The 72,089-nt window shown below is 37.0% G+C and overlaps 2 protein-coding genes across 7 annotated transcripts; one reads left to right on the top strand and one right to left on the bottom strand.

Annotated features, from left to right (window-relative positions):
* Positions 1-4,128: 4,128 nt before the first annotated feature.
* On the top strand, positions 4,129-23,888 carry LOC131644558 (uncharacterized). 6 transcript variants are annotated; one of them, XM_058915090.1, is made up of 18 exons: positions 4,129-4,306; positions 4,886-4,955; positions 5,145-5,897; positions 5,991-6,137; positions 6,250-6,363; positions 7,457-7,515; positions 8,368-8,434; positions 8,506-8,557; positions 8,657-8,749; positions 8,850-8,933; positions 9,049-9,473; positions 10,985-11,046; positions 11,645-11,714; positions 13,247-13,327; positions 13,460-13,561; positions 21,984-22,108; positions 22,783-22,858; positions 23,402-23,888. In XM_058915090.1, exons 1-18 carry the CDS (start codon positions 4,260-4,262, stop codon positions 23,492-23,494), a joined length of 2,520 nt encoding a protein of 839 aa, XP_058771073.1. In that variant the 5' UTR covers positions 4,129-4,259; the 3' UTR covers positions 23,495-23,888. The 6 variants fall into 6 exon arrangements, 3 of the variants coding, with proteins under 3 accessions (XP_058771073.1, XP_058771072.1, XP_058771074.1); XR_009296548.1 differs by lacking the exon at positions 23,402-23,888 and having other exon boundaries at positions 21,968-22,108; positions 22,783-22,806; XM_058915089.1 differs by having other exon boundaries at positions 8,506-8,749.
* A 7,933-nt stretch (positions 23,889-31,821) lies between these two features.
* Positions 31,822-34,916, bottom strand: LOC131644559 (probable serine/threonine-protein kinase PBL7). Its single transcript, XM_058915092.1, has 5 exons — positions 34,620-34,916; positions 33,277-33,467; positions 32,984-33,173; positions 32,489-32,880; positions 31,822-32,334 (listed from the first exon to the last, which is right to left on the bottom strand). The coding sequence occupies exons 1-5, from the start codon at positions 34,720-34,722 to the stop codon at positions 32,068-32,070; spliced, it is 1,143 nt and encodes a 380-aa protein (XP_058771075.1). The 5' UTR covers positions 34,723-34,916; the 3' UTR covers positions 31,822-32,067.
* Between the last annotated feature and the right edge of the window lie 37,173 nt (positions 34,917-72,089).

A 72,089-nucleotide genomic window follows, 5' to 3' on the forward strand; every position in this document is an offset into this window, starting at 1 on the left:
ATACAGCTATGCTATGCTTACATGAAATTTTTACACCGTATGCGTTACACCGTATATATGGCATTGGTTTTGTGATGCACAAATTTCAAAATGAGCCAAAAAAACTATTATAAAAATAATGAGCATGTAATTTTAGTATAAAATACAGTGTAAGTGTCATAAGCAGGTGTACAAATATTTTTTCCCATAAATATAATATCAGTACAATTTTTTTTACTAAATCAGTTGTTAAACAAGAGATTTTGTGAAACTATTTATAAATAGTGATAAGCTATTGTTAGTCTCTAGAAAATAGTGATGAGCTATTTGGGTTTCTTATTTTTTTTATATTTTAATTTAAACAGCAGTAATTTGGATTCATTCATTAAACCTCGATGCATTTTTCAAAAGTGAAATCATAATATATATATATATATATATATATATATATATATATATATATATATATATCATTTTTCTCTCTTTAATTTTTAAAAATCGAATTGGCCATCAAAGTAAAGAGGATGAGTCATTGGTTTATTACTCAAATTATTGGGTTGTTGGTCGACTTGTAAGATTAAATCAGATAACTCAGTTCAATAAGTCGGATAACTCAAATAAATTTTGAACAAAGTCTAATAACAACATAAATTGGATAACAAAATAAGTGCAGTGTCTAATAAATTTAATTCTAAAGAGGGAAAGTTGTTTCAAACAAATTTTGAAAAACTTATATTTTAATTTTATTTAATTATCAAAACAACATCATTTTGTTTAAAATAATAATGCATTTAATCCGTCGATTTTCAAAAATTGTCGGTTCATTGGTTTTTATCGGTTTGGTCAATTATGACTGACTTTTACTAATTTAATAATTCACCCGATGCAATCAAATTAGATCGATAATCCTTCCAATTCCTAGTTCCACTGTATTATTTAAACAATATTTATTTTTATTATAAATGTATTGATTTAAACAATATTATTTCTTAATTTAATTTATAATTTCTTTCATATTTAGCCACACCGATATATAAAGTCTGGATCCGTCCCTGCTTAGAACTAAGCATTCTAATAAGAATTTTTCTTCACCCACCTCCTAACCTTCTTGCCAACCCCTGGTGAATTTACCACAATACCCCTTGTTTCGGAAGTTCATTTCCGAAACTGTACTTATTTTCTTAAAAAAGGTGTTTTCGGAAATGTATCTCCGAAAACGTGTATTTTTTAATATAAAATATTGATTTCGGAGATGCATCTCCGAAATAAAGTTATATTTTCAGAAAATGTGGTGTTTTGGAAGTTCATTTCCGAACGCACCCCCCTTGGAGAATTCGGAAATGAACCTCCGAAAATATGTCTGGACAGAATAAAATGAAAAACAACAACAATTCGCTTTATTTAATCGGGTGAAGTTTACAACGACAATATTACATAAAATTAAAGTTACATATTGTTGAACACGGGTAGGTGGGGATGAGAGAGTGGTGGGGAGAAAAAAAGGCTTCCAAATTTCAAAAGTTGTACTACTGTGAGTAACAAATGACGGAGGAGGTGTAACCGGGGCCGGAACATATGACGGAGGAGGTGGATGTCCGGAGGAAGAAGAACCGGAGGTACGTCCACCGCGAGACAAAGGAGCCAATCAATGTAAGCTATAATTTATCATTATCATCAGGGGACGTCATTACAAAAAATTGGGAAAAAAATCTTATTATTTTTAATCTTGATTTTTTAGAAATGACGTCCCCAGATGATAATGATAAACTATAGCTTACAATGATTGGCTCCTTTGTCTCGCGGTGGACGTACCTCCGGTTCTTCTTCCTCCGAACATCCACCTCCTCCGTCATATGTTCCGACCCCGGTTACACCTCCTCCGTCATTTGTTACTTACAGTAGTACGTATTTTTATTAACATGATAAATCCAATACAAAAACACTGTGCGATACAATCCGAAATCCGAACAAAACACGTCAAACAAAACAAAAACATGTTATTCTGCCCGACGAGCGTTACAAAATACACATCAAACAAAATAAAAACACGTTATTCTTCTCGACGAGCGAACTCCTCCGAATGAAGATAATTATACCAATCTTCATCCCACTCAGTATCAGAACCATCAGCGTTGATCACGCCTGAAGCAGAACCAGTCAAAAGCTTCTTCTCCTCCTTCACCTCCTTCATCTCTTTCACCTCTTTCACCTCCTTCTTTGAAGAACCCTTTCTTCCCTTAGCGCCCTCTTTAGAAGACGCAGTCCTGCGTGCTTGTTGGTTGTCTGACATGTTCCTGTAAACAGTTGAAATCGATTAATATGCGAGACAAAATAAAAAACAAAAAAATTTGAACTTCTGATACAATTCGGAAGTTCATTTCCGAAAACTGGGAGGGAGGTGTTTTCGGAAATGAACTTCCGAAACACCCCTGCGATGGACTTTTCTGCAACTTCCATGGCAGACCCCTAAACCAAACTTCAAACCAAATCAAAATGCTTCTAAACAACCTAAATACTACTAACAACCTAACCATATATCATTTATGCAATTAAAACCCTAAATAACATGCATTTGAATAATAGATCTAAAAATTTCAAAACTTACAAAGTGTTAGGATTGAGGGCTTTTGAATGTTGTTTAGCAGTGTGATTGGAGCCTTGATGCAGCTTTGGAATTCTGTTTGCACAAATTTTCGCCTTTGCCACTTTTTGTTTTGATTTAGGGTAAATGATTGGGGGTGGGGGAGTGTTTTGATAAATCTGCAGAAATCGCAGTATTTCGGAAGTGAACTTCTGAAATAATGTTTTCGGAAATGCACTTCCGAAATAAGTCAATTTTTTCAAAAAAAAAAAGCTTTCGGAAATGAACTTCTGAAGCAGGGGTATTTTGGAATTTTCGCAGGGGGTGACCCCCATAGGGAGGTGGCCAAAGAAATTTTCTATTTTAATTTCCTCCCTCAATTTTCTTTTTCCTTTTTTATTTTTCTAAATTAATAAATCGAATCTTTCTTAATGCAACGAAAAGGATCACGTAAAAATTGTCTTTATTTTAATTAACAATTGTCTCTATTTGAGACACAAAATTCTTATTTTCAAATGTCAATTTTTTTATTTTTATCACGGGGCAGTATCAACACGATACCTATACTACTTCTATTAACAATTCTATATAAATACACAAATGAATGACAATTATATATATATATATATATATATATATATATATATATATATATATATATATATATATATATATATATATATATATATATATATATTCATTACTCATTATTTAGCTTTGGTATGATTTTAACAATATCTATCTCAAAATCATATTACATCTTGCTCATTATAACTTTACACTTGTCTTTAATGTTATTGGACACAAAAAGTTAGATCAAACCAATAAAATATGTATAAATGTTAATTTGCACTTGATAAAATGACACTAGACACAATTAGTTAGATCCAGACAAAAAATATATATATAAATTGATCATTTCAATGATGAAACATTTTAAATATTAATATGTATTGCAATTTTTTCACTGTAATATTATTGAAAAACCAATTCATTCTTACTCTAAAGATAATTTATTATTTAATAGGTGTTGAGTTATCACTCATTTGCACATGTCTTTAATGTTAAAAATATGAATGAAATATTTTATAAAGTGTCTGGGACACAACCAATTAAATTCTAAGTAGAAAAACATACATAAACTTAATTCTTAAATTACAGTATAATTTTACACTACTAAATAATATTTATCCGTGCGGATGCATGGGTATATTACTAGTTATTGATCAAACTAATATTTATATCAGGGAGCATGAAGTTATTAATCTAAATATTGATTATTAACACGACATGAAGTTACTGCTTAAAATATTTTTTTATTAATTATATATTAAATTATTATTTTTTCACGGGTAACAAGATATATTTCTATTAAAAAATATACATCTTAAATAAATGTGTGTCTCGTACCAGATCCGGGTTTGTTACTAGATCTATTATAAAAATAAAATTTTATTTATTTTTGATATATGATGATTCATAAGAGCTACACGTGTCGATAATCCATAAATCAACTCTGTGATACTACAAAAAGGAGGTTCATAAATTCGAACAGCATGCGACGTGGAATTTCTGCTTCGATTTCATACACGGAGAATTGGAAGACTCATATTCAGTTAGCATTTACGATCCTCCGAAACTAACTCCCTAATCCCAAATCTCTCTCTTCAGATTCATCTTCGCGCCAACACCACCGAACATGGCGGAAACCGCTTTCAATCTCCTCCACAACTTCAAATCAAGCAGGTATATATACTTTCACACATTCATAATTCGTTTCTCTTCCTTCCATTTCCACGTGTCTATGAACCCTAACATTTCGCTAGTTCTTCGATCTAGTTTTGAATTATTCTTCGTTTCAGTCACTGTTCTAAGAAAAAACTATTCATCGATCGGCAATCGTAAAATCACGATCCGATTACTGAATTTTGATTAGTTGAGTGGTGTTTTGGATTTATTCATGTGTAATTTGAATGAGGCTCTTTGATATATGAAATGCGGTGGTGGTAGCGTTTGATTTGTGAGATTAGTTTTCAGAGTGAAAGCTATGGGCTGTAGAATTGTAACTGTTTTCAAACTATGTTGTTGTCCTTGCTGAGTAAACGTACATTGGAGGTTGATTCCAGGTAATGTATACCGTGAAGCTCTGCATATGCGTGTATTTTCTGTAGGACATTCGTTTTGAATTTTTGTTGCGGTTCTGTGTTTGAATTTCGTCATCGTTTATTGTAGTTTGTGTTGTGTTTTATGTTTAATTTATATTGGTTTTGGAAATGACTGTTCTTTTTGTCCATCGGAGAAATAATCGTAAGTCTATGTTTACAGAGATTCTTATGGGTTTGCATTAAGGCCTCAATACGCACAAAGATATAGAGAGTATTCCTTAATCTACAAGGTAACTATTCATTGTACTTCGATTTGGATGTATGCTACTGCTGGTCTAGTTTGATATCTCAATCCGATATTGGTTGAATATATTTCCTTGAATAATAAAAAAAATAAAAATTGAAGCATGATATTTTAGCCTTTTGATACAACAAAAAATTGAACTAAATAACCTAAATTGATACATTTATCATATTAGGAAGAAGAAGCTGAAAGGTCAGATAAATGGGGAAGTTTCATTGAACAGATAGATAAATCATCTCAAGCAAGTTCTTCTGAGGACAAACATAAAGAAACATTGAAAGTTGAAAGTAGTGAGGTCAAAGAAGAGAAAAATCCTCATAGGGTAAGTACTGGGGATGATTCGAGTAGTAGGAATTTTTCTGAATGTGCGGAGGTAGAAGAGACAAGTGCAGGCAGAATTATTGAAGGAGAAACTGAGATAAAAGAAGGTGACTCAAGTAGCAGGACGTCTTCAGGAGAAACTGAGACAAAAGAAGTTACTGGTTTGGGGAAGACTAGTGAAGGGGGTGATTCAAGTAGGAGGGAGTCTTTTTCGGATTGTTCAACAAGAAATAATTCTCCAAAGGAACTGCACCATTTAAAAGAAAGCAAGACCCGTAAGGTTCAATGCTGGGCTGAAATTAGGCCATCTCTTAGTACCATTGAAGAAATATTGAGCTGTCGTGTCAAGAAAGGAAAGAATATGAAAGGTGGGAAGATAAATGGTAGTGATGGCCACCTTCCATCTATAGAAAAATCAGAACCTGTAGAAGGGGATTCTGAGGAAGATAGTCAGGGAAAGGTCTCCACTAATGAGACTCTAGATGGTGGTAATGGTTCAAGGGCGGAAAATGATTTAATGGATCGAAACCTGCCAGAACTTTTCTCCCCATGGAAGGAACTGGAGTCCCTTGTTCAGGGTGGAGTCCCCAAGGATCTTAGAGGAGAGGTAAAATTTATGTTTTCTTTTTCACTCAAGTTCCAACTTTTGTTGGGGGAAAAGTATAGTAGCCTTCCCTATACTACAATATTGCTGTTACAGGTCTGGCAAGCCTTTGTAGGTGTGAACACACGGCGGGTGGAGCGTTATTATGATGATCTTTTAGCTCAAGAAACTAACAGTTGTGAAGGCAAGGAGCAAGATGTTCAATCTGTTGCATCAGGGAAATGGAGAAAGCAGATTGAGAAGGTCATTAGCTGCATGCGCCCTGGAATTTATTTTGATTTGTAGGTGCTGCATCTTTTGCTTTATATTGCAAGTTGGCTCTCTCCTTAGACTAAATAGCACTTTCCATTCTCAGGATATACCGCGAACTTTCCCAGGCCACCCTGCTTTGGACGAAAATGGCAGAAATTCCTTGAGGCGTTTACTGCTAGCATATGCTCGACATAACCCCTCTGTTGGATACTGTCAGGTAAATAGTGTAAAAAACTCTTTCTTGGTAAATACTGATTCAGCTATAATTTTCTAATGTTTAAGCTTTTGAAACTTGCTCATAAAATTTACATCCCTCCAAATAAGTATTTTCCTTGCAAGGGTTAAGATAAATTGAAACATATTGTGCCATTGGGAAATTTAGCTATTATGTCCAGATACTGTTATGGTGATTTTCCCCATCTGTGAAAAAGAGGAGTGCTAGAAACACTCTCTTATTGCTAGAAACACTCCAATATGGATCCCACCACTTTATATGGGACCCATTTTCCAAAGTGTCGTACCCACGTGGGTTTCACCCAATAAGAGAACGAGTGTTAGAGTGAGTGTTCCTAGTACTCAATAAAAAATAGTGATTATGCCACTGAAAATCAACTCAAGTTTTTCTTATAAACAAACAATAAGGCCAAAACAGAGGTAATACTTTGAAATCAACTTAAGTTTTGCAAACTAGAAAGGTCTCTTCAACTAATTGCTGAAGACTGACTCATTAGCATTGCTGCAGTGGTCTGCCAAACTTTTCCTACTAAATTCTGATGACGATTTGTTGTTTTAAGAGCACATCCTTTTATTTTACTTATTCTTCAATATATTAATGCATTTCCATGTGTATATATCTTAAAGATTTTAAGCTTTCCCACTAAATTCTGACGGCCATTTGTTGTTTTAAGAGCGCCTTCCTTTTATTTTGCTTATTCTTTAATATATTAGTATATTTCCATATATAGTAATATCTTCTTAAAGGTTTTTAGCATTCCTACTTCTTGTTAGTACCTCCTTAAAACTAGAACACGTGTTTGCTAAAAAACTATAGACTGTTTAAAGCCTGAAGCATAAGCTAATTGGAAGATTTTATGCCCTGTGCAACATGAAAGGTGATATACTCTCTATTATTGACTATATTTGCATTTCCATTGCTGTTACTCCACGCGTGTCAGTCTCTTCACAGGTGCTATTCTTCATTATTGTTGTTGTTGTTGTTGTTGTTGTTGTTGTTGTTGTTGTTGTCATCTTCGTCATCATAAACATCATATTATGTTTGTCCTTAAATTTTATTGCTGAAATACATGCAGGCAATGAACTTCTTTGCTGGTTTGTTGCTGCTTCTTATGCCAGAAGAAAATGCCTTTTGGTAGGTTTACGAAACTTATCTTTTATTTCCCCTTGTCAGTCCCCTTTATAACATAATAGTTGTTCCAATGAATAAACTTCCATCCATTTTTTCTTTTGCTTACTGATTATAAGGGAAACTAATCTTCTAAATATGCATCTATTTATGACTGCCTATTGGTATGTTTTAACATAAAACATATTAGAACTGTATCAAAAGAATTAACAAAATATATTTTTTTAATGAATTAAATCCTTAACCCCTAGTTTTCTAATGCACAAACAAAGGTCAGAGATGGTGAAAATATAGAAATGTTATCAGGTATCCAGGTCTTTAAAACACCTGATAACTTTGCTCGTTACTATTTCTCAAAATACAAGATAGCCAGCAATTCCAATTTTACAGATTTATGTGGCTACTTCCCCTCCCATGAATGCAAACTAACTAACACCTGTAATAAACAGTCTCCAACAGTTATCTATGATGCTCTGCTACAGTTATTATTTCCCTTGAAGCTATATTTTCCTGCTGCCCTGCTTATTTCCTGCATAACCTAAACCTTCTTTGTTACAACAACAACAACAATCAATCTCTATTCAACTCATTAATCTCTAGATCTTTCTTAATAGTTTCTCTTATAGATTTGTGAAAACTGAATAATATATTTCAAGTATGAAAAACGGACAAGCATTAATCTCTTTATATTGACTATTCTAACCTAATGGGTCTGACTATTGGACTAAAGGTCCGAATATAAGTTACTATTAGTACTAACAATAGTAAAATAACTATAAAAATAAATTATTTACACGATCAATACTTGAATTTGTCTTATGTTTATATGATGTGATTTGTTGGACTGGTATAACTCAGGACTTTCGTTGGAATTATTGATGATTATTTTGAAGGCTACTATACAGAAGAAATGATAGAATCCCAGGTGTGAATCATAGTATTTAGGACAAATTCTCTTTGCCAGTCACTAACTCACAGAAGCTATTAACCTTTTAGGTGGACCAGCTTGTTTTTGAGGAGTTGATGCGTGAAAGATTTCCGAAACTTGGTTCGTATTTATCATGTTTACTCTCTAGTGTTTTCCTTATAACTGTCTCAGAATCAGCTTGGATATCAATTTTTTATTCTATAAATGTTTTTGGTGCAGTTAATCATCTAGATTACTTGGGAGTGCAGGTAGCATGGGTATCTGGGCCGTGGTTTCTATCAATCTTTGTAAACATGATTCCCTGGGAAAGTGGTAAAATATTTTTGGAATGTTTTTTTTCATGTAATATTACAACATTGATTTTGAACTTGGATTATTCTTAAATGTTTCTTTTTGGTGTGTTTTTTATTAGTTATTCGAGTTTGGGATGTTCTGCTATTTGAAGGGAACCGTGTTATGCTATTTCGAACAGCGCTGGCTCTAATGGAATTATATGGTATTGACTTGTGTTTATCTATTTTTGCATCTGATCTATGCTGAGTAGTATGACCAAGTAGTAGACTAAACTAAGCAATTGTTTACTTTGTTAAATAACATATCTCTTATTCTAGGTCCTGCGTTAGTTACAACAAAAGATGCAGGTGATGCAATTACTCTATTGCAATCACTTGTTGGCTCGACATTTGATAGCAGCCAGCTTGTCTTTACTGCTTGTATGGGTTTTCTAGCTGTGACTGAAGCAAGATTGCAGGAACTGAGAGTAAAACACCGTCCATCTGTATTAGAAGTTATAGAAGAGAGATCAAGGAAAGGACGAGTTTGGAAAGATTCCAAGGGGATTGCAACTAAATTGTATAGTTTCAAGCATGACCCAGGGTCACTGGTGGAAGAAAAAAAAGATAATGACAAAGGTGATATGGTAGCTGATAAGGATGTGCAGTTGGGCTTGGAGTCCCATTCCTCTAACTTAGATGAACTGCTTAATAGTCTCAATATTGATTCCAAAATGGATTCCCTACCAGATCTCCAGGAACAGGTTGCTTCTCCTCCTCAACTTTCACCTTACTTCTCCATTGTAAAAAATGAAGCTATCCTTGTGAATTAGATTGAAATTTATCTACTATTAAACTCTAATTCCATGTATAATTCCACCAGTATGCTAAAATACCTCTAAGATGTGTGTTTTGTCATGTTGTATCTTGAGTCAGGTTAACTTGATAGTAGTAAAAGGTGTGTCTGCATTGTTTATAATTTGAAATTAAACAATGCTTAAGATCAAGCGTAAGCCACTCTGCCTATCTGTGATACTGATATACCATTTGACTCTGGTGCATTTAAAAGAAACTAGAATAAGATGATATTAAGTGGCAATATGGATCTTCAATGGGCTTTTATGTGTTGATTTTTAATACTTCTGAGTTTTTGTCCTTTAAAATGAAATTAGATCTTATTCATCAGAAAATTGCACTGATAAAAGTACTTGCTCCATATGGAGATAATTATTTTCTAAGCACATTTTACAGTGTTTCTCTGATTCACTTTAAAATGTAACAAAGTATGTATTTGTAGATTTATCATCTGTCTACTTAGCAACAATGGGATTTTGATAGCTAGTTACAACTTTGTTTTGTATAAATTAATAATTTATAGAGATTGTTGTGCAGAGTATTTGGTTAGATAAATACATACTTCAGTGACATAAATGATTGCAATTTGGCCTGCTATTTACAAATATAGTGTTTTTTTTTTTTACTTTTTATAATAAAGAAAATGGAGGATCACTATGTCAATGTATATGTTAAGAGTCTTAATAGTATAAAACATGTTTAATGAAATCAAAATTTCAAATTTCCATATGCATACTAGAGAAGTATGCAATTTTGTGCGATAATATGTAATACATAGTTATCTATCCATTGACCTTAACTTTTAGAATCGTGCGGGTTTCCAATTGTTAATGTGTTATTTGCTACTCCCTCTGTTCCTTTTCAGTTTCATTTTAAGATTATTTACACATACAAAGAAAACTAATAAATTTTGTTACTATTGATAAAATTATTTGTCTTAATCCTATAATACCCTTAACAATTAATTATTGCATTCTATCTACTTATCTCTCTTCAATAAATACTTAAGGGTATTATTGATAAACCAATAATACATGTTGTATTAAACTTTGAAAACGACAAGTAAAAAGGAATGGGAGGAGTATCTATTACATTGCAAAGTTGGCATGACTGAATACCGTAAGTAGCTGCAAAACTCATCTAGAATAACCTAGTTTATTTTTTCTAAGTGAAGGTTGGCTGCATGACACAAATATTCTTGATTGAGCCAACACATCATTTGTCAAATTTTATATTCTCAATGGGCAAAATTTGAAATCACATGTTACTACTATCACGTAAATTCATAATTTCAAAGTGTAATTTCCTGGTTTAATTATTTTTTACAGTAATATAAAAGTATTTATCCTATAAATAGTTGCTTTATTGTAATCCGTTATTGTGCAACTCTTAGTTTCGATGATTAACAGCTTTTGTGCAGGTAGTTTTGTTGAAGGTTGAGATGTGCAGATTGCTGGAGGAGAAAAGATCTTCCATACTCAGGTAATTATTATTGGTGTCCATACTCTAATTCTCAATATTTTAAGGCAACTTGATTTGTTCTCTATCCTTCTACATATAAAGTTAACAGAATGTTTCTCAAATAGAATTGAAGGAAAAGTTAAGTTTGTGAAGGATTTATCAACCGAGCGCGCAATTATCCTCATGCTTAACCATGTTACTCACCTATCTGCTGCCGTTAGAGTAACTCAAAGCCTACCCATAAGAAATTCCTTCCAATATTTCCAATGATTGTGTTCAAACCAATCCCTGAAACTGAGTTTGGAAATAGTTCTCAACCAACCATATATGGATCTGTCTAAAATCTCTCTAAGCCCCTAATTGTTGATCCATTTTTAATATTCTTCATATTTGTTTATTATCCACGTTATATTCCATTCAAGTCTTCTTGCTTGTAATTTCAAATGTTATTAATCTGTATAATGCTTTGCATATAGCACTTTTGATATTAAATATGTATCTTTCCTATTTTCATTACCCATGTTCCTTTATCAATATGAAAACTTAATCTATTCAATAAAAATTTGTGGGATTTTCTTAATCCTTATCCATTTCCATGCGTGTTTCATATCTTGAGCAGAGCTGAAGAACTAGAAACAGCTCTAATGGAGATGGTGAAGGAAGATAATCGTCTGGAGTTGACTGCGAGGGTATGTGCAACATTCAAAAAATTGGTCTTGTTGTTTTATATTATCTCTTTGTTAGTATTTTTATTTCTTATGATTCAGATTAGACCTAACTCAACCCTAAGAGCTGGCTTAAGAGGTAAGGACTGTTTTTTTTGTCAAAGTAGGATCTCAACACCATCACCACCACCCGACATCCAAGATGGGAAACCTAGTATGCATACAAATAAATGTGGGTGGCCCAATAACAACACCCCTTCACGTCTAGAACTAGACATGTAGAGTGTGGACTAATGGAGATGGCCTATTAACAAACCTAGGATGTTATGATACAATTTAAGAACTTGAGCTCATCATAACTCAATTTTACAAGCCAACATTTCTTGATTGTCTGAGCCTTATGAGGACTACATGTTGGCCATATTTGTAAGTTTATGTGGGATCTTAATGGTGTTTATTAAGTTTTTGAAAATGGAAGTCATTTTCTCATTGCCTTTATTTTCCTGTAAGTATCCTTCATGAAAAAAAAGTGGATTAAATGGAAGATAGTCTAACTAACAATGGTTGAATACCGCTAGAAAACCTGAGGAGAAACCATAAAAACAACTATCAATATATTGAAAATTTGGTTTCTGATAGAACCCAATGGCATTGCTTGGTCCATATAGCTAACTCCATCCATGGCACTAAACTTAATTGTTGTGGATATATTTGAATCTTTTAATATGATAAATTATCCCGTGCTTTTTATAAATCTATTGTTGCTGATACTGGTAAATGATCCCCGTGTACATCTTTATCTACATTTGACCCTTAGGTTCTGTTAAAATTTTGACATTAGATAAGATAAGGCCTGAAAATGGATTTATAAGTGGGGCAATATTCACCTTACAAGCTGGTTTTGTAGGAGTTGAGTTAGGCCGGAAAAGTCTTTGGCTGCTAATTTTTGAACTAATACCCTTGGGTCAGATTTTTACTATGAAATATTTTATGTCCTTCATACTTCATTATGTCTTGACATGAACTCAATATTATGTAAACTTGCATTTTTCTATAGAAACTAAGAGAATAGGGAGAGATTTTGAAACTTACAGAAAACAATACTTACCTTAACTACCTATTTTCTTAAAGGTATATATCTTAGAAAGACCATTTTATTAAACTCATTCCTGAAGCACATATATCATTATAAGTAATATGTGAAAAATAGGAAGACAAAGTATATTTTAAATTAAATGTGCTTGAGTGAGTTAGTACCTCACCTCATGTTTAATTTATATAAATATGAATTAAAAGAGTAATAATTGTCAATGCAATTTACAAGGCGAGTTATTAATTTGGGTCTATTACCGAATATACATTGTTATAAATAGTCTTCATTTAAATATCATTTAATCATTCAATTCATAGGGGCGACTTCTTGCTGAACGCCATATAATAACTACTTGGAAAGCTAGTTCAGTGTTCAAGTACAAAAAATTTAATGATTTCTTTCTTCTCTACAAACCTCTTATATGGTTGTCTTTCAAGGTCTACAAACGTGTGTGATCTTGTAGGTTGAGCAATTGGAGCATGAGGTAGCCGTCTTACAACAAGCCCTTACTGATAAGCAAGAACAAGAAGCTGCCATGCTGCAGGTTCTATGTGCACCTGTTTTCTCCAGTGTCTATTTCTGTAAGCTTATTTGCAGAAGTAAATAAGTAAAAAGAAATTGAGTAAAATATCTATATAAGCTGTATGGACAATTTTAAACTCTTCTACATGCTCAGGTTCTAATTCGGCTAGAGCAGGACCAAAAAGTTACTGAAGATGCCCGCAGAAGAGCAGAACAAGACCTTGCAGCTCATAAATTGGAAGTTCACGTGCTCCAGGTAACCTCTCCCCTTAATGATCACGGTGATTCTAGTCAATTGTTAGTGTATAACATGCTTAGAATATCATATCAATGTTTTTTCTTAAAATGAGATATGGAGACAAGTCTTGGTAGTGCATAGTTTTTGCCTAAATAGACGTAAAACAGAGTATATGGAGAGAAAATTTAGACAAACAAATTCAAATGTGGAGGTTAAAAATGGAGAACGTATAATGCCGCAAGTCTCACATTTTATGTGTTTTGGGCTCTTATCATATAAAGTGATGTGAACATTGAGGAAGATGTCAACTGTTGAATCCAAGTAGGGTGGATGAAATGGAGGAATGTTTCGAGTGTAATATGTGATTGCAAAATACCTCTCAGGTTTAAAGGAAAACTTTATCTCTCATATATAGCATTCTCAATGTTGTATGGAATTGAATGCTATACGTTAAAACGAACAAGGATGCAAAATTAGTGTTACTGTTAGGTCTCCTATTGATAGCTAAGTAGTTGTTACTAGTTAGTTAAGTAGTTGGTTAGTTAGTTAATGAGCCAATGGGGCTAGTTAGTAGTTTGTTGAGATGTAGTTTAGGCCAAATAAATGATGCATGCTTCCTATAAATAGATAGGAGGATTAGAGAGGGAAGCATCTTGTAGTTTGAGAGGAATAGGGCCTTATGGCATTGGGAGGTAGACAATCCTTTGAAGTGCTGTCATTGTTGTAGTCAAAGGGGGATTCTTCCCCATTTTTAGTATGATATATAAATTGGTACTATCAGTTACCAAGGTGAGAATTTTACAGAAGATGAGTAGTTACATAACACAAGATTAGATTCAAAATGCAATCATTATGGAGAAATTAAGGGAAGCCCGCATAGTTTATAAATTGAAGAATCTCATTTTATATGGTTTGAACATGTACGGCGAAACTTGTAGAAGCACTGATAAGAAGATTACAACACCCGAGGCTACAACACCCGAGGCTGAAGAAGGTGAGAATTGGTCGCCGAATTCTGTCAATAAGGAATACTTATTGCAGTGATTTTGTTATAACTATATTTGATGTTAGTTGCTGAATATAGGTTAGGCTGTCTAATTATATATAAATTATAGGAATTAGAATATTTGTATTATTAATGCCATTTATGACTTATGTAATATATATGGATAGCATCAGATCAATGAAAAGTGAACAGAGAAAACACAAATTCTGGTTTTGTATCCTTGACAGAATAATATTCTGACATGGTATCAGTAGGTTATCGATCTAGCCTGTCAGATTTGTGTTGATAAGTGTTCTCTTCGACATTTTTGTTTTTCGATTTTTTTTTTGGGGTTCGGCTCTTGTTTAGTTTTGGGTGACTCTTGTTTTGGTCCCCTTCTCTGCTTTTGGTCTTCTCTGCACTCGGTTTTTTTTTTTCTTGTGGCTGTTTCTTGGTTTTTGTTTGGTTTCATGGCTTCGGAAAAAGAAAGAGAGAATTTTTGTGTTCGATTTACTGGGAAAAACTATCCTTCGTGGGCATTTCAATTTGAAATGTATGTGAAAGGGAAAGGAATGTCTGGTCATCTCAATGGGGCTTCGAAGGCTCCAACCGAGAAGGTTGCGTTAGATACATGGGAAACAAAGGACGCGCAAATAATTTCTTGGATCCTTGCCTCAATTGAGCCTCAAATGGTTAATAATTTGCGCTCCTTCTCGACCGCCAAAGCCATGTGGGATCATCTTAAGGTTATATACGATCAGAATAATGCAGCGAAACGCTTTCAACTCGAACTAGATATTGCAAATTATCGACAAGGCTCTCTGTCCATTCAAGATTACTACTCTGGTTTTCTAAATCTATGGGCTGAACATTCTGAGATCTTGCATGCTGATGTTCCTAAAACATCCCTTGCAGCTGTTCAAAATATTTATGAAGTCAGCAAGCGCGATCAGTTTCTTATGAAACTTCGCGCAGAATTTGAAGTGGCTCGTGCAGCTTTACTTAACCGTAATCCAGTTCCTAGTTTAGAAGTTTGTGTCGGGGAACTTTTCCGCGAAGAGCAGCGCCTACTCACCCAAAACAGCATGTCACCGGACCAGAATACTACCGATGCTGTCACAGTCGCCTATTCAGCCCAAAATACAGCCGACAGACGTGATACGCGGCGTGTCCAGTGTTTTTCCTGCAAACAGTTTGGTCATATTGCTCGCAACTGCAGTAAGAAATTCTGCAACTATTGCAAACAACGTGATCACATTATTACTGAGTGCCCCACGAGACCCGCTCGGCGCCCTACCCAAGCCTTTCAAGCTACTACCCAAGCTGCTGGTTTGTCTACTCCTATCATCGCTAATGCATCTGATACGTTGACTCCGGAGAAGGTGCAACAGATTGTTCTCTCAGCTCTATCAGCTTTGGGCATTCATGGTAAGTCTACTAGTGCTTCAACACCTTGGTTTGTGGATTCAGGGGCTTCTAATCATATGACTGGATCCCCTAAACACTTACAAAATGTCCATGCTTATAAGGGCACCCAAAACATTCAAATTGCTGATGGTAACACTCTGCCTATTTCTGCTGTTGGTGATATCAATCATTCCTTTAACAATGTATTTGTGTCACCAGGACTTGCCTCTAATTTAATTTCCGTTGGCCAATTGGTGGATAATAACTATAATGTTAATTTTTCTCGTAACGGTTGTTTTGTGCAGGATCAAGTGTCGGGGAAAGTGATCGCGAAGGGACCTAAAGTAGGCAGATTGTTTCCGCTCCAGTTTCATTCCTCTAATTTTTCTTTTTCTTGTATTGATGTCTCACATCCGTTTGCGGATTTGCATAATAAATTAGGACATCCAAACTTTGTTGTTTTGTCTCACTTAATAAAAACAGGTTTATCGGGCCACAAAAATATCAGTGTTGACTCATCTTTTAATTGTTCAGTGTGTAAACTTGCCAAAAGCAAAACTCTTCCTTTTCCTCTCCATGCTCATCGTGCTGAAAAATGTTTTGAAATTATTCACAGTGATGTTTGGGGCGTGTCTCCAATTTTATCTCATTCCAAATATAAATATTTTGTGACGTTTATTGATGACTTTAGCCGTTTTACTTGGGTTTATTTTCTTCGTTCTAAAGCTGAAGTTTTTGCAATGTTTAAGAAATTTTTGGCTTACGTTGAAAACCAATTTCAGACCACCATTAAGATATTACGTACGGATTCCGGTGGGGAATATATTTCTCATCCTTTTCAGGAATTTTTGCAACAAAAAGGCATCCTGTCTCAGCGTTCATGTCCCTATACGCCTCAACAAAATGGCATCGCCGAACGCAAAAATCGTCATTTACTTGATGTTACGCGCTCCTTGCTTCTGGCTGCCTCTGTCCCTCCTCAATTCTGGGTTGAAGCTTTGTCAACAGCTGTCTTTCTCATCAACCGTCTTCCTTCTCAGGTTCTTGGGCTTGATTCTCCCTATTTTCGTCTCTTTCATGCACATCCTGATTACACTAATCTTCATACATTTGGTTGTGTATGTTTTGTTCATCTTCCACCTTCTGAACGAAATAAACTTGGCGCCCAATCAGTTATGTGTGCATTTTTGGGTTATAGTACCACTTATAAAGGCTTCTTGTGTTATGATCCCACCTCTCGTCGCTTACGCATATCTAGGAATGTTATATTCTTTGATCAACAATATTTTTTCCAAAATACTAAACCTTCCTCTATTGATTTTGTTAATCTTGTTGATTTTTCTAATGATTCTCTTCCTATAGAACGATTTAAACCAGGTCATGTTTATGTCAGGCGCGCTCCGACTTTGTCCCTTCCCGCCACTAATCCGTCACTTGAGCCTGCACCAGCGCCTCTGCGACGCTCACAACGAGTGTCTCGTCCACCTGATAGGTATGAATATAGCCCTATTTCTCTTACTGCTACTCTATCTGGTACACCTATTCCTACTTGTTATTCTCAGGCAGTTAAAGATGCTCGTTGGGTAACGGCAATGAACGATGAACTACAAGCCCTTCAAGAAAATTTCACTTGGGACATTGTTCCTCGACCTCCAGGTGTTAAGCCTATTGGGAGTAAATGGGTGTATTCGGTAAAGTTGAATTCAGACGGTACTCTTAATCGTTACAAAGCCCGATTGGTTGCATTAGGCAATAAACAAGAGTATGGGGTGAATTATGATGAGACCTTTGCACCGGTCGCGAAAATGACTAGTATTAGAACCATTTTGACTATTGCTGCCTCTCAAGGATGGCCACTTACCCAAATGGATGTGAAGAATGCATTTCTTCATGGAGACTTGGCAGAAGATATTTATATGACCCTTCCTCCAGGGCTGCCTTCCTCATCTGAAGGGGTGTGCAAGCTCAAACGCTCTCTATATGGATTACGACAAGCTCCACGAGCATGGTTTGAAAAGTTTCGAACTACTATACTCGGTTTTTCTTTTACTCAGAGTAAATTTGACTCATCCATGTTCATTCATCGCACATTAAATGGTATTGTTCTTCTACTTATTTATGTTGATGATATGATTATTACCGGTTCTGATCATGTCGCGATCCAGCACATTAAGCAACAACTTCAGGCTTCTTTTCATATGAAAGATCTAGGGGGTCTTCATTATTTTTTAGGGCTTGAGGTTTGTTCTAATTCCCAGGGAATTTTTCTCCATCAACATAAATATACTGAAGATTTGATTTCTTTGGCGGGCCTAACTTCAGCCACACCAGTGGATACTCCTCTAGAGGTTAATGTGAAATATCGTCGTGATGAAGGTGATCAATTATCTGATCCTTTGTTATACCGGCAGCTGGTCGGTAGCCTTAATTATTTGACCATTACTCGCCCCGATATTTCCTTTGCAGTTCAGCAAGTGAGTCAATATATGCACACTCCCCGCCATCTTCACCTAGCTGCAGTACGTCGCATCATACGGTACTTGAAAGGCACATCTACACGCGGCCTATGTTTTCCTGCTCGGCAGCCTCTTAGTTTGATTGGTTATAGTGATGCAGACTGGGCCGGTTGTCCCGATACACGAAGATCAGTTACTGGTTGGTGCATGTTTCTTGGTCCTGCGTTGATTTCGTGGAAGAGTAAAAAGCAGTCTCGCGTCTCTAAGTCTTCAACAGAATCTGAGTATCGAGCAATGTCTACAGCCTGTTCTGAAATTACTTGGCTTCGTGGACTTTTGGCTGAGCTCGGTTTTCCTCAACATACAGCCACACCACTTTTTGCCGACAATACTAGTGCTATTCAAATTGCTACTAATCCAGTTTTTCATGAACGCACAAAGCATATTGAGGTGGATTGTCATTCAATTCGAGAAGCATTGGACAATCATGTTATATCTCTTCCTCATGTCACATCGCAACTTCAACTTGCAGATATCTTCACTAAGGCTGTACCTCGACCTCGACATCAGTTTCTTATCAGCAAATTGATGCTTCTTGACCGACCGCATCAATTTGAGGGGGGATGTCAATAAGGAATACTTATTGCAGTGATTTTGTTATAACTATATTTGATGTTAGTTGCTGAATATAGGTTAGGCTGTCTAATTATATATAAATTATAGGAATTAGAATATTTGTATTATTAATGCCATTTATGACTTATGTAATATATATGGATAGCATCAGATCAATGAAAAGTGAACAGAGAAAACACAAATTCTGGTTTTGTATCCTTGACAGAATAATATTCTGACAAATTCACGTCGGAATAAGAGAGATCCTGTGGTTATGTAGGGATGTGACTGCATGGTTGAAGGAATACTTATGAAGATTGATTGGTACTACCTATACCAACAAGATGCATCTTCTTTTCGATAGTCTAACAAATAAGAACTCCATAGTTAAGTGTGCTTAACTTGGAGTAGTATTTGGATGGTTGATCATCTGGGAAGTTTCTCGAAAAGCGTGTGTGAGGACAAAGCATACTGAAAAGATCTGTGTTGGTTTGTGAGGTTAGTCGGTAATCTTAAAAGTAGCCTAGAGCGTTACAAATGGTATCAGAGCAGACCTCTCTCAGTACGATGTGGTTCGGGAACGAACCAAGCGGAAGTAGGTGGGTATGTAACACCCGAGGATGAAGAGGGTGAGGAGTGGTCGCCGAATTCACATCGGAATAAAAGAGATCCTGAGATGGTGCAGGGATGAGACTGCATGGTTGAAGGAAGACTTACAAGGATTGATTGGTACTACCTATACCAACAAGATGCATCTTCTTTTCGGTAGCCATCCTAATAAGAACTCCATAGTTAAGCGTGCTTAACTTGGAGTAGTATTTGGATGGGTGGTCTTCTGGAAAGTTTCTCGAAAAGCGTGTGAGTGGGGACAAAACATGCTGAAAAGACCCGTGTTGGGTTGTGGGGTCAGTCGGTAATCCTGAAAGCAGTTTGTGGCGTTATAGAGACAATAAAAACTATAGGTCAAATCGTGAAAAGAGATGTAGACGTTACTGGTCTGTCATAGGCAACAAGAGCTTATGCCATCAACTGATTCATGTGGTCGACTTTGCCTAGTGGGAAAATACTTAGCCGTTGTTATTGTTCTTAAAAAGATTATAAAAAGGTGGGAAAATACTTAGCCGTTGTTATTGTTCCTAAAAAGATTATAAAAAGAGAGGAGCATCGTATCACATACATGAATAGGGTGACATTCTCTAACATGACTTCTTTTTCATAAGAAAATCGGATAAAAAACTTCCCATAAACTTCTGTCTTACTGGGAGAAAAAGTGAACAAGAACAGTCAAGTTATCAATTAAAGGGTGAAAATGAGGTTTCTTTGAGAGAAATATTTTAGGAGATTCGAGAAAGTACTGGTGGTGATGTCATGTAATGTAACGAGATGTCTGAAGAAATTGGGAAGGTAGAAAAACAGACACTGAGAATCGAGAGACTTTAGACTAAAGGATAAAGATTCTTGATGGTGCGGTGATAGAAACAAAAGAGTAAGGTTAAAAGGGAATATTATGAGGCATCCCATTATGTAAAAAATTTAAAAAATTGGAATAACTATATAATACCAAAGAAAAACAATAAGACTGGAGTAAGCGGACACTAGAGCATGAGCACTTGATGTGTTAAGCACTAAAGCATGGGAACAAACTATCTACAAGATATTAAGAATGGTTGTTGGGTTTGGAGATCAGACCATACCAAACGTCACCTTGTCTGCGTAACTTGGTTTCATCAAACAAAATGATATGGAGATAAATGGAGACGTAAACTACAAGTTTCAAGCATGCAGTTGTATGTAATGGAAGAATGTTTCTGCTTTGATTTGTGATAGAAGAAGGCTACTCAAGTTTAAAGTAGAATTTGTTCATAGAAATTTGAAGGTTGCCCGGTAAAGGACTAACAAGAAAGCACGTTTAATGTTCCAAAGATGAGAATGTTACGACGGATGAGTGGTTACATGAGACAAGAATAGGAATGATATCATTGGAGAGAAAATTAAGGTAGCTCTCATTGTAGAAAAAATGGTAGTCTCCGAATATGTAAGCTATCTTTTTACTGTTTCAATTAGTTTGCATTTTTTTCTGCGTCTGAGAAACGTACATGAATTAAGTTCACTCAAGTCAAAAAATAATTATGTACACAAACTCAATTCATGTGCGATTCACATAGGTGCACGTAAACTGAGTTCATGTACCGGCTATAAATTCTAAATTTTAAGATGTTACGTAAACTCAACTTACGTCGGTGTATGTGAACTCAATTCACTAAATTATTTTTTCTTTCATAGCATAACATTTGTGGACAGATTTTTAGAATTTCATGAATACACGACTTTGGAATTAGTACCCACATGAGTTTGCAATTAACGTATATTTACGTGAATTGAATTCTCATGGCGGTACATGAATTTAGTTCCAGTATACATCTACCACATTGGAAAAAATATAATGTAGAAAATTTTCAAAAAAATGGGTTCAAATTCGAAAAATGAGATGAAGAGATAGACAAAGGAAGAGAATATGAGAGGAAGAAGAAGACAAAAGAAGATTAAGAGTACAGGGAAATGAAGAGAAATTGGAAAATGGTAATGATTAAAAAATGGAAAAGAGAGTAGTGATATTTTTGTCTAATGGGGGGAAAAATCTTAAAATAACTTTTACTCAAAATGTGTTGTTATTGTAATATATTTATGGGAAACTTTTCTCTTGATAATTTTCATGGAAAATATCATATTTTCTTTTTGGCTGTAGTTTGTTCATTGTGAGCTATGGATGTCTTCTACTTTTTAGGCAACTAGATTATGAAATTAAAATTTCCCCTATATCTTTGCTTTGATACAAATACCCGCAACATATCCCTGCCTGATGTTGAAGAGCTTTATAATTTCTGGTATCAGAGAGAAAGAAGTAGCCGCAATGTGCTAATTGTTAAGGATCTTACTAGACACGCTTATATCTATTTCCAGTATAATAAATATGCAGGAAAAGTATGAGAAGGCCACAGCATCAATTGCTGAGATGGAAAAGCGAGTTGTTATGGCAGAAAGTATGCTGGAGGCTACACTTCAGTATGAATCTGGTCAATCCAAAGCGCAGTCTTCTCCAAGGTACAAATTAAAAGTTGATTCATCATAAACCTGCTTCATAAGTTTAATGTCAGACAGGTTCTGACTAGCACATTAGATGATTTTTTGGATATTTTGGCCATTCTCATTGATAAATAACTAAACAAAACAACTGAAGATAATTACTAAATTAAAAAAACTATATATAAACAGCAACCTTTATGAACTACCATTTTGCATAAGCTGTACTTATTAAACTAAGAAAGACGATCTTTTTTAACAAATAGCATTAAAAGATTGATTTTCATTGATGAAGCTCAATAGTGAATAGTAATGAAAGCAGCCAAAGCTTCAGTGAAAGGCTTGAAGTCTCTTGGTCAATATCATTATTCATGCTTCTCTTGTGATTGCAAATAACTTTTCGAAATTACAAACTAATGGAAAGAAAGTTGTTATTTTGATCTTATCATGGGAAAACTTCAATAATTGGAAAGAAGATTGATATTTTGATCTTCAACTTCAGAAAGTGCATGTTATTCACTTCTTTAATAATTTGTTTTGCACCATCTGAGTCCTTTGATTGACATTACCTAGTTTCCATGGATTTGCGGGTAAGGGATGCTAATACGAAGAGTGTGTTTGTGGCTTATGATGTGAGGTGACTTTGTTTGAGACTGCATTATTTTGAATCATTTTGATTGGTGTTATTTTTGTAGAGCTGGTCGTGTTGAAAACCCTTCACGGAAGATTGGTCTTCTAAGTTTTGGACTTGGTTGGCGTGACAGAAACAAGGTAAGATCTTCTCTATGTTCAAAGTATGTCTCGTTGACTAATAATCAAGTAGAGGACACGTGCTTACAGCTGTGTTGATAAATCGAATTCAGAAAAATTCATTTTTGTGGTGTACCAGTTCAGTTGGTAATTCCTTGGCCTTAAAATTAAACTCACTGCACAGTTATTTGAACCCACATCTTCATGTTTTGAGGGGAACAAATTGTCTATTTATTGTTTTGGGATCTAAGCTTTGGAGCTACAATTCCCAAATTTCATAGAACGTCCGTCCATTAAGAGTTCCGGCAACACGATATTCTAAACACACTTATAACTGATCTATTTTTAAAAGTCGAAAACATTTTTATAATTGATCAATTTAAAAGGCAAGTGGGTTAACTGTAAAGATAGACTGAGATAAATAATGGGTTGAAGTGGGTATTTTTAGTAGAATAGTAGTATCCTTTTCTGTCCATTTGCCAGGCCTTTGCCATTTTTCGGCAGCTAGAAGTTTATTATTTATTATTGTTTGTAAAGATTATCCCTTCACATCTTATGAAACAGGGCAAACATAGCACCGAGGAATCAACCGAAAGTTCGCATGACAATGTCACTCCAAGTAAAGAATCCAATACAGAAGAAGAACAAGGTAGATAAAACATGCAGGGCAGTGCTGATCAGACCGACAATCCGGTTCTTTCCTGCCAATTTTTTAGTTGTTGCCTATTCCTGATCATTACTGCTCAATTTTCATTGTGTATCCCCCCTTACTTTCTTCAGGATTTTGAAGTGTTGATAGATCAATTAGGAGTAGAAACTAGAAAAATATATTTTTGGCTTTTGACACCATGGTTCCAATAATTTTGTTTTGCTAAATATAGTAGAAAAAATAGCCATAAACTGGGGCTATCAGTTTCTAGTTTCTGCTAGGTAAAAGATGTTATGCTGCTATGGTGTATCCATCTTTGTTAAATGTCTGTGCATATTGGTTTACTAAACCAAATTATGTAACTATAAATATATATAATCTTGGTTAACAACGACTTTTCTATATCCATGTTCTTGGCGTGTCTATTTGAAAAAGTTTGTGCTTCTTATGTTTGATCTATATTTCGGTAAACGTTGAAATGTAAGAAAAGTCGAAACCCATCAAAATGATACTACTGTTAATGCAAGCAAGTGGAAGGTCTCGCAACAGTGATGGAGATCGTGGCCTGATGGGGAGTTGTGCAGATGCCTGGCAATGATAGTTGAAATGTTAGGCAGGCGCAATGTCATATAGCGGCAACATCAATGGTAAAAGTTGTGCAGTTGGCAGTGATGGAAGGCATTGTGCCTAGGGATGGCAAAATGGGGCAGTACGCTTCTGGTAATATGAAAACGGGGTTGTTCATTACACATCATTGCCTTTATCACTCACCTTGGTGAAATTTTCAAAATACTCATAAAATCTGAAATTTGTAATCTGAACGCACCTTAACCACGTAAAATCTGAAATTTAATCTGAATGTACCTTAACCACCTTTCGGCAATTCCATTTTGTTGAGGGGAGTTTACACACGAAGTTTGATGCATAATGCTATGATTTAGGAGGCAAGTACCAAGAGAATGATGACAGTACTTTCCCCCATTATCTATCCTAAATACTTGAATATTGGTTTTGGATCAATTTATGAAGATTTTCATACTTCTGATTTTTCTTTCATAAGGAATATCCAGATAATTCTTGTGTGATTATCTATAAATGTCACAAACCATTTTGACCCAGTGACATTGTTAATTCGGGAGGTGCCCCATACATCACTGTGGATTAAGAAAAAAGGATAAGATGGCTTATAGGGCTGGATATGATAGTGGAATTTGGTGTGTTTGGCCAATTCACAAACTTCACATTTTAACAAATTTGAATTTTTATTAAATAAAGATAGAAGTATTCTTTCCGAGTATATGAAATTAGGGTGTCTTATGCAATAATGCTATAACATAACATTATTTTTTGAAGAAACCATATGAGCACCCTTAATGGGCCCAATTTTATCATCTTCTACTCCAATAAGGTAGAGTCCCGCACATTCCTTAGCATTGCCAATCTTCCTCCTCGAATCCAAATCTTGAAATTCACATTTGTGCGGAAATAAATTTAATGACACAATTTGAATCCTCATTCAACTTACTAATTGACAGCAAGTTGAAATCTAACTTTGAGACATATAACACGGACTCAAGGGTAATATCATTAGATATAATTATAGAATCTTTAACAGTCACTTTGGAAGTAGTCCCATCTGCTATACGAACGAGAGTCGTCATAACAGGGATTGTAATTGTGAAATACACTAATGTCCCCTATCATATGATTAGAGGCTCCAGAATCAACAATCCAGAAGCTTGGTTTTTGGTGATAGACATGGAGAGCAGTAGAAAAATTACATTTATGGGCAAAAGTAACAGTAGAAGAGTGTGTACGAGTATTTTTAAGAGTTTGTTGGAGCAACTTCTAAAGTGTATCCATCTTCTCTTTACTGAATGTATTGGACTCTGATGCATTTCCAGATTTGATTTCATTATAAATTGTTGGATGAGCGCAGTTATCCTTGTAGGAAGCTTCCAATCAGCTGGTTTTCCATGTAGTACCCAACATATCTCTTTTGTATGTCCTGGCCTATTGTAGTGATCACACCAACTTCTGTAATATCAAGTTTCTCCATATTTACATGAAGCACTTGTTTTGATGAAGTCAACATAAATATCAAAAAGATGAGGAAAAGAACTATGATGGCAGTTGGATCAAATTTGCAACTTTAATGAAGATTAGCTTTGTGATTGATCTTCAAAATATTGGATAAAAGCTAAACTTTAAACATTGATATTTTAGTGCTCAAAATATTACACATTTTCATACACATGCATTACCCTGCATAAAATATTCTTGCATTTTGTTTCAAGTCATTTTCAAAGATTTTTTCACTTTTTGCTTAAGAGTAACCGTTTACATGAAACTAAGTAACCGGTTACCTCAACTTGGAAGTGGCTTCTTTTGCGTGAAAATGACATTTTTTTAGGTGAAGTAACCGGTTACCTGAGCAACATTTTCAAATTCCAGTAGGCAACGTATCAGAGTAACCGGTTACCTCATTTCAAGTAACCGGTTACCACTGAACCAATGTGACATTTTCTTCTGTTTCAAATCCAAACGAAATGAGATTTTATATCCTTGACCATTGCATTGTTTGGACATTTTGCAACCTTTCTAAAGGACATATCAGATTTCAATTCTTCACCTCTTTCACACAATTTACAACCTTTATCTCACAAAAATTTCAAACAAATTGTTCCATATATTTAAACTTTCATTGAGAAATTTTCTGCACATTGTTCCATATCAATTTCAGAAAAACATTCTCATATATTCATAAACCTTAAGCACTAATATATCTTTGTGAATTGTTTTTCTTGAAAAAGACGATCAATCAAGTGATTGATACATTGTCATTATTATTTCAAACTCTTATAAAAATTTAGAATACATATTGTAACCTTTCTGTCAAGGATTGTTGGAGGCAAGAGAGTCACTTTGAGAGGATTGTTCTCTTAGTGGACTTAGTGTAAAATCCAAGAGGATTGTTCTTGGTTTGTCTTGTACAAGTTACCAAGTATAGTGAAATCTCTTACTGCGTAAGGGGACAGGAGTACTCTCAGATTGTGAGGGGAACTAGGATATATCCTTGTGTCGTTTATTGTTCTGCATTTTACTTCTTTCTTAACATCTCCATAAACCAGAAAAATAATATCATCATCACAAAAAAAAATCGATAAAACTTTAAAGTACATAATTTAACCCCCCTCTTAGGCGCAATCCGAACTTACAACTTCTAGTCTTCATATTTTTTAAGTCCCTCTTACTGCTAGAGCAGAACTTAGATTCTGTTTTTCCAACATAATTTTTCTTCTACTTTCTTCTCTCCCTACTTCACCAAAAGCTTCATGAATGTTGGGAAGAGGTTTAGCTGCAAGTATTCTTCCTTTTACTTCATCTAGATTCTTGTTCAGTCCCAACAAAAATTGATAAATGTGATCTTTCTCTATCAATTGTTTGTACAGTTTTACATCTTCAGGATTCTTCCAACTTATGTCCTCGTAAGAATCAAGTTATCGCCAGTACCTCGTGAGAGAGTGATAATACTTTGTAACAGACACTGGTCCTTGTCGCATGTCATGTAAGATACTTTTTATGTCAAATATGGCTGAGGTGTTGTCCATATTTGATTAGGTTTCTTTTACTACATTCCATGTCTCCGGAGTAGTAACATGATACATGAAGTTTTCTCTAACTTCATTTGTCATGGAGTTTAACAGCCAAGACAAGACCAGACTATTTCCCGCTTCCATGTCTGATGGGTTTGGTCTTCTTTCTCGGGCCTTTTGCATCGCCGGTGATGTAGTCTTCCTTCCCCTTTCCTTTAAGGAAAATACAAAATGACCTAGCCCATTGTAAATAGTTCTCGCCATTAAATTTGTGGCAAATAACTGGGAAAATTGTTTCATTCAAACCGGTGATATTGTTTCTAGGCATCCCAACTGTGTCGTTTTGTTTTGGATATGTGGTAGAGTCGTGCTCCTTAGCCAGAGAGTTATTCTTGGATCAAAAAGTTGTTCTGATACCATGTGAAATGTTATTTTATTTCTCTTGCTGTAAAATGTGTTACATAGAGTGTATATATACATAATAGGAAGGAGACATAGTAATATAATAATTAATTCCTATGTATACAAAAGGAAATATTTATGAATGTTGTGGTAAATAAATAAGATATCAATCTCTAAATTACTATCAGTTAGTCATCATTGGCAGCTGATTACCATGATATGTCATAAATGGTACAAATCAATGGATGATTTGAAATTAATACCCTATTCATATTCAACAAGGTTGACTGACTACCAAGGTACTCAGACCTATGTCAATTTATTGTAATAGATAATTACATATTCACACTCACACCAACTTATTTTAATAGATAATTACATGTGTTTATGCCTATATTCATATACCAATTTATTTTAATAGATAATTACACATGTTTATGTGTTTATGCCTATATCCATATACCAATTTATTTTAATAGATAATTACATGTGTTTATGCTCATATCCATTTTACTTTTTTATTTTGTGTGCAAGTATCCACTTAACATGAGTCCAATTATTAACTAGAATAGTAAGAGAGTGTGTTTTTGTTGGAGTATTTAGTTAAGCCAACCACATACTTTAACCTTGATAATAAAATTGAAATTTATTTCCCTACCCATAGATGTTCTCCCAAATACTAACGAAAAGTCAAAAATACCCTCTGAGTTCGGAGATGCATCTCCAGACGTCCAATTTTCACATAAAATAAGCGCAAATTTTTGAGCTCCCCTCAATATGTCAAATTTTGATTCAGAGATGCATCTCTGAATGTGTTTTAGGATTTATCGCAGATGCCTCTCCGAATTAACCCTTGTTTTCAAATTAAGGGAAGCTTTTCGAGATGAATCTCTGAACGCGTTCAATGTATATATAACACATGCCAGACCCTCCATGTCCTCCTTCTTTATTTTTCTAAATATTTTGCATCCCCCATTGGAGCTCTTGAGCAAGCTTGTGCAAGTATACTTTAAGCAGCAAAAGTACTTCTTCAATCTTTCCAATCCTAACTCACTTCACATACTACATTCAACATTGTTCATATTCATCAACACTTTTTTGAGTAAGAATGTCATTTATTTTTTTGACTTTTAAATTATGTATTGGTCAAATAGATTATTTTTTATGCATTAGATAATATTACATTTCAAAATAGGTAATGTTACATACATGCACTATGATTTGGTTTCATTTTTGCTTGTTAGGGAAAATGTAGAAGTTGTTTCTGTTATTGAAGCAAAACACAAGTTTTTTCGGAGATGCATCTCTAAATTGGGCCCTTTCTGATTTTTGGAGATGCATTTTCGAATTGGGTCATTTTTGTTGCAAAATTAAAAACTAATGTCTTTTTCTCATTTTTTCCCCAGAAAATGGCTGCAAACAACAACGACAAAATGGGACTCGGACGTGAAACCCAACACGCGTCGGTTCGCCACTAGAGGGCTTGACTTAAAAATGAGTAGGAAAGAGCTAGGCGGAGAACCGTCCTTAGGACTCATGATGGGGTAGCCTCGAGTTCTAGGAGCCTCCTGAACATGGGTCCTCATTCTAAAGGCACGTCTCCCCTGATCATGTTTTCCCTACTCACGTACACCTGGAGGAAGCTCCTGCTGCACATAATGGTGTCCATCCACTTGCAGACTCTTATCTAGGAGGGCCCATTGATACCTTATTACTGATATACTACATAGACCATGTTGTTCCACATGTCGGGGCCGGATAGGTATATCTGTTAACAATTGTTATTTTTCTATTTTAACCAAATTCAATGCGACTGATATTGTTATGTTTTCTTTTTAACATGATTGCAATTGTTTGAAATCTGTTAACTACAACAGAAATATTCACAACCTTTATCAGCCTAAGGATTTGTGGTTCCAAAGTGTCATCAGATACTCCGGTCTTGCAAGTCTCTGTTCTTCCAGATACAATACCATCAACCATGGCATTCAGGGGGCTTTTGGTGAGATATGACATAAATAAATATCATATTTCCATTTCCCCATTGGCGAGATGAAGATTACACTAGATGACATTGCTTGCCTTCTACACCTTCCCATCAAGGGAAAATTACTTGATCATTTTAGGATCAAGCACGATGAGGCCCAGGAGATGATGGTCATTTATTTGGAAGTTGGCCCAATGGATGCCCTGATGCAGTGTGAGAACACTAGAGGTGCTAATGCCAAATTTTCATACTTGAATGAGCTTTATGAACAAAACTTGAAGTTGGTCAAGAAAGTCGACGACGATGAACTACAAGTTACCTACCACCAGGAGTGTGCTTTAAGGTGTTTCCTCTTATTCTTGGTTTGCACGTCTATGTTTGTAGACAAAAGTGCAACTATGTAAATGTGGCATACCTTAAGTATATCATCGTCTTATCGGCCATTCACGAGTGAAACTAAGGGGTCGCATGTTTGGTATACTTGTACTCCAAGTTAAGTGAAGGTTCTCTTTGAACGACAAAGCAAATGACAGGCTCCTGCACCTTCTTGACACTAATTTCCATAGCCAATATTAATTTAAAAACAATTTTTTTTACATTTGTTACTAATGTTTTTTTCTTATTCATTTTAAGCGATGGATCCCATCTCACTTTCACCCCATACACTGGTTTGAATATCAACTAGGATATACTGAGGATTACCCATGTGCTTGCTTTATTGCCCGCATAGAAGGAATAATGTTGTGCGGCCATTGCATGTGTATATTGACATGACTCAGCATGATGACATTGACTGGACACCATACACCACTCACACCGGGAGACTATTGCCTTCGACCTCATTCCATATTACTCTAGATGACTGGCATGTGGGAGTAATTTGATATACATGTATCTGTCGGAGCGATGCATGTGTTAGTTTGGATTTGTTTAGATCATTCAGAGTTCCCCTTTGTGGTTGTTCCTATCAAATCGTCTGCACACATCTAGATGACATACTGACAGTTACGAGAGTCATCTGGAACCAGAGGAGTATCATAGTATGTTAGCCACAAATTAATGGCATTATGCTGAGGGTTATATGACTTGGTTCTATTTTGTGTCACACCCTGCCATGACACCAGACACTTCTTGACGTCCACCTAGGCATGCTCAAGAGAAGATCCTGGAGAATGAGCAGGCCAAAGATGACCATGTCGTTGATGTGTTGTCGATATGTCCGAATATCATGCAGATTACATATGAGGACATAGAGTTTGGGTTGTTTGAGAGAGATGGTGATGATGCGGTTGCCCTAGCACGTTCCATTTTTACTGAGAAAGAATGACTTGGGTTACCAGCAGCAGAGGACGAGCCAGGGGGTTAAGATTAGGCATACACAGTAGGTTGTTCATTTTTATATATTTTTGGATGTTTTACTAGTATTTTCCTTACTTTGAGAATTATGTTTGTAATATTTTGAGATGTTTTATTAATTAATGCATTACCTTATTTTGAGATCTTGATGTTTGAATCAAATTAAGGATTATGACATTGTTAGTCGGATTAAAAAGAAAAGTACAAACTTAGACAATATTTATGCCTACAATACATGCAGGGAAAATTTCGGAGATGCATCTTCGAATTCACCTCAGAAATATTCGAAGATGCATTTGTGAACCAAATTTTGGCAAAAATGATTCATGGCACGTTTAGAGATGTATCTCCGAATATTTCTGAGGGCAATTTTGGGTTTTCAGACGTGTGACCCGCACCATAAGGGTGCGAAAAGAATATGCTTAATAAAAATATGAAAAGAAAATCCTCCGAAAAAGCTTGGACGTCTCGAGCATATGCCTTTCCAACGATAGAAAATGTAGGTGATAATTTCAGGGAAATGGTCTTTCCAACCTTAAATGAGCATACTACACCCTTGAAAATTCGAATTTACCATTCCTACGCCCAGAGATGCATCTTCAGACGCACCTAAAATGCATACAGAGTTACATCTCCAGACCAAATTTAAATAGAACAAGGGTTTCTCAGCAATTTCGTCTTAGATTTGTGTGAAAAAGGTGTGTCCGAAGTATCTCCGGAAAAGGTGTGTCCGAAGTATCTCCGGACGCTAAAGACATTTGAGACTTTTCTTGGTGGTATGGTATGAGATAATTCAAGCATCCTCTAATTTTGGATTTCTATACACAAGCTAGGATATTTTAATCCGTACTTAAGCGTGTGTTTGAAAATCCAGATAATTTGCAATTCTCGTGATCAAGAATCGTGCTATGAATAATGTGTTTCATTTCATGAGCAATTCCACCATATAAAACAATCAATTACAAGTTGTATAGAAAAATTGTAAATAACCAGATTAACTTTCAATCCATTAATTTACTCTTATATTAGAAATTTATGGAAGAGTCCTGAAATACTATCTTCTGTCAAAATGAAAACAGGATCAATTCTGTCATAAGATACAAAATTTCACAAGATATTTCAACTTTGCTATAACCCGAGACTCAGAGAAAAACACCATAAATAACACAAATAGTATTAACATCTATAAGCCCTATATCTTGGAGTATGCTGTAAGAAATATGAAACTTGCATCTGACTATCAAACTCCCCTCCTGTTTCGAGGAGGAGTACCAGAACCGAGGCGAGAGCTTTGTACCGTCTGTGTATTCGGCTGAAAGTTTTGGGAAGCAAGGTAGCTCAAAGCTGTCACAACATCGGCTATAACTGGACGCATATTCGCCTGCTCCTGAACACACATTGCTGCTACAGCAAGGGCTTGGTATATCCCTCTTGAAGGATACTGGCCTTGGAGCATTGGATCAGCCATTTGCGTGAATTTTCTTCGGTCTTTAAACAAAGGCCTAGCCTGCAATTGAACGAGCAATATCATCCGTCTTGTCAGAGTTTATAGGATATGCAGGACTTCATCGCTAGAACGTCCCGATAAAAAGAATTTGTTTTTACGAAAATAATCTATTGACAAGGGGAAAATGAAATAAGAGGATGATTGTAAATCTTACCCATGCAACAAGATTCTGCTCTGCTGCACATTTTGAATTGTCAATCGCTTTCCTTCCGGTAATTATTTCTAGAAGAACGACACCAAAACTATAAACATCTGATTTCAGAGTCAGTTGACCTGTCATTGCGTACTCTGGAGCACAATATCCATAGGTTCCCATAACCCTTGTTGATACATGGGTGTTTTCCCCGACGGGGCCAACTTTAGCCAAACCGAAATCAGATAACTTAGGATGATATCCTTCACCGAGCAAAATGTTGGAGCATTTTAAATCTCGGTATATGACGGGCGGGTTAGCTTTATCATGTAGATATTCTAACCCTTTTGCTGCCCCGGCCGCTATTTTCATTCTCGTGTTCCAGTCAAGTCGTTTCTTGCCAAGAGAAACATCTGCAAATCAAACATATGTCTCCAAAATCAAAAAAAGATAATACGGCAAAATTAGAAAAGAGAAAAGATACGTATGACATGCAAATTTGAAATATTGATATACCATGTAAGTGGTCTTCCAAGGATCCTAATGGCATATATTCGTAAACTAGAAGCCTTTGATCTCCATCAGCACAATAACCAATCAGGTTGACAAGGTTAGGGTGGTGAAGAAGACTTAACATCAACACTTCAACAAGGAATTCTCTATTGCCTTGTAGCCCGTTTCGGTCAAGTTGCTTAATTGCAACGGTCTGCATTCAATTCAATATAAGAAAATATTAAGTCTTTCGTCAACTCTAAACGCACAAGTTTAAAGCTCGGGAAAAACAAAATAATAATGAGAAACGTATTCACCTGGTTAACAGATTCCAAATGCCCTTTGTACACTCTGCCAAAGCCTCCCTCACCCAAAAGACATTCTGCTCTAAAATTTCTAGTAGCAACTGCTAACTCACGGAAAGGGAACGTTTGTGCGGCAATGTGTTCAGAGTCGCCATTTTTAGAGGAACTTCTGGAATTCACAGATGAATTCTTCTTTAATTTCCCTGCACTCAATTCCACAGAACAATGATTTAAATAGGCAATAGGGTGAAGCACAAATCATAGCAGGTTTAAATTTCACATCTAAAACCAATTCATGTTATTGCAGTGTCCTGAAATAAAAAATGAATACGCCGCATGATTAGTTTCTAATTCACAGAAGGAATACAAAACTGACTTTGCCTCAAAAAAGGGATAACCCAGTAATACAAAGCTACTGCCATGGAATGGACCAAGAGAAGGGTTGGACTTGGACCCATACTAGTCGAAAACAAACAAACTTTGACTTAGTGATTCGACTATCAAGAGACAATTTTCCAATAGCAAAGAAGAACATCTCAAGAGTCGTTATCTCTCTTATTACTCACTGCAACTGCAACTGCAAGTGGGACTTGCAACAGTTTGATGTTAAAAGTCCTTTCTTCATTAAGATTTTTAGGAGTGTTTATAAGCTATGAAGCACACGTCAGCGTGTGATACCCGAAAAAAGTCAGTGTGTCCAGCACGCCGTCCGTCAGTGTCCGACACTTGTATGAGTATGACATATGTATGACACGTATCGGAAAAGTCGGACAGTCCCAAAAAAATGTTTTTTTTTTTCTTTGCTTCGACACTTTGAATCAGTGTGTGATACCCCTATGACACTCATACATTGTATATCTGATAACTCAGATAAATATTTCAAATAGATTTGCTACCCTATTGACAAAAATTCAAAAGATACCTCTCTAATTCCATAACTCCCTATTTATACAAATACTTACCTAATTACACAAATAACCAACTAACTAACTCACCTAACTAATTCTCCTAATCTAACATACAGCTTTCCATCAATTAATTCTCGAAAAACCACATTCCATTTTCATTCAACTTTTATTAGCTTAGACTATCATGTGCTGTGAATAAGAGTTTTACTTGAATCAATCAATTCCCAATCTAAGGCTAAACCCAACAAAACCAAAAATGCACAAAATCTACAAATTGGGAAAACTAACACAACTTCTTAAAATCCAACACATCAGACAAACATAAAATACCCCAAATAAAACATGAAACAAACTAGATCACGTTATGACAAACATGGGTATATCACAAATCATGGATCAATTTTTCTCCTTCTTCCCAACACAAACAAAATCAACACGACCACCTACCTGTGTTGGCTTTGATCGAATCCCGCATATCTTGCTCTTCCTCCAATTTCTTCTTTATCTTCTTCTTAGTGTTGGAACTTCCAGAACATGGAATCCAACCCATTTGATTTTCCTCTTCTCTTTCAAAGAAAAAACCAAATGGGTATCCAAAGAATGAAAAAAAATTCACAGATCACTCAAAATTCGTAAGAAAGGGAATAACTTTTTTTCTTCTCTTTGTCTCTCTCTCTCTCTCTCTCTCACTTGATGTTATTTTCAAATCGTGTCTTTATGTGACTATGTCAATTTGAATTGGTCTACGGCCGTTAAATTATTGTTGTTAGTAACTTATTGTCAACAGTAAAAAAAAAGTGATTTTTTTCGAAGTGATTTTTAGTATATTTAAGGGTGAAATTTCGTCATTGGTTTCTTTATTGTCGGAAAAATAAGACAGCATCATTGGTTTTTTTGGTTTAGTTGTGTTTCACTGGATCCAGGGAGAAACAGAGTTTAAGATCTATAAACGATGTCGTTTTGGTGTTGAATAAATAATTGCATTTTGGACACATGTATGTCTTGTTACTCACTCCTATCAATTGTTTATATGAGTGGAATCTGATAACATGATTGCTACTCAACACTACTTTCATTTCATGACAGGACCTCCTATTTTTAGTAAGTAATCAGTTGAACTATAAGTTTTGTCAAGAAGAAATAAGAAGAAAGAAATCATTTCTCCCCCATCCCATTTTGTTCATAATGTTTCACAACTTCTATACATGAATTAAGAATTGAGTCATAACTTTAATACATTAAGAAATATGAGTAATCTTTTATACAAAATTTGTATGTTTTGTTTTTGTTCAGCAGTCAAATCAAAGTTTATTGATAAGTCAAGATGTAGAGTTTTGGATGGTTCTGAGTTTTTGATGTGGCGGAAAGGAGGTTGAGCTGCAAGGTTAGCACTTCAACGTTCAAATACATATGAGAGTGAAAATTTGTGTAAAAAAACGAGAATTAATTTGAATATATGAGAAATTGTGTGTTTTCCTTTTTAAATATGAGAAGCGGTTAGCAACTGAAAGCGTCACGGTCGGCCGTCAAATTGATATGGACGACTAGCAAAGTTCTCGCGTGTGGAATTGTCTGCTCAGAGGAAAAAAGAGACTACGTGTTTTGCATTTCGTCTTTCTTATTTTGCAGTTGGATCTTTGCTCTTTGGTCCTTATGGACGCCCTAAAACAGTAGCCCTACAAGCCCCTTTTTACTACTCCCTCCGTCCCATAATGAGTGACCCAGCACACCATTTCACACAGATTAAGAAAATGGTATAAAAGTAAGAGAGAGAATATCGTTTTTACTATAGTACCCTTATCATGTCTTGAAAATGGTGAAATTTTTATTAATTAGAGGGTAAAATTGGAAAAAGTGCATTGGAAATTGAAATGGGTCATTCATTTTGGGACACCATTTTATTCCAAATGGGTCACTCATTATGGGACGGAGGGAGTACTTTGCAGGACGAGGGTTTGTAATACATTCCTTTGTCCGGCCTCTAGATCTAGAGATGTTAAAAACTTTTGATGGGACGTCATCGCCTTTGGGAACATGTGCATTAAATATCATTCTTGTAATAGGTAATGTTTTGCTGGTAGCGATTGGCGTGTGTCCCTACGCTAGTTAGTGATGATGTTTCCCCTTACTTAGAATACTAAAGTGTTTTGAACCGTTTTTCTAGGAGATCTCAACCATTGGTAGGGTGTAGTGATCATACTATTCTCGGTGGTTGAATAGGGTATCATAGGCTCCTAAAGCACCATATTGACCTTTTTTGTCGTTAGTGACACGAGAGTTTTTTTTTTCCTTTGTCATTTTCTTCGCGAGCTTCTTCGTTCCAGTGTTTGATCAAGTCAGTACAATCTTGTTCATTGGTATATGTCATGCATATTTGATTGCTCTACCTTATAAGCTTCAAATTTCAACATTTTTCTTTTTGCTTCTGCTTCTTTTATCTAGGGTTTTTAGGATAGTGAATGTTTCATCTTTTACCTTCTTCCCTGGGAGATTTCTTCTATTGTTGGAGTCTTCTACCAAGGGAGATAGTGTTTGAGCTCACTTGTTTACCACATTTTATCTCATTCGTTTTTCTTTCATAACACACTTAATCGTGAAGATTGTGTCAACTCGACAGGAAGCCAATAGGGATATCTCAGGTGATTTGGTGGACCAAGACATACTAAAAATTTCATCATATTTCTCTTGCGAGGGTGTTTTAGATTATACTTCAATTGATGTGGGTCATTCATTTGAATGGGAGTGTTTTCTCCAGATGAAGATAAACAGATATGCAACCAATATGGTGAGTGTGTCATCACCTTCCCTAAGTGTTTATTTTCCCTTGTAGGCTATCGTCTCCCCTTCAATGAGTTTGAGGTCAACATAATGAACCACTTGTTGTTTTCCCCATCGCAGCTACATCCAATGAGTTGGTGTTTGTTAAAGTTTTCCAGTACTGGTGTGAGTACAAGGGAGTAAGTCGACAGTGACGCCCATTCTTTCCTCCCTTTGAAACTCAGAACAACCCAAAATTATGAGAATGATCCAGGCTTACTCTCCTTGAGGAAAAACATCATATACTTTAAAACCTATTTTGACAACGTGAAGAATTTCAAGGATCGCTTCTTCCTAGTTACTCCTCCTAATGAAGAAACTAATGCAACAATCTGCAAATTAGAACTTGGTTTTCCACCTGTGTACATATATTTATTCCATAAGTACTAGAGCTAGAGCCACTTCTTGACAGGGGCGAAATCCTTTGTTTACGATGAGGATGAATTGTCTCAGGAAGAGTTATATATGAAGAACTAAGTGGTGGCTTTCTACAGGGAGCTTGTCTACATCGGTGGCGGTGTTCTGTCTGATGTGGCATCTAGAAAATGAATGAAGAAGTTCATTCAGACTCGCAGCTTGTGGATGCCTGATCGGTAAAATAGCAAGTGTACTATTTTGCCTCTGTAGTAATAAAGGGAAAATTCCCCGAATATCGAATCTCAAGGACTGCTTGACGATACAGAGTTTTATCAGTATTTCAATTAAACAAAAGTTCAAAAGGTTTGGTTGGTTTTGCAATTAAATTAAATACGCAGAATAATAAAACGATGAACAGATATGAGTAGATTGCTAGGGACGGTGAATGATTCTTCATGCAACGAATTTTTTGTCTCAATGCAACAACATGCTTTTCATAGTTAATTACCGGTTCTTCAGAGTATCTAATCCTAAGGCCTTAGTGAAGAGATCTTTGACCTCACAACCTAATTACTATGTCCATAGATAATTACGGTTATGATCAAGCATTCCAATAACAAGAATTTTCGGTTACAATATGATATCCCTAGTCCTAGGTGTAGCGGGGAAAATCTGAGATCAGAGCCATAGGATTGACTCGACTCAATATTTTAGTGAAAGTCGCCACCGCGCTTTATTGTTTCCAAAGGAAAAGGGAAAAGAACGAATAAAACCCAAAGTTTTGTTTTTAAAACAAAAAGAAGAGATCTTAGGTACGGGTGTTGTTTATACAAGGGGAAGGTTTTAAGCACCCCTCATATCTGTGGTACTCCACAGGAACCTTTTTGAAAATCTGTGTCGTGTGTGCTAAAAACGGTTTGTTTTATTTTTTAAAATAAGCTCGGCAAAGCATTAAGCTTTGTGCCTACATACCTCCTCGGTGCAATGGAGAAGTCAGAGCTAATGTAGTTCCGCTTAAAAGGAAAACATTTTAAAAACGAATAAACACTTTATCGTCGTCGGAGAGAAATACTCAGCCATTGATCTTGAGCATGAGAACAAATGAGTTCTTTGCATCGCAAATGAAAGAAGGGCTCCAACTCGGATAAAATCAACGGGTATGCCACTATCTCTCTCACGCGGAAAAGATCTCATTATATCAATCAATTTCAAAATCGTGGGATATAACCACTCGTTTCGACAATTAACAGTGTCTAAACTTTTGAAGAAAAAGGCCACTAAGGGAAAAAGATATTTTTTAAGAAAGGTTTTGAAAAGATGTTTTACAGACATAAGAAGGTTTTTGCAAAAGGGAGAAGATTTTGAAAATTTAAGAATGGGAGGAGATGAAGAGGCTATCCTATTGCGTAAAATAAAAGCTAAGGAAAGAAACGGTCTAACCGAAGAAGAAGCCAACACTTGACATTGTGAGTCAAGGTAGATTTCTCATCCTTTGGACTATTAATACCAAACCATCACATTACCACTTGGGGATCCAGATGGACTTATTATCTTAGCACCATTTCGCATTAAACACATTAAAATTCTGACGAAAATCGGGCAGAGTAACGGCTGTTTTCGGGTAAAATCCTTATATCAATGCCTTGGAATTAACCATCAAGGGCTTTCAAGGAAATACCTGCACATACAAACAAACAACAATCCAATGCCAGACAGACAGAATAACAGCAGAGTAACAATATCATGAGGGTCCAGAGGTACTAAGTCCATAAGTCCGAATCTCCAAAATGCTAGGGATAGTAACCAATAGTCCAAAAGAGAGTCTTAGGTGTTTTTTAGATTTTTGTTATTTATTAGTGTTTTAGCATAAAAGTAAAGTATGGTCCAAGTGGACAAAAGAAAAAATAGCGGAAGCATAAACATAGTGTCCAAATGGACAAAGAGAAAATAGCGGAATATAAATGTCCAAATGGACAAAGAGAAAATAGCGGAATGTAAATATGATGAAATGATAAAATAAAGCGATAAAGCGAGAAACATAAAGAGCAATATAATAAAGTGCGGAAATTAAAGTCAATTGTTAGATGTTAAAGATAACCATCTTGAAACTTGTCAAGTATGTTATCAAAGTTAGTAATGAAGATCGATGGTGAGTAAAGGATGTTCTCGGATTTAAAGTCAATGGAAACTTTATCAGAAGCTTGATAAAATCATAGCGACTACACGATAAAACCTCCATAAGTCTTAAATCAACCGCATACAATTCTCTTCCATATTTGATCTTTTTGATTCGGGACACGAAATATTGCGCTATGTTAAGCAGATCGCCAAGTGATTTATGTAGAAATCACCCTACAACGAGGCCGGTCAAAACTTTATGTGCTAATGCATGCGAGAGAAGTGATATGTAGATCACTCTCCGAAAGCAATACCGCACGAAAAGAAAAATAGGGAGCGATCTCGTCTTTACCAAGAATCCATAAGAATTCTCAAGGTGTTAAGACTTTCATCGATCAAAAGAAAAAGAAATAAAGATGGAACCACATCAAAGGCTCCTTTCATCCATAATTTCAATCACTTAATATTGCGGATTTGGATTCTCATCCTATCGACGCCCTAAGTCCATTGAAATTAGAGAGAAATTAGGCCTCTAACTTGTGATTCAAAGAAAATATCAAAAGAAAGGAGTAGAAGATGAGTTAGAACCAAAACAAGCTTTAAAAAGGCAAAAAACAGAATTCTGTCAGCGTGCAATTGATTGCTGTTTTGGTGCAATCGATTGCACTGCCTGAATTTAGAGAAAAAACAGTTGGTGCAATCGATTGTTGTTTTGGTGCAATCGATTGCACCTTCTTCAGTTTTCAAAAAAACAGCAAAGCAAAGGGAAAAAACTTGTTTAAACATAAAACCAAACACCTTGTGATCTTGGATCAATTGTACACGAAAATGCATCAAGTAAGCAAGCAAAACTCATCAATATAGCACCAAAGGTGCATCAAGCATAAACAACAATGGATCACATCTTGAATTATGGAATGGATCTAGAATTTTACCAAATCTTTCACAAACTTTGAATCTTCTTCAAGAACACACAACCACAAGCCTTGATCTCTCACAATTGATGAAGAAAGTAGTGTTTATGTTGAGGTTTAGCTCTAAATTAGTGAGGTTCAAGATGTGACTCACTAATTTTTATGGAAGAAGAAGAAAGCTTTGAGTGAGGGGTTTGGAAGAGGTGAGGAGAGAAAGAGCAAGAGTTTTCTTGGCTATCAAAGCTTCAAGAAATGAATTTGCAATAAGTTGTTTTGGCTATCAAAGCTTTGAGAAATGAATTTGCAATAAGTTTTTTGGCTATCAAAGCTTCAAGAAATGAATTTGCAATAAGTTTTTTGGCTATCAAAGCTTGAAAAATAAAGAGGGGAGTGCCTCAATTTATAGCACTTAGGCTTGGGAAATTTTGTGGCTTGGAGTTAGGATTGGAAAATAGAATTAGGCTTGGGAAAAGGATTTGGAGCCAAAAATGAAATCCAATGGTCTTGATGCAATCACATGAGGGTTTATGATTAAATGATGTAGAGAATCAAATGTAAGAACTAAGTCATGCTTCCCATGCTTGCAAATGATGTCAACACTTTCAAAAGCTGAAATTTGCCTTCATTTTTCCAAATTCGCACTGGTGCAATCGATTTACACTTTATGCAAATCTATTTACATAGCTGAAAAAGGCAAAATCTGGGGCAAAAACAGTTATGCAAATCGATTGCTGTCGTATGCAAATCGATTTGCACTGATGGCAGAAGCAAATCCGGTGCAGAAACAGTTGTGTGAATCGATTTACACCTTATGCAAATCGATTTGCACAGTATAAATGTTGAAAAATGCTCCTTTGATGGATATTTTGACTTGATACCTACAAAACACAAACATACAAAAGCACAATGCAATATTTTTGGTATTTTGGTTAGTAAAATAATATATACAAGACTAAAACATGGGTGCTCGATGATTCCTTTGCAGATGGATTGAGCACAACATCACAAGCAGATCTCTAAGATGAAACTCTTGATTGATGATTGGTATACAAATGATGTGTGATCTTAGGGTCAAAAATTGGGGTATGACAGATGCCCCTATTTAAGTTTCTTCGATTCGGAGATACGATGATTGGAAATCTTCGTTTTGACGAAATCGAAGAGACTTAAATATATAAAACACAATTTTTGAACCTAAGATGCTATGCAATGTTTAATGAATGCATATGATGAGGATAAAACATGGCGACACCGGGGAGGAAAAGGAATTCCACTAGGGAAACAAATGTCTTGCGGGCAGAACTCCACTGGGGAAGGCAAGACTTTGTTGGAGAGACGAAACTTTGGTGGGAAAAGAAACTTCTCTGGGGAAACATTCGCACCAGAGAGGTTAAAGCATCACCTTTCGCTGGAGGTGAGAAAATGGGCATCCTCTTTCACTGGGGATGAGAAAATATGCATCCTGAATCAGAATGCCAATCTTCTGTTAACAGAAAACACACCATCGTACCACTGATGACATGAAGAGATGTACCGCCGTACCACTGACGATAACACATACCAACGTTCCACTGAAGGTGAGCTACCAACTCAATAGTTGAAGGTAGAAGAAAATCGAATCACCGCCTCAATGGTTGACGATAAGCTACCAACTCAATAGTTGAAGGTAGAAGAAAATTGAATTACCGCCTCAAGGGTTGACGATAAACTGCTGAGAACAATCAATTGTCGCTAAGAATATGGATCAACTTCTTCTTTAATCAAGGACATGGCTTGAGAAAAGGAACTGGATGCAAACTGTCACTTACACTGAAGCGACTTACCATTTGCTGAGCTTCTTCCATTTGGATGCAAACTGTCACTTCTGATGAAGGGACTTACCATTTGCTGACTCTGCTGAGGAATCTTTAAGCAAAACGAACTGTCTTCATGAAGAAGGTTGCCATTCGTTATCTCAAAGGGAACAAACTGTCTTCTGCTGAAAGAGACTGCCATTTGCCGACCCTGTCGAGAAATCCTTAAGCGGAACGAACTGTCTTCTGCTGAAAGAGACTGCCATTCGTTGACCCATCTTAGGAAAAAGTGAGCAAACTGTCTTCTAATGGAGGAGACTGCCATTTGCTGATTTTAAAATAAGAATTCTTAAACGAACTGTCTTCATGAAGAAGACTGCCATCTGTTATCTCAAAGGGAACAAACTGTCTTCTGCTGAAAGAGACTGCCATTTGCCGACCCTGTCGAGAAATCCTTAAGCGGAACGAACAATCTTCTGCTGAAAGAGACTGCCATTTGTTGACCCATCTTAGGAAAAAGTGAGCAAACTGTCTTCTAATGGAGGAGACTGCCATTTGCTGACTTTAAAATAAGAATTCTTAAACGAACTGTCTTCATGAAGAAGACTGCCATCCGTTATCTCAAAGGGAACAAACTGTCTTCTGCTGAAAGAGACTGCCATTTGCCGACCCTGTCGAGAAATCCTTAAGCGGAACGAACTGTCTTCTGCTGAAAGAGACTGCCATTCGTTGACCCATCTTAGGAAAAAGTGAGCAAACTGTCTTCTACTGAAAGAGACTGCCATTTGCCGACCCTGTCGAGAAATCCTTAAGCGGAACGAACTGTCTTCTGTTGAAAGAGACTGCCATTCGTTGACCCATCTTAGGAAAAAGTGAGCAAACTGTCTTCTAATGGAGGAGACTGCCATTTGCTGACTTTAAAATTAGAATTCTTAAACGAACTGTCTTCATGAAGAAGACTGCAATCCGTTATCTCAAAGGGAACAAACTGTCTTCTGCTGAAAGAGACTGCCATTTGCCGACCCTGTCGAGAAATCCTTAAGCGGAACGAACTGTCTTCTGCTGAAAGAGACTGCCATTCGTTGACCCATCTTAGGATAAGTGAGCAAACTGTCTTCTAATGGAGGAGACTGCCATTTGCTGACTTTAAAAATAAGAATTCTTAAACGAACTGTCTTCATGAAGAAGACTGCCATCCGTTATCTCAAAGGGAACAAACTGTCTTCTGCTGAAAGAGACTGCCATTTGCCGACCCTGTCGAGAAATCCTTAAGCGGAACGAACTGTCTTCTGCTGAAAGAGACTGCCATTCGTTGACCCATCTTAGGAAAAAGTGAGCAAACTGTCTTCTAATGGAGGAGACCGCCATTTCTGACTTTGGTGGGGAACTTTGAAAGCGGACAAGCTATTTTCTGGAGAAGATTGTCAACTGTCGACCTGCTTGGGAAGTCCAAAAGTGGACAAACTATCTTCCGGAGAAGATTGCCGTCTACTGACCCGTTGGGAATAACAAAAGTAGTGACCAAACTTACTCTTTGAGGGAGATTTTTGCTTGCTTTGAAGATAAGATTGATATATGGAGACGTACAAACTTGCTCAAATAAAGAGGCTTGTTGTCAGCCAAAACATGATGGGGATAACATAAGTTGCTTAAAGTCAAAACCTGCCCCTTGCTTTCAAGCACAAATTCCAAGGGAGTGCAATAACAACACTGGTGGAAAATAAATATTTCAGTCTCTGATAAGAACATCAATCACAAATGAATTTTCCATTGTTGAGGAAAGAAGAAATCCTCAAGAGGTGCAAAATAAATGCCTTCTCAATCTAGGTTTCCCAGCCTAGAGAGGTTCAAAATAGTATTGCAAGAGACCAAAGTTCAACTCCAAGAACAAACTGGATAGAAACGGTCAAACAAAGCTTTGCCCCTTGAGGAATAAACTCAACTGGGGATTAATCAATCTCTGTGAGGAGTTTATAGATCATCTTCTTCTTATCAAAAAGATTGGACAACACATCAAGCTCTATTATGGGAAATCAGAGAAAATTTCTTTGGAGAAAATCACCATTCCGAACTTGCAAAGGAACTAAGAAGTTAACATCAAAGCAAACAAGTTAACATGCGGGGGATTTTAGTTCAAAACTCAACACAAGGTGAGAAAGAAAACCCAACAGTCAACCGTTGTCTCAAAACTTCTTGGTAGAGAGTGACATACTCTGGATTGATCATGGCAACAACCTTTGTACTTCAAGCTAATGAGGTGATCAAGGTAACTTCGGATTCACAACTTGCCCCAGATTACATGGTCTATGAAAGGAAACTACCTCAAAAAGGTTCATAGAGATCCTTGGCGTCATGCAGACTTGGAATAATCTGCCCCAGATCAACAGATTTTTGGAGAGATTTGTCAAATCTCGACGTAGCTTCCCCAGATTGACTAAACTTGGCACATTCTTTTACTTGACAGAGTCTTCGAGATTTGCCCCATGATGGTAATCAAACTTGCAAAAGCATTATACTGGGAAAACAACATGCCCCTGGCAATGTTTTAGTTTTCTACTGATGATCATATGTAAACTTCCTGGATGTCAAACAAATGTTTACAAGCAGAAAAGTGTTTATTCTGAGAATGATAATGAAAATGCAACAATTATGTAAGTCTTGAAGTTTCAAAAAGATGTCGCAAACCTTGTGAATGAATCACTAGTTAAGAGAGGACATTGATTTTTTGTATGCATATGATACCAACACAAGTTTTCAGCATAACCGATAGGAGTCAGGAACGCTTTCTTGTTTAAGTATGCTTTCGAAATAAACCCTGCTTCAATTAGGACTTTTGAGGGTTGTAACGTAGCCTGGTTCACGGTTTTCAGAAAAAAAGATTTTTAGGCTCAAAGTTTATTTAGCCCACCCCATCTTCGTGATGTTCTCCAGTCCTATGTTCAGTTAACTTAACACAAGTATTCATCTCTCAAAAGGATTTTGTGCCATTAAGGACCTGATGAAGCTTTCTTGGAGTAGCAGTCACCCTTTTTTCTTCATTTTTGTATTCACACAGATTTGTTCATTGTTGAGGACTTTTGCTTTGTAGTCCTTTCTTTTCATTTTTCACTCTTTTCTCTTCTTTTTTTTTTATTTCCCTAACTTTTGCCTGGACTGATTCTTTTGAATTGGTCGTCCAGCGGGATGCTCTAACTTTTGCCTAAGTCACTTGTTTTCAAGTTTTTGACTTAGCGAGCTTTTTTTTTTCTTTCTTTTTTGATTTGAACAAATCGTATGATATTGACTTTGTCTTGACTTGTTGAGAGGGTTGTGACTGCCTCATTTCTTGGCGGATGAAGGATAACCATTGTGGTTTCACATTTTCCAGCCTTTTGATGCGCGGGGAATAACCATTGTGGTTTCCCATGATCCATCCTTTGATGTGGATATGACGTGCTTGACCTTTGGATGCACAATCCTTTTTGATATATGAACACTTGGTCAAATTAACTGAAGACTACCCTGCCCCAGGTTAAAAATTAGGGTTTTTCGTTTAGAAAAGAAACTCCTACTTCAAGGCTCAAAGGGGTTAACAAGGGATTATCTTCCTTATATCTCCGGTGTTTGGGAATTTGAAACAATGCCTGTACATCATCAGCAGGGTTTTATTCAAGAGCATATAACCAGAAATTTTGCGTTTTCAGATCATCATCCTCCCTCCAATCTTTGCATAAGCAAGAGTTTGGCAAAAGTAATTGGTATCATAATGCATAAAAACAAATAAACATGAGTGAAATGAATGAATTACTTCAAAACAAACATTATCATTGCATTAGCATTAACATTCAAAAATAAACAAGTTTCTACATGCAAACAATGCATTGAAAAACAAGAAATATTACAAATGGAAATCAATAAGAATACTAAAAACTGAGAAAAACTCTCTCCATCTGGGCATATGCTGAACGAAACATCTTTCGAGCTTCAGGCTACCATCAATAGTGATTCAATCATGCTTTGGCAAAGAATTGGCTTGAACATCATAACCAACATCTTGGAAAGTCAAAATACCAGCATGGATTAATCTTTGAACTTCAATTTTTAGAGGCCAACAATTATCTAAGTCATGTCCAGGAGCATTCTGATGAAAAGCACAAGTGACATTAGCATTGTACCACCAAGGAATCTTCTCTGGAATTGGATGTGGTGACCTTGTCTAAACCAAATTATTATGAATTAGAGCAGGGAACAATTCTGCGTAAGTCATGGGGATAGGATCAAAATTCCCCTTTTGAGGTTGATTTTGCTCGTTCGGTGGAGAATCTTGTTGACGAGTACTCTGTTGATAATCTGGGATTGCATGAACTGAATTGGATACAGGAATGACATAGGAAACATGCTGATGTTGGTGATGATTGTTTCCTCCCCTGATTTTCTTCTTTGAAAAGTCATTACCAAACTTCTTCACACTACCAGCTGAGTTACCTTCTTCAAGCAAACATTCCTTTCGGACATCCTTTTCTAGAAGCGCTTTCATATCCACCTCTCTGTGGAAGTCAGCAGGTGTACTGACTACTGTCCCCTTGGGAAAGAACGAGTTCAGAGTTTCAAGAAAGACCTTTGCCATCCTTTCTTCCATCAAGGGAGGATTGACTTGGGCAGCAACTAAAGCCTCAACCAGAGTAGTCAGATGCTCCATACCAGCCTTCAGAGTAATCACCTCTTCACGGAGTTCACGAATCTCTTGCTTGATGCTTTCCATTTCTTCTTAGCACGAGTGTTGTACTGATGATACCAGGAGAAAGGAAATAAGGCTCGGGAAAAAACTTCTTTAGAGAGCAGGACCAAGTGTAGAATGATGCATGCAATGTAGTAATTTGTTTTTTTATTTTATTTTAATTTTTGAGTTTCAAGGAACTTAAGATATTAACTTGTAAACACTCAACATTGGACTAAAGCTTTGAGTAAGTTATCATCAAAATCAATCATCCATTTTGGTGGATTAGAATTTTCACTCCATCAACACCCAAGATCCATTGAGTTTGATGAAACTTATGATGTTTACAAGGAAAGAACTCTAAGTTCCTTGAAAATCAAAAGAAAAAGAGTTTTCATGGATGCATGAATGCATGGTTTATGCATCAACCACAACCAAGAGTACGCAAGGTCACATAAGATCATAGTTCAAAGGTTCGACGTCACGAGCATGGAGCCATGGGTCCAACCATCCCAAAAGGTATGATCTAAGGAATTTTGTACCTGCCAATCGGGTTCTACAAAGGTTCCCAGAGTTTTCAATCTTCTATTGGATATTACCGGCACGCACAATTGCTCATGGGCGCCAATAATATGCCTAAAAAGACCTCGTCTGAGCGTAGCATCGCATGACAACAAGCTCAAATTGGTACTTGATCTTGTTTCTGCACTACATCCTAAAAAGGCTTAGATGGGTTAAAAAGGTTCTAAGTCATTCAGCTTCTACGGACACTCACTATTGAAAGTAATAGCGTTATCACGATGGTTCGTAACAACCTCTACTACCTTCCATGAGGCCTCCACTGATTGGGGTTCCACCATATGACGCTCATGGTAAGGATTGCTCCTGACATGCGACTATTGGTCTTACCACCTCCTATCTCAAGTTACTCACCAAAGTTCGGGTTAGAACTTTATCTCATCACAGAGGAACCATCGAGCACCAAAAAGAAAAAAGAAAATAAACATACAAAGCACACAACAATATATACAGATAAAAACACACAGATAAACAAAAATAGGCTTAACACACTTAAAACTGGATCCCCAGTGAAGTCGCCATTTTTCTGTAGCGGGGAAAATCTGAGATCAGAGCCATAGGATTGACTCGACTCAATATTTCAGTGAAAGTCGCCACCGCGCTTTATTGTTTCCAAAGGAAAAGGGAAAAGAACGAATAAAACCCAAAGTTTTGTTTTTAAAACAAAAAGAAGAGATCTTAGTGATCAGTGGTTTTCACACATATTTTATCGTTGTTTTTAAGTATGTTTAAGTTTGGTTATTGAGTGTTTTATTTCTTTATTCGTCATTTTATGCTTTGGTTGTATGTTTTAATGTTTTCAGGTTCATATGGAGAAACCGGAGTAAATCAGTGCGAAACTCGGAAGTTTTGAGGAAGTTCAGAAAACATGCTACAGGAGGCCTGACACGGGTGGCCGTGTTGCCCAACACGGGCCGTGTCAGGAAGAGAGTTGGGAGCAAAGTTTGAGAGAAAGGAAAAACAGTTAAGCAACACGGGTGCCCGTGTTGCACAACACGGCCCGTGTTGCACATCCTGGGACCAAACACTAAAAATAAATATTACAGGGGGCCAACACGGGTGCCCGTGTTGCACAACACGGCCCGTGTTGGGTGATGACGCTGATTTCAGTGATTTTTATTATTTAGTTCAGTGGTTGGCCTGCAGGGGTGTTTTTGGAATTTCCAACCAACTTAAGTGAGTCTGCACTATTTAGGAGGGTTTTCAAGATGAATTAGGGATCTTTTTTTTTGCCACACGAAGAATTGGAGGATTGAGAGAAGAAGCCTATGCAATTGGAGAAGAACGGAGAACTCTCATGAGCGGAAGCCATTGAAGATCAAAGTTCATCATCTCTATTGTAATGTCTTTATTTGATATCTTTGTAATTTCTTTGGATGATATGAGTAGCTAAACCCCCCAATGCTAGGGGGTGTCCCTGATTAACATTTGTGATGATTTTGAATTCCGAATTTCAATAACATGTTTCTCTTTTACATTCAATTTAATGGTATAAGGTTTTTAATGCTTTCCTCGTCGGACCAACTGGATTGATTTATGACTGACAATTAGGATTGACCTCCATTGTTAGGGTTTTTATACCATTATATTATAGTAGATATCACCTAGGACTAGGGATACCCTATAGTAACCGGATTGTTCTTGATTATAATAATATTTGATTTGATCACTAATTTCGAAGGACTTTGGGATTAGGATTTCAATGTTCAAAAGTTTGCCCACTAAGGACTTAGGAGCAAATACCCTTAAGAACCGGTAATTGATAAGTTGAACTTTGTTAATGAAATAAGGGTTCAGAATTGTTACATGTTAATGCACACACCTACCCTGGCATGTTACTCATATTTGGTCAATTCAACCTTTTTAAGTTTATTTGCAATTTAATTTGTAATCACAAAAACCAAAACCCCAAGGCTTTTTGTTTAATTGAAGTGCGACTAACTCTATAATCTCACGCAGTCCTTGAGATCGATATTCGGGGAATTTTCCCTTTATTACTACAGAGGCAAAATAGTACACTTGCTATTTTACCGATCAAGTTTTTGGCGCCGTTGCCGGGGACTGCCGAAAATTGTAGAGTTTTTAGTTTTATTTCAATTAGAATTTTGTTGCTCTGCGACTAAAATTTTATTTTCTGAAAAAAAATATATATATATTTTATTTTATTTTTGTTCCTCGTTCTAATACTTGTCTAATCTGTTTATGCGAGGCAAGGCCTCAGTAGAATTTCTTTTTGACGCAGAAATTGAAAGGACTTTTCACGCAAGGCGCAGACAAGCTCATCAAGCTAAGCTGGAATCTGAGGAAGAAGTAATTACAGTTCATTCTGGTTCAGAAACCGAAAGTGAAGAAGAGATCATGGGCGAGGTACCACCACCAGAGAGACTTCTCGGAGACTATGGTGCTAGAAACACACCGGGAGGAAGACTAACTATTGTCAACCGACCGGTGAATGTTCCTAATTTTCAATTGCATCCAAGCACCATCACTCAGCTCGAAAGAAAGCCTTTCACCGGAAAGGTTAATGAAGATGCAAACAAGCACCTACAGAGGTTTCTGACCATGAGTACAACTTTAAAAATCGAAGGTCATACAGAAGAGGCCAAGAAGCTGAGAATGTTTCCATTCACCTTGGTAGAAGAAGCAGAAGAGCGGTTTTATTCCCTTCCAGCGGGCAGCATTACATCATGGGAAGAGATGGAAAAAGCTTTCTTAAATGAGTATTTTCCCGCCTCGGTATTTATAAGGAAGAGGTATGACATTCTGAATTTCAAGCAGCAGGAGGGTGAGCCCTTAGGAGATGCCTATAAAAGATTCAAAAGAATTCTAGTGGCATGTCCCACTCACAATATGGACAAGACTGAATAGATGCAAGTATTTGTCAATGGGCTTAGAATGAAAACAAAGCAGTTAATTGATACAGCAGCTGGAGGCTCGACAAATTTCACAACAGCCTCAGGCATCATCAAAATCATTGAAGCAATAGCTGCAAATGAGCATTTGGAATTGTATGACAGGTGTGCTAGCAAACCGGAAGGAATCATTGATCTCAAGCTGGAGACTTCTAAAACTCGGGTTGAAGATGCGATAGCCGCAGAAGTTGAAAAGAAATTGAAGGCTATGAATATAGGTAAACAACAGGTGGCTCAAGTTCAACAAGCTCAACCTGTCAGCTGTGAAATCTGTAATGGCCCACACCAAACGGTGTACTGTTTTGCTACTCCCAAGCAGATTGAAGAAATCAAATTCCTAAGGCAAAACAACCCGTATTCTAACACCTATAATCCAGGGTGGAAGAATCATCCAAATTTTGCTTGGAAAGATCAACAACAACAAGGTACCCAGAAGGCAGAGTGGGAAGTGGCAATTGAAAGATTAGCTGGGCAGTGTTCTCAGTTCCAAGAAGAAACAAGAAACAACCACAGAAACACTGCGGCCTCAATTAAAAATCTGGAAGTTCAAGTGGGGCAGATAGCACAGCATCTCACTCTACAGGCACAAGGCACCCTTCCGAGCTCAACTGTGAAAAATCCGAAAGACCCGGAGAAGATTAATGTGGTTACTACAAGAAGTAGGAGAGTAGCAGAATCTGAAAAGGAAAAAGAAAAAGAGGAAATAGATGACCCCATGGTAATAGAGGTGGATTTGGAAATAAGAGAGAATCCAAAAGAGCCAGAAGTTGTGGTACCGCCGGTTAAACCAATTGAAGAAAAAAATAAGAAAGACGCTGAACCTGTGATAAAACTGCCCTTCCCTTCCAGAGTGACAAAGAAGGGTTCAAGAGAGAAAGACTTTGAGAAGTTTACTAAATTGTTCAAAAAGTTAGAGGTAAATCTACCATTCTTTGAAGCACTTGAGCACATGCCTTTGTACAAGAAATTTATGAAGGAGGTGTTGGGGAAAAAGAGATCACTAGGAGGAGAACCAAAAATTGCAACGGAAAAGTGTGGTATAGTCTCAACAGCAAGGAAGATCCCAATAAAGAGGAAAGACCCTGGGGCAGTGGCGATACCATGCACTATCAAGAATATAGCATTTAAGAAGGTACTCCTCGATTCTGGGTCTAGTGTGAGTTTAATGCCTTTGTCCATTTTCAAAAAGCTTGAATTGGAAAAGATTAGTGAGAGTAAGACCCAGTTAAGGTTCGCCGATCACACCGTTAAGAAATCATATGGGGTAGCTGAAGATGTACTAGTGGAAGTTGATAAATTTGTATTCCCTGTTGACTTCCACATCATGGACATTCCGGAAGACGAATAAACTCCTATCCTTCTTGGGAGGCCATTTTTGTCGACAGGCCGCTGCAACCTCGACATTGAAAAAGGAACGCTGACGCTGAAATCTTTTGATGAAGAAGTAACGTTGAAGATGTTAGGAGTCAAAAGACAGAGGGCGGTTGTGAATGATCAAACTTCTGATGGTATGACAGAAAGTGAGGAAAAGAACAAGAAGTCTAAACAGCCCCAAGAAAAAGTGTCAAGCATAGCCTCCCGGGTGGAACCATCTTATGTAGTTGTCAAAAATCTTAAGAAAGCTAAGGAAGTCAAGAAGAAGGTGGAGGAGAAAGAGCAAGGAAAGAAGAAGAATGTGGGAAGTAAATTAAAGAGAAAAGCGGTGAATGCTTTTCGTCTTCATGAGTTAGTGGTTGCGAAAGTGACAAGCAACAAGGTTTGGAAAAGGAAAGACCCTCCATAATAAAGGGTAATGGACCGTCGAGCCATGCGACGTTAAACGGAGCGCTTCGTGGGAGGCAACCCACGGTTTTAATAATTAATTTCTCTGTTTGTTTATTTTATTTTTCAGGAAATAAAAGAGGACGTCTCTGGTGAAAGCTTGGAAGTGATCATGAGAGTGCATTACCCTCTGTGAGTCACCTCTCTCGAACTCGTTCTGAAACATTGAGGTCAATGTTTAGTTCAAGTTTGGGGGAGGCTCTTCTCTGTGCATTTTATTTTTATGTTAGTTTTATGTTATTGGTATGATGTGAAACCATAAAGTGAATTCTGCCCAAATTTTTACCGAAATTTTAAATTTTTGTTGAAGAAGTTTTGATCCTAAAGAGCGATCGGGAATAGTATATAGAGATGAAGCGAGGATTGTTTGAGGACAGGAAGTGCGGAATAATGTGACAAGAGGTTTGTTTAAGCACCCTTGGTTCCCTGAAAGAGATACGAGTCTAACGTGTAGATTTGCACCATAGTACTTGTCTCCTGAGAAGTACTTCTCGAGTAGTTTATTGATACAGTCTGGCATAATTCGGATTCACTTGCATGATGGTTGGTTGAGAAAAAAAAGAGATATAAAGTTGGCACCAAATGATGAAAAGGCGGTAAAAGGCAATCGGCTCGCTAAGTTGGGTAACCCTCACCCGGTTATTCAGCCCAAAGGAGATTGATCCCCAAACGTCGTCCAAAAGGACAATATATAACTGCAAGGATTGAAAATTTCATCGGTAATAAAAAGTAGCAAATGCTGCTAGTTTGGTGCCAGGAAAAAAATAATAAGAAGCCTTGATCCGTCTCATGCAGGTGATGATTATTATAAGAAATGCAGTGCCTTAATATGATTGTCCGAATGAAAGAGGAGGAAAATCGGAAAGAGACTTAAGTGCAAAGCATAGTTGGAGAGGTATCCGAAACGGGAGCTTGAGGATTAATGTGGTAACAAAACTCGTCGCGTCATGTGAATGCCAAATCACTGTTTCTTGATCAATACAGACAGATATCTCACGTATGAACACTGTGTGCTTTGAAGGTCATTAACTTTTGTAATTGTCGCTTGAGGTCAAGCAACGGTTTAAGTTTGGGGGAGTTTGATCAGTGGTTTTCACACATATTTTATCGTTGTTTTTAAGTATGTTTAAGTTTGGTTATTGAGTATTTTATTTCTTTATTCGTCATTTTATGCTTTGGTTATATGTTTTAATGTTTTCAGGTTCATATGTAGAAACCGGAGTAAATCAGTGCGAAACTCGGAAGTTTTGAGGAAGTTCAGAAAACATGCTACAGGAGGCCGGACACGGGTGGCCGTGTTGCCCAACACGGGCCGTGTCAGGAAGAGAGTTGGGAGCAAAGTTTGAGAGAAAGGAAAAACAGTGAAGCAACACGGGTGCCCGTGTTGCACAACACGGCCCGTGTTGCACAACACGGCCCGTGTTGCACATCCTGGGACCAAACACTAAAAATAAATATTACAGGGGGCCAACACGGGTTCCCGTGTTGCACAACACGACCCGTGTTGGGTGATGACGCTGATTTCAGTGATTTTTATTATTTAGTTCAGTGGTTGGCCTGCAGGGGTATTTTTGGAATTTCCAACCAACTTAAGTGAGTCTGCACTATTTAGGAGAGTTTTCAAGATGAATTAGGGATCTTTTTTTTTGCCACACGAAGAATTGGAGGATTGAGAGAAGAAGCCTATGCAATTGGAGAAGAACGGAGAACTCTCATGAGGGGAAGCCATTGAAGATCAAAGTTCATCATCTCTATTGTAATGTCTTTATTTGATATCTTTGTAATTTCTTTGGATGATATGAGTAGCTAAACCCCCCAATGTTAGGGGGGTGTCCCTGATTAACATTTGTGATGATTTTGAATTCCGAATTTCAATAACATGTTTCTCTTTTACATTCAATTTAATGGTATAAGGTTTTTAATGCTTTCCTCGTCGGACCAACTGGATTGATTTATGACTGACAATTAGGATTGACCTCCATTGTTAGGGTTTTTATACCATTATATTATAGTAGATATCACCTAGGACTAGGGATACCCTATAGTAACCGGATTGTTCTTGATTATAATAATATTTGATTTGATCACTAATTTCGAAGGACTTTGGGATTAGGATTTCAATATTCAAAAGTTTGCCCACTAAGGACTTAGGAGCAAATACCCTTAAGAACCGGTAATTGATAAGTTGAACTTTGTTAATGAAATAAGGGTTCAGAATTGTTACATGTTAATGCACACACCTACCCTGGCATGTTACTCATATTTGGTCAATTCAACCTTTTTAAGTTTATTTGCAATTTAATTTGTAATCACAAAAACCAAAACCCCAAGGCTTTTTGTTTAATTGAAGTGCGACTAACTCTATAATCTCACGCAGTCCTTGAGATCGATATTCGGGGAGTTTTCCCTTTATTACTACAGAGGCAAAATAGTACACTTGCTATTTTACCGATCACTTAGGTACGGGTGTTGTTTATACAAGGGGAAGGTTTTAAGCACCCCTCATATCTGTGGTACTCCACAGGAACCTTTTTGAAAATCTGTGTCGTGTGTGCTAAAAACGGTTTGTTTTATTTTTTAAAATAAGTTCGGCAAAGCATTAAACTTTGTGCCTACATACCTCCTCGGTGCAATGGAGAAGTCAGAGCTAATGTAGTTCCGCTTAAAGGGAAAACATTTTAAAAACGAATAAACACTTTATCGTCGTCGGAGAGAAATACTCAGCCATTGATCTTGAGCATGAGAACAAACGAGTTCTTTGCATCGCAAATGAAAGAAGGGCTCCAACTCGGATAAAATCAACGGGTATGCCACTATCTCTCTCACGCGGAAAAGATCTCATTATATCAATCAATTTCAAAATCGTGGGATATAACCACTCGTTTCGACAATTAACAGTGTCTAAACTTTTGAAGAAAAAGGCCACTAAGGGAAAAAGATATTTTTTAAGAAAGGTTTTGAAAAGATGTTTTACAGACATAAGAAGGTTTTTGAAAAAGGGAGAAGATTTTGAAAATTTAAGAATGGGAGGAGATGAAGAGGCTATCCTATTGCGTAAAATAAAAGCTAAGGAAAGAAACGGTCTAACCGAAGAAGAAGCCAACACTTGACATTGTGAGTCAAGGTAGATTTCTCATCCTTTGGACTATTAATACCAAACCATCACATTACCACTTGGGGATCCAGATGGACTTATTATCTTAGCACCATTTCGCATTAAGCACATTAAAATTCTGACGAAAATCGGGCAGAGTAACGGCTGTTTTCGGGTAAAATCCTTATATCAATGCCTTGGAATTAACCATCAAGGGCTTTCAAGGAAATACCTGCACATACAAACAAACAACAATCCAATGCCAGACAGACAGAATAACAGCAGAGTAACAATATCATGAGGGTCCAGAGGTACTAAGTCCGAATCTCCAAAATGCTAGGGATAGTAACCAATAGTCCAAAAGAGAGCCTTAGGTGTTTTTTAGATTTTTGTTATTTATTAGTGTTTTAGCATAAAAGTAAAGTATGGTCCAAGTGGACAAAAGAAAAAATAGCGGAAGCATAAACATAGTGTCCAAATGGACAAAGAGAAAATAGCGGAATATAAATGTCCAAATGGACAAAGAGAAAATAGCGGAATGTAAATATGATGAAATGATAAAATAAAGCGATAAAGCGAGAAACATAAAGAGCAATATAATAAAGTGCGGAAATTAAAGTCAATTGTTAGATGTTAAAGATAACCATCTTGAAACTTGTCAAGTATGTTATCAAAGTTAGTAATGAAGATCGATGGTGAGTAAAGGATGTTCTCGGATTTAAAGTCAATGGAAACTTTATCAGAAGCTTGATAAAATCATAGCGACTACACGATAAAACCTCCATAAGTCTTAAATCAACCGCATACAATTCTCTTCCATATTTGATCTTTTTGATTCGGGACACGAAATATTGCGCTATGTTAAGCAGATCGCCAAGTGATTTATGTAGAAATCACCCTACAACGAGGCCGGTCAAAACTTTATGTGCTAATGCATGCGAGAGAAGTGATATGTAGATCACTCTCCGAAAGCAATACCGCACGAAAAGAAAAATAGGGAGCGATCTCGTCTTTACCAAGAATCCATAAGAATTCTCAAGGTGTTAAGACTTTCATCGATCAAAAGAAAAAGAAATAAAGATGGAACCACATCAAAGGCTCCTTTCATCCATAATTTCAATCACTTAATATTGCGGATTTGGATTCTCATCCTATCGACGCCCTAAGTCCATTGAAATTAGAGAGAAATTAGGCCTCTAACTTGTGATTCAAAGAAAATATCAAAAGAAAGGAGTAGAAGATGAGTTAGAACCAAAACAAGCTTTAAAAAGGCAAAAAACAGAATTCTGTAAGCGTGCAATTGATTGCTGTTTTGGTGCAATCGATTGCACTGCCTGAATTTAGAGAAAAAACAGTTGGTGCAATCGATTGTTGTTTTGGTGCAATCGATTGCACCTTCTTCAGTTTTCAAAAAAACAGCAAAGCAAAGGGAAAAAACTTGTTTAAACATAAAACCAAACACCTTGTGATCTTGGATCAATTGTACACGAAAATGCATCAAGTAAGCAAGCAAAACTCATCAATATAGCACCAAAGGTGCATCAAGCATAAACAACAATGGATCACATCTTGAATTATGGAATGGATCTAGAATTTTACCAAATCTTTCACAAACTTTGAATCTTCTTCAAGAACACACAACCACAAGCCTTGATCTCTCACAATTGATGAAGAAAGTAGTGTTTATGTTGAGGTTTAGCTCTAAATTAGTGAGGTTCAAGATGTGACTCACTAATTTTTATGGAAGAAGAAGAGAGCTTTGAGTGAGGGGTTTGGAAGAGGTGAGGAGAGAAAGAGCAAGAGTTTTCTTGGCTATCAAAGCTTCAAGAAATAAATTTGCAATAAGTTTTTTGGCTATCAAAGCTTTGAGAAATGAATTTGCAATAAGTTTTTTGGCTATCAAAGCTTCAAGAAATGAATTTGCAATAAGTTTTTTGGCTATCAAAGCTTGAAAAATAAAGAGGGGAGTGCCTCAATTTATAGCACTTAGGCTTGGGAAATTTTGTGGCTTGGAGTTAGGATTGGAAAATAGAATTAGGCTTGGGAAAAGGATTTGGAGCCAAAAATGAAATCCAATGGTCTTGATGCAATCACATGAGGGTTTATGATTAAATGATGTAGAGAATCAAATGTAAGAACTAAGTCATGCTTCCCATGCTTGCAAATGATGTCAACACTTTCAAAAGCTGAAATTTGCCTTCATTTTTCCAAATTCGCACTGGTGCAATCGATTTACACTTTATGCAAATCTATTTACATAGCTGAAAAAGGCAAAATCTGGGGCAAAAACAGTTATGCAAATCGATTGCTGTCTTATGCAAATCGATTTGCACTGATGGCAGAAGCAAATCTGGTGCAGAAACAGTTGTGTAAATCGATTTACACCTTATGCAAATCGATTTGCACAGTATAAATGTTGAAAAATGCTCCTTTGATGGATATTTTGACTTGATACCTACAAAACACAAACATACAAAAGCACAATGCAATATTTTTGGTATTTTGGTTAGTAAAATAATATATACAAGACTAAAACATGGGTGCTCGATGATTCCTTTGCAGATGGATTGAGCACAACATCACAAGCAGATCTCTAAGATGAAACTCTTGATTGATGATTGGTATACAAATGATGTGTGATCTTAGGGTCAAAAATTGGCGTATGACAGATGCCCCTATTTAAGTTTCTTCGATTCGGAGATACGATGATTGGAAATCTTCGTTTTGACGAAATCGAAGAGACTTAAATATATAAAACACAATTTTTGAACCTAAGATGCTATGCAATGTTTAATGAATGCATATGATGAGGATAAAACATGGCGACACCGGGGAGGAAAAGGAATTCCACTAGGGAAACAAATGTCTTGCGGGCAGAACTCCACTGGGGAAGGCAAGACTTTGTTGGAGAGACGAAACTTTGGTGGGAAAAGAAACTTCTCTGGGGAAACATTCGCACCAGAGAGGTTAAAGCATCACCTTTCGCTGGAGGTGAGAAAATGGGCATCCTCTTTCACTGGGGATGAGAAAATATGCATCCTGAATCAGAATGCCAATCTTCTGTTAACAGAAAACACACCATCGTACCACTGATGACATGAAGAGATGTACCGCCGTACCACTGACGATAACACATACCAACGTTCCACTGAAGGTGAGCTACCAACTCAATAGTTGAAGGTAGAAGAAAATCGAATCACCGCCTCAATGGTTGACGATAAGCTACCAACTCAATAGTTGAAGGTAGAAGAAAATTGAATTACCGCCTCAAGGGTTGACGATAAACTGCTGAGAACAATAAGTTGCCGCTAAGAATAGGGATCAACTTCTTCTTTAATCAAGGACATGGCTTGAGAAAAGGAACTGGATGCAAACTGTCACTTACACTGAAGCGACTTACCATTTGCTGAGCTTCTTCCATTTGGATGCAAACTGTCACTTCTGATGAAGGGACTTACCATTTGCTGACTCTGCTGAGGAATCTTTAAGCAAAACGAACTGTCTTCATGAAGAAGGCTGCCATTCGTTATCTCAAAGGGAATAAACTGTCTTCTGCTGAAAGAGACTGCCATTTGCCGACTCTGTCGAGAAATCCTTAAGCGGAACGAACTGTCTTCTGCTGAAAGAGACTGCCATTTGTTGACCCATCTTAGGAAAAAGTGAGCAAACTGTCTTCTAATGGAGGAGACTGCCATTTGCTGATTTTAAAATAAGAATTCTTAAACGAACTGTCTTCATGAAGAAGACTGCCATCCGTTATCTCAAAGGGAACAAACTGTCTTCTGCTGAAAGAGACTGCCATTTGCCGACCTTGTCGAGAAATCCTTAAGCAGAACGAACTGTCTTCTGCTGAAAGAGACTGCCATTCGTTGACCCATCTTAGGAAAAAGTGAGCAAACTGTCTTCTAATGGAGGAGACTGCCATTTGCTGACTTTAAAATAAGAATTCTTAAATGAACTGTCTTCATGAAGAAGACTGCCATCCGTTATCTCAAAGGGAACAAACTGTCTTCTGCTGAAAGAGACTACCATTTGCCGACCCTGTCGAGAAATCCTTAAGCGGAACGAACTGTCTTCTGCTGAAAGAGACTGCCATTCGTTGACCCATCTTAGGAAAAAGTGAGCAAACTGTCTTCTACTGAAAGAGACTGCCATTTGCCGACCCTGTCGAGAAATCCTTAAGCGGAACGAACTGTCTTCTGTTGAAAGAGACTGCCATTCGTTGACCCATCTTAGAAAAAAGTGAGCAAACTGTCTTCTAATGGAGGAGACTGCCATTTGCTGACTTTAAAATTAGAATTCTTAAACGAACTGTCTTCATGAAGAAGACTGCCATCTGTTATCTCAAAGGGAACAAACTGTCTTCTGCTGAAAGAGACTGCCATTTGCCGACCCTGTCGAGAAATCCTTAAGCGGAACGAACTATCTTCTGCTGAAAGAGACTGTCATTCGTTGACCCATCTTAGGAAAAGTGAGCAAACTGTCTTCTAATGGAGGAGACTGCCATTTGCTGACTTTAAAAATAAGAATTCTTAAACGAATTGTCTTCATGAAGAAGACTGCCATCCGTTATCTCAAAGGGAACAAACTGTCTTCTGCTGAAAGAGACTGCCATTTGCCGACCCTGTCGAGAAATCCTTAAGCGGAACGAACTGTCTTCTGCTGAAAGAGATTGCCATTCGTTGACCCATCTTAGGAAAAAGTGAGCAAACTGTCTTCTAATGGAGGAGACCGCCATTTGCTGACTTTGGTGGGGAACTTTGAAAGCGGACAAGCTATTTTCTGGAGAAGATTGTCAACTGTCGACCTGCTTGGGAAGTCCAAAAGTGGACAAACTATCTTCTGGAGAAGATTGCCGTCTACTGACCCGTTGGGAATAACAAAAGTAGTGACCAAACTTACTCTTTGAGGGAGATTTTTGCTTGCTTTGAAGATAAGATTGATATGTGGAGACGTACAAACTTGCTCAAATAAAGAGGCTTGTTGTCAGCCAAAACATGATGGGGATAACATAAGTTGCTTAAAGTCAAAACCTGCCCCTTGCTTTCAAGCACAAATTCCAAGGGAGTGCGATAACAACACTGCTGGAAAATAAATATTTCAGTCTCTGATAAGAACATCAATCACAAATGAATTTTCCATTGTTGAGGAAAGAAGAAATCCTCAAGAGGTGCAAAATAAATGCCTTCTCAATCTAGGTTTCCCAGCCTAGAGAGGTTCAAAATAGTATTGCAAGAGACCAAAGTTCAACTCCAAGAACAAACTGGATAGAAACGGCCAAACAAAGCTTTGCCCCTTGAGGAATAAACTCAACTGGGGATTAATCAATCTCTGTGAGGAGTTTACAGATCATCTTCTTCTTATCAAAAAGATTGGACAACACATCAAGCTCTATTATGGGAAATCAGAGAAAATTTCTTTGGAGAAAATCACCATTCCGAACTTGCAGAGGAACTAAGAAGTTAACATCAAAGCAAACAAGTTAACATGCGGGGGATTTTAGTTCAAAACTCAACACAAGGTGAGAATGAAAACCCAACAGTCAACCGTTGTCTCAAAACTTCTTGGTAGAGAGTGACATACTCTGGATTGATCATGGCAACAACCTTTGTACTTCAAGCTAATGAGGTGATCAAGGTAACTTCAGATTCACAACTTGCCCCAGATTACATGGTCTATGAAAGGAAACTACCTCAAAAAGGTTCATAGAGATCCTTGGCGTCATGCAGACTTGGAATAATCTGCCCCAGATCAACAAATTTTTGGAGAGATTTGTCAAATCTCGACGTAGCTGCCCCAGATTGACTAAACTTGGCACATTCTTTTACTTGACAGAGTCTTCGAGATTTGCCCCATGATGGTAATCAAACTTGCAAAAGCATTATACTGGGAAAACAACATGCCCCTGGCAATGTTTTAGTTTTCTACTGATGATCATATGTAAACTTCCTGGATGTCAAACAAATGTTTACAAGCAGAAAAGTGTTTATTCTGAGAATGATAATGAAAATGCAACAATTATGTAAGTCTTGAAGTATCAAAAAGATGTCGCAAACCTTGTGAATGAATCACTAGTTAAGAGATGACATTGATTTTTTGTATGCATATGATACCAACACAAGTTTTCAGCATAACCGATAGGAGTCAGGAACGCTTTCTTGTTTAAGTATGCTTTCGAAATAAACCCTGCTTCAATTAGGACTTTTGAGGGTTGTAACGTGGCCTGGTTCACGGTTTTCAGAAAAAAAAGATTTTTAGGCTCAAAGTTTAATATAGCCCACCCCATCTTCGTGATGTTCTCCAGTCCTATGTTCAGTTAACTTAACACAAGTATTCATCTCTCAAAAGGATTTTGTGCCATTAAGGACCTGATGAAGCTTTCTTGGAGTAGCAGTCACCCTTTTGTCTTCATTTTTGTATTCACACAGATTTGTTCATTGTTGAGGACTTTTGCTTTGTAGTCCTTTCTTTTCACTTTTCACTCTTTTCTCTTCTTTTTTTTTATTTCCCTAACTTTTGCCTGGACTGATTCTTTTGAATTGGTCGTCCAGCGGGATGCTCTAACTTTTGCCTAAGTCACTTGTTTTCAAGTTTTTGACTTAGCGAGCTTTTTTTTTTTCTTTCTTTTTTGATTTGAACAAATCGTATGATATTGACTTTGTCTTGACTTGTTGAGAGGGTTGTGACTGCCTCATTTCTTGGCGGATGAAGGATAACCATTGTGGTTTCACATTTTCCAGCCTTTTGATGCGCGGGGAATAACCATTTTGGTTTCCCATGATCCATCCTTTGATGTGGATATGACGTGCTTGACCTTTGGATGCACAATCCTTTTTGAAATATGAACACTTTGTCAAATTAACTGAAGACTACCCTGCCCCAGGTTAAAAATTAGGGTTTTTCGTTTAGAAAAGAAACTCCTACTTCAAGGCTCAAAGGGGTTAACAAGGGATTATCTTCCTTATATCTTCCTTATCTTCCTTATATCTTCTTTATGTGCTAATGCATGCGAGAGAAGTGATATGTAGATCACTCTCCGAAAGCAATACCACACGAAAAGAAAAATAGGGAGCGATCTCGTCTTTACCAAGAATCCATAAGAATTCTCAAGGTGTTAAGACTTTCATCGATCAAAAGAAAAAGAAATAAAGATGGAACCACATCAAAGGCTCCTTTCATCCATAATTTCAATCACTTAATATTGCGGATTTGGATTCTCATCCTATCGACGCCCTAAGTCCGTTGAAATTAGAGAGAAATTAGGCCTCTAACTTGTGATTCAAAGAAAATATCAAAAGAAAGGAGTAGAAGATGAGTTAGAACCAAAACAAGCTTTAAAAAGGCAAAAAACAGAATTCTGTCAGCGTGCAATTGATTGCTGTTTTGGTGCAATCGATTGCACTGCCTGAATTTAGAGAAAAAACAGTTGGTGCAATCGATTGTTGTTTTGGTGCAATCGATTGCACCTTCTTCAGTTTTCAAAAAAATAGCAAAGCAAAGGGAAAAAAACTTGTTTAAACATAAAACCAAACACCTTGTGATCTTGGATCAATTGTACACGAAAATGCATCAAGTAAGCAAGCAAAACTCATCAATATAGCACCAAAGGTGCATCAAGCATAAACAACAATGGATCACATCTTGAATTATGGAATGGATCTAGAATTTTACCAAATCTTTCACAAACTTTGAATCTTCTTCAAGAACACACAACCACAAGCCTTGATCTCTCACAATTGATGAAGAAAGTAGTGTTTATGTTGAGGTTTAGCTCTAAATTAGTGAGGTTCAAGATGTGACTCACTAATTTTTATGGAATAAGAAGAGAGCTTTGAGTGAGGGGTTTGGAAGAGGTGAGGAGAGAAAGAGCAAGAGTTTTCTTGGCTATCAAAGCTTCAAGAAATGAATTTGCAATAAGTTTTTTGGCTATCAAAGCTTTGAGAAATGAATTTGCAATAATTTTTTGGCTATCAAAGCTTGAAAAATGAAGAGGGGAGTGCCTCAATTTATAGCACTTAGGCTTGGGAAATTTTGTGGCTTGGAGTTAGGATTGGAAAATAGAATTAGGCTTGGGAAAAGGATTTGGAGCCAAAAATGAAATCCAATGGTCTTGATGCAATCACATGAGGGTTTATGATTAAATGATGTAGAGAATCAAATGTAAGAACTAAGTCATGCTTCCCATGCTTGCAAATGATGTCAACACTTTCAAAAGCTGAAATTTGCCTTCATTTTTCCAAATTCGCACTGGTGCAATCGATTTACACTTTATGCAAATCTATTTACATAGCTGAAAAAGGCAAAATCTGGGGCAAAAACAGTTATGCAAATCGATTGCTGTCTTATGCAAATCGATTTGCACTGATGGCAGAAGCAAATCTGGTGCAGAAACAGTTGTGTAAATCGATTTATACCTTATGCAAATCGATTTGCACAGTATAAATGTTGAAAATGCTCCTTTGATGGATATTTTGACTTGATACCTACAAAACACAAACATACAAAAGCACAATGCAATATTTTTGGTATTTTGGTTAGTAAAATAATATATACAAGACTAAAACATGGGTGCTCGATGATTCCTTTGCAGATGGATTGAGCACAACATCACAAGCAGATCTCTAAGATGAAACTCTTGATTGATGATTGGTATACAAATGATGTGTGATCTTAGGGTCAAAAATTGGGGTATGACACTAGGTGATATAGATATTATATGTTCTTAATCATGTCCAAAATTAATATGCTGTCCAGCTACACTATTCATTCATATTCAGAATCCATTTTTCTGACGGATAAAACACTACTAACAGATGAAGAACAAATTAACAGATACGAAAAGTAAAATAGTTATTGCATCAATTAAACAAATTCATCACAATTAGAATCAGGGTCACCCCTAGTAATGGGGGGTTTAGCTACTCATAAAAATAACAGAAAACATAGTGTTAATTGTTGACATTACAGATAAATAAAGGAAATCCAATCTTCAATGGCAAAAGCTCATAGAATTCTTCAATCCTTGCATCAAATCTGAGTTCTCCCTCCTTCTACAGTGTATTTTCGCTCCCAAATTCGTCGAACCCTCGTCCCAACGCACTTTGGTTCTTTTATTTCTGTCATTCTGGGCTTTTCAGCAAAACAGGCCTAAAACATTGCGTGTGGACGTGTGTGGGAACGCGTCTGGAGGGATGACACGCGTCCAGGGACGCGTCTGAGTAGAGTGAGGGAATCCTTTGCAATTTTGGACTTCTGGAGCACGTCCTGGAACGCGTTTGGAAGCCTGACACGCGTGTGGAGACGTGTCCTGGCAGAGAGTTGTTTTCCTTGTCCTCCTTCCTCGTGCACGCGTGTGGGCACGCGTTTAGGCTTGAGAGACGCGTCTGGGGACGCGTGTGACCACAGATGTTCTTTTCTTCAGTTTCTTCACTTTTTTTCACTGATTTTCTCCACTTCATTCATCTGAGTCTGCAAACACTTAAACACACAATCAAAGCATAAAACGCGGAATAAAGAAATAAAACACTTAATCAAATACTTCAAATGCAACTAAAAACAACTATAATTATACGTGTGAAAACCACTGATCAAACTCCCCCAAACTTAAACCGTTGCTTGACCTCAAGCGACAATTACAAGAGTTGATTACCTTCAAGGCACACCGGTATTCATACGTGATATATCTGTTTGTATTGATCAAGAAACAGTTGGTCCGGCATTCACATGACGCGACGAGTTTCTGCTACAACATTAAACCTTAAGCTCCCCTTTTGGATACCTCTCCAACTATGCTTTGCACTTAAGTCTCTTTCCGATTTTTCTCCTCTTCCATTCGGACAATCACATTAAGGCACTGAATTTCTTATAATAATCATCACATGCATGAGACGAATCAAGGCTTTTTATTTTCTTTTTCTGGCACCAAACGAGCAGCATTTGCTACTTTTTAATTACCGATGAAATTTTCAAACTTTCCAGTTATATATTGTCCTTTTTTGGACGATGTTTGGGGATTAATCTCCTTTGGGCTGAATAACCGGGTGAGGGTTACCCAACTTAGCAAGTCGATTGCCTTTTACCGCCTTTTCATCATTTGGTGCCAACTTTATATCCTTTTTTTTCTCAACCAGTCATCATGCATGTGAATCTGAATTATGCCAGACTGTATCAATAAACTACTCGGGGAGTACTTCTTAGGAGACAAGTACTATGGTGCAAATCTACACGTTAGACTCGTATTTCTTTTAGGAAACCAAGGGTGTTTAAACAAACCTCTTCTTGTCACATTATTCCGAACTTTTTGTCCTCAAACAATCCTCCCTTCATCTCTATATACTATTCCCGATCGCTCTTTAAGATCAAAACTCTTCAAAAATTAAAAATTTCGGTCAAAATCTGGGACAAATATGATTATGTAGGTCTCACACATATTATAACAGCAATATAAATAAAAAAGCTAAGAGTAAAACCTCCCCCAAACTTGAACGAAACATTGGCCTCAATGTTTTAGAACAAGCCCGAGAGAGGTGACTCACAGAGGGTAATGCACTCCATAGCTTCCACTTGAAATGCCCCTTTTATTTCCTGAAATAAAATAAACAATAAGAAAAAATAATTATTAAAAGTATGAGTTGCCTCCCACGAAGCGCTTCGTTTAACGTCGCATGACTCGACGGTCCATTACCCTTTTACGAAGGATATTTTTTCTTCCAAACCTTGTTTCTTTTCACCTCCTCAACCAAGAACTCATGAAGATGAAAAGCATGGACAACTTTTCTCTTCAGCTCACTTCCTACATTCTTCTTGACTTCCTTAGCCTTCTTAGGACTTTTGTTAGCTACATAAGTTGGTTCCACCCGAGAGGCTATGCTTGAAACTTTTTCTTGGAGCTGCTTTGGCCCTTTGTCTTTTTCCTCACTTTCTGTCATACCAACAGAAGCTTGATCATTTACAACCGCCCTATGTTTCTTAACTCCTAACATCTTCAAAGTTACTTCTTCATCAAATGATTTCAGCGTTAGCGTCCCTTTTTCAATGTCGAAGTTGCAGCGGCCTGTTGACAAAAATGGTCTCCCAAGAAGGATAGGAGTTTCTTCGTCTTCCGGAATGTCCATAATGTGGAAGTCAACAGGGAATACAAACTTATCAACCTCCACTAGTACATCCTCAACTACCCCATATGATTTCATAATGGTGTTATCGGCGAACCTTAATTTTGTCTTACTTTCGCTAATCTTTTCCAATTCAAGCTTTTTGAAAATGGACAGTGGCATTAAACTCACACTAGAACCAGAATCGATGAGTACCTTTTTAATGCTATATTCTTGATAGTGCATGGTATCGCCACCGCTCCAGGGTCTTTCCTCTTGATTGGGATCTTTCTTGCTGACGAGACTATACCACACTCCTCTGTTTCAATTTTTGGTTCTCCTCCCAGTGATCTCTTTTTTGCCATCACCTCCTTCATAAATTTCCCATACAAGGGCATGTGCTCAAGTGCTTCGAAGAAGGGTAGATTTACCTCTAACTTTTTGAACAAGGCAGTAAACTTTTCAAAGTCTTTCTCTTTTGAATCCTTCTTTGTCACTCGTGAAGGAAAAGGTAGTTTGATCACCGGTTTCACATCTTTCTTCTTTTTTTCTTCAAATGGCTTAACCGGTGGTACCACAACTTCTTGCTCTTTCGATTCTCTCTTATTTCCAAATCCACCTCTATTATCATGGGGTCATCTATTTCCTCTTTTTCTTTTTCAGATTCTGCCATTTTTTTGCTCCTTATTGTAACTGCATTAATCTTCTCTTGGTCTTTCGGATTTTTCACAGTTGAGCTTGGGAAGGCACCTTGTGCCTGTAGAATGAGATGCTGTGCTATTTGACCCACTTGAACTTCCAGATTTTTGATTGAAGATGTGGTGTTCCTGTGGTTGTTTCTTGTTTCTTCTTGAAACTGAGAGCATTGTCCAGCCAATCTCCCGATAGCTACCTCCCACTCCGCCTTCTGAGGACTTTGCTGTTGTTTATCTTTCCACGAGAAATTTGGATGATTCTTCCACCCAGGATTATAGGTTTTAGAATATGGATTGTTTTTCCTCAAGAATTTTATTTCTTCAATCTGTTTTGGAGTAGCAACACAGCATACAGTTTGGTGAGGACCATGGCAAATTTCACAACTTATAGGTTAAGCTTGTTGAACTTGAGCCACCTGTTGTGTACCTATGTTCATGGCTTTCAGTTTCTTTTTAACTTCTGCAGCTATAGCATCTTCAACCTGAATTTTTGAAGTTTCCAGCTTAAGATCAATAATTCCTTCCGGTTTGCTAGCACACCTATCATATAGCTCCAAATGCTCATTTGCGGCTATTGCTTCAATGATTTTTATGATGCCGGAGGCTGTTGTGAAATTTGTTGAACCTCCAGCTGTTGTATCAATCAACTGCTTTGTTTTCATTCTGAGCCCATTGACAAATACCTGCATCTGTTCAGTCTTGTCCATATTATGAGTGGACATGCTACTAAAATTCTTTTGAATCTTTTGTAGGCATCTCCTAAGGGCTCACCTTCCTTCTGCTTGAAGTTCAGGATGTCATACCTCTTCCTTATGAATACAAATGCGGGAAAATACTCATTCAAGAAAGATTTTTCCATCTCTCCCCATGATGTAATGCTGCCCGCTGGAAGAGAATAGAACCACTCTTCTGCTTCTTAGGCCAAAGTAAATGGGAACATCCTCAGCTTCTTTGCCTCTTCTGTATGACCTTCAATTTTTAAAGTTGTACTCATGGTCAGGAACCTCTGTAGTTGCTTGTTTGCATCTTCATTAACCTTTCCGGTGAAGGGTTTTCTTTTAAGCTGATTTATTGTGCTCGGATGCAATTGAAAATTGGCCGCATTTACCGGTTGGTTGACAATTGTTAGTCTACCACCCGGTGTGTTCGCAGCACCATAGTCTAAGAGAAGTCTCTCGGGTGGAGGGGGATTTTCGCCCATAACTTCTTCTTCACTTTCAGAACCTGAACCTGAATGAACTGTAACAATTTCTGCTTCAGATTCCAGCGTAGCCAACCGAGCTTGTCTACGCCTTGCGTGCAGGGTTCTTTCAATTTCTGCGTCAAAAAGAAATTCAGCTGAGGCCTTACCTCGCATACACAGATTAGACAAATATTAGAATTAGAAAAAAAATAAAAAGTGTAGAAAATAAAATTTTAGTCGCAGAGCAACAAAATTCTAATTGAAATAAATCTAAAAACTCTATAATCTTCGGCAGTCCCCGGCAACGGCGCCAAAAACTTGATCGGTAAAATAGTAAGTGTACTATTTTTCCTCTGTAGTAATAAAGGGAAAATTCCCCGAATATCGAATCCCAAGGACTGCTTGACGATACAGAGTTTTATCAGTATTTCAATTAAACAAAAGTTCAAAAGGTTTGGTTGGTTTTGCAATTAAATTAAATACGCAGAATAATAAAACGATGAACATATATGAGTAGATTGCTAGGGACGGTGAATGATTCTTCGTGCAACGAATTTTATGTCTCAATGCAACAACATGTTTTTCATAGTTAATTACCGGTTCTTCAGAGTATCTAATCCTAAGGCCTTAGTGAAGAGATCTTTGACCTCACAACCTAATTATTATGTCCATAGATAATTATGGTTATGATCAAGCATTCTAATAACAAGAATTTCCGGTTACAATATGATATCCCTAGTCCTAGGTGATATAGATATTATATGTTCTTAATCATGTCCACAAATAATATGCCGTCCAGCTACACTATTCATTCATATTCAGAATCCGTTTTTCTGACGGATAAAGCAGTACTAACAGATGAAGAATAAATTAACAGATACGAAAAGTAAAGTAGTTATTGCATCAATTAAACAAATTCATCACAATCACAATCAGGGTCACCCCCTAGCAATGGGGGGTTTAGCTACTCATAAAAATAACAAAACATATAGTGTTAATTGTAGACATTACAGATAAATGAAGGAAATCCAATCTTCAATGGCAAAAGCTCATAGAATTCTTCAATCCTTGCATCAAATCTGAGTTCTCCCGCCTTCTATAGTGTATTTTCGCTCCCAAATTCGTCGAACCCTCGTCCCAACGCACTCTGGTTCTTTTATTTCTATCATTCTGGGCTTTTCAGCAAAACAGGCCCAAAACATTGTGTGTGGACGCGTGTGGGAACGCGTCTGGAGGGATGACACGCGTCCAGGGACGCGTTTGAGCAGAGTGAGGCAATCCTTTGCAATTTTGGACTTCTGGAGCGCGTCCTGGAACGCGTTTGGAAGCCTGACACGCGCGTGGAGACGCGTCCTGGAAGAGAGTTGTTTTCCTTGTCCTCCTTCCTCGTGCACGCGTTTAGGCTTGAGAGACGCGTCCTGGGACGTGTGTGACCATAGAAATGCATTTTGGCTTTGAGAGACGCGTCCTGGAATGCGTGTGACCAGAGAAATGCATTTTGGCTTTGAGAAACGCGTCTGGGGACGCGTGTCACTAGCAGATGTGCTTTTCTTCAGTTTCTTCACCTTTTTCACTGATTTTCTCCACTTCATTCATCTGAGTCTGCAAACACTTAAACACACAATCAAAGCATAAAATGCGGAATAAAGAAAGAAAACACTTAATCAAATACTTCAAATGCAACAAAAACAACTATAATCATACGTGTGAAAACCACTGATCAATGCCAAATCAGAGAAGGATAAGAGGACCATTTTTTGAAAATGACATAATATATTGTTCTCTTTTGATTATCTTCTTCCATGACTTTTCTTTTGACATCTAACTTTCTTGGTTGTACAAATGCGATGAAGAGTAAAGAACCAAGCGGTGAAAAAATAGGGAGGCTTCAACTGTAACACCCTTCAAACCCCAAAATTATTTCATATATAATTTACGAAAAATAATCCAAATAAGATCACCACTCAAGGGTGTCACACTTCACATATAACATCATGGTAATAATTCCTGCTCCGTAACACGGGTTACATCAATTTGGAACATCCATTTGATAATAATTTCAACACATTCAATTAAAACTTTGCAGCAGAATCAACGTCACATCATCATAATTAACTTCTTAAAACTCATGGTATTAGTTTCATCAATTTAAAACCATTGTAACAACCAAAACACCATAAAGCTATGTCGATATCAAAAGAGCATAACAGCTCGCGAAATGTAGGTTCCCAACCCGATATTACGTATCATAGAAAGACACCTTCTAATAACGAAACTAAGTAAAATAATCTGAAGTTATCTTCAAAGTCTCTATGAAACTACTCCTGATCACCTGCGCGTTACCCACGTGGAGGTAACATTCAAATAGAAAGGGTGAGTAATCATAATTCATTATAAAAGACATAAGGAAAAGAAGAGTAGTTACAAACAACATTATCATCATATAAAGAACATCATATATCAACACGTCATACTCACAGTAGTTCACAATAGCACATGAACATTTTTTGTTGTTCAAGCATCATAAAATCATGCACTTCACAATTATCATTACATCACAATTCCTCAATAAAATCTATTCAATGTCACATAAGATGTTAATTCAAAAACATTGACGCAATGCATGTGGTACCAAACTCTTTGATGAACACTTGGTCATCACCCTCCAAATATCCCCACCATAGTGTCGCGGGGAAAAATCGTTTGTTCCTCTTTTTTGTGGATGAGACACCTGATGCCTTCTTTGGGCTCGAGTGCTCAAAAAAAATGATTTTTCTTTGTTTCGACCAAACTTTTTATTGTTTCCAAAGTAGGAAAAGGAAAAAAGCTGCAATAACCTAAAAAGTGGGGGAGAGATTCCGGGTAAGAGGGTTGGTTATACGAAGGGAAGGTATTAGCACCCAACGTATCTATAGTACTCTATAGGTTTCTTTGTTTTGTTTATTCCATTCTTGTTGTGGTGGAGGTTCTTGTGAGAAAGAGGTGGGACCTAAGGTGTTTGTTTGATTATGCTCGCAAAGATCATCGCGATCCTCTGCATACATATCCCCTAGAGGGAATCAGAGCATCTGTAGCTCGGGGTCTACGGGTGCTAATGTTTGAGTGGTTTGAGGGAGAAGTTTTGCTCGCCAAGGAGTAAGACCTTGTGCCAACGTATTCTCAAAGGGATGTTGAGAAAGTCAGAGCAATCGTAGTTCCCACTTATGCTAGTGGAAGCAAAGGAAAAGAGACAAATGTCATCTAAATGTTCGATGTATCTAATCTATATCATCACATACATCTGTTTGATTTTTGTTTGAAAATCTTTTCATTATAAGCCCGGGGCCATGCCACTTAGGGTGCTTAGAATGATAAAGATGTTTTTGTTTAACCAGCCTTGTGGCAAAAGTTTCAATGAAGTCAGCCTTGTGACAAAAACTTTGATTAATCAGCCAGCCTTGTGGCAAAAGTTTCAATGAAGTCAGCCTTGTGACAAAAACTTTGATTAATCATCCAGTACGGTGGTAAAACAGTTTGATTGATTAGCCAGCCTTGTGGCAAAAAAGTTTGATTGATTGATTGATTGATTGATTGATTGTTTGTGATGATATAGATGAGATACTCCTATCATAGAGATGATAAATGTCTAATCTCCTAGGGTATTTGATTTGGATATTGGGGATGCTTATAAGAAGCCCGTGGGTCCTTGTACGAAGCCCAAGAGGAGGCTATCCGAGGGTCCTTGCATTGTAAGCCCAAGAGGAGGCTATGGGAGGGACAATCCAGGGTCCTTGCATTGTAAGCCCAAGAGGAGGCTATGGGAGGGTCACTCGTTTGTACAAAGCCCAAGGGGAGGCATGGTATAGTTG

Source organism: Vicia villosa, linkage group LG1 (genome assembly GCF_029867415.1).
Source record: "Vicia villosa cultivar HV-30 ecotype Madison, WI linkage group LG1, Vvil1.0, whole genome shotgun sequence".
NCBI classification, from domain to species: Eukaryota; Viridiplantae; Streptophyta; class Magnoliopsida; order Fabales; family Fabaceae; genus Vicia; species Vicia villosa.

Excerpts from the sequence above, each read along its gene's own strand:
- LOC131644558 (XM_058915089.1), top strand. The coding sequence starts at position 4,260 with ATGGCGGAAACCGCTTTCAATCTCCTCCACAACTTCAAATCAAGCAG. Across the intron at positions 6,138-6,249 it reads GGAGAAAGCAGATTGAGAAG|GATATACCGCGAACTTTCCC; the intron begins GTCATTAGCTGC and ends TTCCATTCTCAG. Across the intron at positions 7,516-8,367 it reads CCAGAAGAAAATGCCTTTTG|GACTTTCGTTGGAATTATTG; the intron begins GTAGGTTTACGA and ends GGTATAACTCAG.
- LOC131644559 (XM_058915092.1), bottom strand. The coding sequence starts at position 34,722 with ATGGGTTGGATTCCATGTTCTGGAAGTTCCAACACTAAGAAGAAGATA. Across the intron at positions 33,468-34,619 it reads TTCGATCAAAGCCAACACAG|GGAAATTAAAGAAGAATTCA; the intron begins GTAGGTGGTCGT and ends AATTGAGTGCAG. Across the intron at positions 32,335-32,488 it reads AGCAGAATCTTGTTGCATGG|GCTAGGCCTTTGTTTAAAGA; the intron begins GTAAGATTTACA and ends GTTCAATTGCAG.